Here is a 72,089-nt window from a genome sequence, read left to right on the forward strand (position 1 = left end):
ACATATAGAATAAAAGTTATATATCTTGTAAGCCAATCAAATGTCAAAAATGAAGTTAAACGGGACCTTACTGGAAAAATAAATTTTATTTTGTTGAAAATATTATTTTTATATTTGTTGGGGATTTAAAAAAATAATTAAACCAAGCAAATAAATAAAACAAACAAAATAAATTGCACAAAACAAACAAGTCCTAAGGCTAACGGGCAAGGGTTGGATCGGGTCGGACTGGTAACGGATCAACTTTCTGAAACGAAAGTAGTTAGAGCTTAGTATTACTTTTTTATTATAGAAAATGGGTTTAAATTTATATTTAACTTGCTTAGTAAACCGATTAGGCTGACGAATGTTTCTTGGTCGGGAGATTAAAATTTAGTCAGAAAGATTTTATCGGTCGAAAATCAGGTCATGGCAATATTTTTCGGTTGTAGGACAAAAACATGGTTGGATGGTTAAATCAAACAAAATATTTTTTAAAAATTTTGGGCGTTTTTAAATAAGAATGAATTGATCAAATATGGAAGAATAGAAATTGTACAGTCACTCGTACAATCAAAATGTTCAATCAATTTAAAGAAAAAAAAACAATAACATGCATACCATAATTCGAAAATGTCAATATAGTTATTTTATAAAATTAGACTTACAAAATGAATTGAAAAGAATTAAGACCTTAGAGTGGTTATAGGTTACAAGAGATCCAAGTAACAAGCTCTAACTCTAAGCAACAACAATCTAAAAGATCAAATCTATAATCAATGAGACAATTTTGATCTTTTTAAGGAGAAAAATTGAAAAGCGGGGTAAATGAAAATTTGGGAGTCGTCCTCTTAATGGTAGCTAACATATGATATAAATAAGTTACTGTAAAAAAATCTCGGGCAAATTCCAACTCTAAGAGCCTCAATCGCTAGAATATTCTAATTCTACACCAATAGATGCCGAGTCAAATTCACGTTGATTGGTTGTGTCTGGCTGGAAATTGTTGGCTCCATTAAATTCTTAGCTCTATCATCCCCATGCAACACTTTTGGGGCCGGATATAGTCAAGAAACGAGTGTGATATTACTCGTTTACTAAACTGTTGAAAAACCAACGCGTCACGGGAAGATGTCGTGAAGGAGGTTGCTAAAGAACATGAAGAACAACCCTATAATGCCCAGGTGTGTTCCTACACGGACCTTCATCGCTATGCATGGACTGGTCGCTAGACCTTTGAACATAAATTTATGTTATATAAAAAATATTATATAAATGAAATAAATTATATAAATAAATTTAATGTATAAAATATACTTAAATTAAGTTTAAGGATTAAATTAAAAAAGATTTTTTTTTAAATTAATAAACAGTACAATAAAATTGTGGCTAAAAACCCATTTTAGGTTTATGAATAGATGTAGAGGGAAAATGGCTGAAAACTCAATTTAAATTTGGATATGGAGTCGGTTGGAGATGCTTAAGGATCAATTATTCAAATATAAACTTAACTAAAAGGTGTACCTACAATTCAATTATTCAAAACCTAATTTGGATTACTAGATGGCATGAAGATTGAACTGCTTGAAATATACCACGTCGATGATGCGTGTGAGTAGTTTCAATTATCTATTTTAGTTTTCAGTTATTTTTTTTTTTACTTTCCTTATTGTTTGTGGTAGACCCTGAACTAATTTCTCCTTTTTCCTTTGGCCCCTCTACCTTTTAGCCCAACTCAGCCAGAATTTGTAACTGAACTGTTAAACTTGAGTAGATTTCTAATGCAAGGTATGTGATTGGAAGAGTTATATCTCATTTCTCTTTCTCACATGTCTTATAGTATATATTTGTTCTGCTTTCTACTCTCATCCTAGCTTAGTTCTCTAGTTCATTTTAGCGATAGTGCGAAAAGTCGTAATAAAGTTAACAAAGTTAAGAACAAAAGGAAAATTACGAATCTAACGTGACTTGTCACTTGTGCTGAGATAGAAAAAAAATTATACAAACAAATAATAAATTAAAAAAATGTTCAAATAAACTTGAACATAGTCATGTTTTGGAAAAAATCCCATTCATGGCCATTTTTTAATTTATTATTATTATTTTTTTAGACACGAATTTGACGTAATCTGAAACTTGTGTGCATGAGAGAGAAATAAAAAAAATTATGCTAAAATAAATAATAAATTAAAAAAATGATCATGATCGGAAATGAAAGCAAAGCCACAAAAATGTCCCGAACATGACCATTTTCACGAGCATGGTCATTTTTTTTAATTTATTATTATTATTTTTAGACATGAGTTTTTTTTTTATTTCTCTTTCATGCACATGTGTCAGACCACGTCGAATTTATGATATTGTTTTCGTTATATTTTCGTTGCCTAAATCATTTTTCTTAATCCGATTTTGAGATGTTTGTTCTAATACTTGTTCATATTATTTTTGGTCTACAATTACAATAGACAATCTAGAATAGTTAATACTTCGTAGATTAACTCTCATTCAATAGAAACAATCTTAATCTTCTAAAACAGAAATCCTAAATTTCCAAATTCTTTTAGTATCATATATCAGATTTTTTTTGTTTAAGGTGTTATATATATATATAGATGGTCTTGATGAGTGGTTAATCATGCCATTAATGTAGAAGAGTTCACTGTGGCCAGCAATGTACTTTTTTTATCATAAAAAACAGAGGCCCCTTTTTCTCTTAGCTTGGATTATATATATATATATATTTATATATATATAATATAGGACAAAAATGAATTGATTGTAAGTAATTCCAAGTGATAATTTATAGTTTGATGTTTTTAATTGTTGATTATAAATTATTTTCAAATGATCTTTTGTTGAGTATGAATTTGTGATGGTTAGGTACATAAGATATGTTATAGACTTGTTTTTGGTCATTTTATGTTGTTGAAATTGAGCCTAAACCATTCCAAGTTATTTCTTGAAATTTGCTAAAACTAAAATTTAGGCGAATTTTAATAGATAATTGTGATTAAACCATAACTCCAATTGCTCTAATATTTTGATATGAATCAAATCACCAAATTTTCTATAAGTTTTGCCTGATAAAGTTGGGCTAATTCGAACCCTAGATATGAGAAACAAATGACACAATGGAATTGTGTAAAACTGATATAACTAATTTTGGTCATTTTGTGCATTTTAAAATCTGACCAAAAATTGAAAATTAATTCAAACGATTTGATTCCACCACTCAAAACTCGGTAAGGAAGTGATCTACATGTTGAGTTCGGATTCTTTAGCCAATTTTGAATCTGAACAGGACATTATGAGTTTACCCCAATATGATAAAACTATAAAATGTGATTTCTAGTCAGAGTTATAATTTTACAAAATTCATAATAAATTGGTTACTGCTCCAAACGATTTACGATTTGATTCTTGAACAAAATTTAGTTAACTTGTTGATTACAAATTCATGTAAGAGATAATGGTGGTGAAAAATTATCATTCTAAGAATGAAAGCGAAATAATAGCAATCATAATGGAATACAAAATAATAACATAAAAGTAAGAAAGAACGAAATAACGACACAAGAATCTTACCGATGTTCGAATTAATAATGTCATACGTCCTGCTTTTGGAGAATTGATTCAATAGAGTTATAATAGGGATTACAAACTCTAACTCTCTTTGTTTTTTTTTAATGTTTTAATTTCACACTACTCTTCTTGTTTAATATATATATATATATATATATATATATATATATATATACTTTTAGAATTCATAATTAGGGTAAAGATAATGTGATATTTTTGACATATCCACCATGATATGATCTCGTGTCGATTTAGTTGACATTTCCATAATAATACAATTTGATTGACATCTTCACCATTATGTAATTTCATATTTTTTTGAATCCAACAAATAATTGCACATATCTTCCTTCCCCCTTCTGCACCTAACATTGAGGCACACCAAATTGGGCCCAAAATCCTAGGCTCAACGCCACAAATTTTTCATTTTTCCTCTATGTCTATCTACTTCTCCGATTATGTTCCAACCATTGTGACGTGAATCAAGTCCTAACATTTCCGAAACTTGATTCCCGTCACCACCTTCGTGAATATATATGCGAGATTTCCATGTGTGAACCTTCTCCACTCGCTATGACATCTTGAATGTAGTGAAGTCGAATGTCGATGTTCTTTGTGAGCTCGTGAACATCGAGTTCTTGGACAAGTGTATGACGATTAAGTTATCGCAAAACAACTACACTTTATCGTGCTTCACTCCAAATTCACCCACGAGACCTTCAACCAAAATGCCTCATTGATGCCCTCCGTCACAACGATATACTCAACCTCCGTTGTTGAAAGGGAAACTACGGATTGTAATTATGCCTTCCAACTTACCGAACATTCAAATAGGATAAACACATATCCCGTTAAGGACCATCTCTCGTCCAAGTCACCTGCAAAATTAGCATCAACATGTCCTCTCAACTTATCATCATCTACACCCGCCTGTTTAAAACAAAGATCGACATCTAAAGATCGCCCAACATAACAGAGAACCTACTTTGTCGCCTCCCAATGTTCTTTCATCAGGTTCGTCATAAAGCGACCAACAAGACTGACCGCGTGAGCAAGATCGGGTCACGTACATACCATGACATACATTAGGCTCCCAATGACACTCGCATATAGGGTGTTTTCCATTCTCACCTTTTCCTCCTCGATACTCAATGGTATCTTTGAGGAAAGCTTGAAATGAGTAGCTAATGGCGTTTGAACCTCCTTAGCATTAGACATCCCGAACTTGGTGACCATTTTCAAAGATAATCGCTTTGAGACACGAACATAGAGCCTTTCTCCTGATCCCGCTCAATCACCATCCCCAAAATTTTCTTTGTCGGTTTCATATCCTTCATCTCGAACTCACTACTTAACAAACTTTTGACCTTGCAAACCTCTTACTTGTTTTTTGATGCGATCAACATATCATCCACGTATAACAATAAGAAGACCCCACAACCATCAACCCACTTGACATAGACACAACTATCGAAATTGCTCCTCACGAAATCGTTACGAACCATGAACTCATCAAAGTGCAAATACCATTTTCTTGGGGATTGTTTCAAACCATAAAGCAAGTGTTTAAGGAGACATATCTTGCCTCCATCACTGGGTTTGATGAACCCCTCGAGTTGCGTCATGAAGATCTTCTCCTCCAAGTTCCCATGAAGAAATGTCGTATTCACGTCCATTTTCTCGAGCTCCAAGTCAAACTGATTCACTAGAGCGAGTAACACACGAAGGGACGTGTGCTTCACATTGGGGAGTAGCTTTTGTTAAAGTAGACCACTTCGCGTTATGTGAAGCCCTTAACTACCAATCTTTCCTTAAACCTTGGCTTGTTACCACCCACTACACATTTTTTACACTTGAACACCCACTTTGAACCAACCACCCGCTAATTCTTGAGTTTTTCCATCAATTCCCACGTCTCATTTTGTCAAGCGATGACATCTCCTCCATAGCACACTTTCATCCGGTTCTTTACTTACTCTCTATCACTTCTGTAAATGATTCCGACTTTGAATTTTGTACCTCATCGGGAACAAGGAATGCAAAGGCTTCCAAATCGGAGTAATCAAATCTCTCTAGAGCTCAAGTTGTCCTACAGTCTCTAACTCGCGCTAACTGGTATGAGTTAAGGTTATCTTCTAGATCCATATATTCCTCCTTTACCTGACCATTTGTTTCATCCTCTTCATTATCCTCCCCCGTGTTTACCGATTCTTTAGTAATCCCTCATAGGAACTCTACCTTAAATTCGGTCTATAGTGACTTCACAAACTTCAACTAACTGTGTTGCTCCATAATAGGATTCAGTTTCCTTAAAGACCACGTCAATGATGCATTTGGTCATCTCCCCGTCTTTATAAAATAGTTTCCAACACTTTATTCCCTCAGGATATCCCATGGTCATACACTTCTTTGCTCTTGGATCAAGCTTTCCATCCTGTTAATGCATGTAAGGCACACACTCAAATACCTTCAAGTTGTCGAGTTTTGGAGGAGTGTCATTCCAAACTTCTTCTAGTGTCTTGCATTCCAATTTTGTTGATGGAAAACAATTGATAAGATAAGACACAATGTTAACCGCCTCACTCCAAAATCACTTTAGTAGACCGGCCTCAAACAACATACACCAGATACCCTTGGAGTCCAAAAAAGACGGATTTTCAGGTTTTTCCCAAGTTAGAGAACTTTCCCCGCTGTCCTTCTTTCAGTCGGTCCTAACTTTTTTATCTTCTGATTAATCCTATGAATCGATAATCAGATCGGTAACAGGTAACAGGCTTTATCAAGGTTCAATTCCTTGATTCCTACCTGGACCTGCTATGTGTTTTCTCATCTGCCGTCCTTTGGGCTGTCTATCGTCAACCCGGTAATACACAACCTAAAAAAGGGGGATTGAGTCCTAAAGCCCACTTCAGGGCTAGACTCCATCCTATCTTTATCCCCTTTCTTCCATTTATAAAAAAACCGGCAAGTGTCCGGCATAAAAAAGTTTTGTTCATTCACTCCGCCAAGATATTTTGTTGCGGTGTCTATCGGACAGTTTTGTGACGAACCATATTTTCTTTCTTGATAAACTAATTGAACTCTTCTCCTAGGTACTCCAAACTGTTATATGTTTGGAGTTTTTTAACCTTATTCCCAATCCGAGTCTCTACCATTTTCTTCCAATCCTTGAACTTAGAAAGCGCCTTATCGTTATGCTTCATGATGCATACCTAAACCTTGTGCAAACAATTATCAATGAAGGTTATAAATACCGACCTCACATGTAGTTGCAGTCCACGTTACCCCCCACAAGTCTGAGTAAACATAACTGAGCATCTTTCGAGTCACTTCAATCGACCTTATAAACTTCACCCTCGTAGTTTTACCGTATATACAGTTCTCGCAAAACTCCAAATAATCAAGTTTCTCCTTGCCAAAATAGCCTATCTTATTCAACTCCTTCAAACCCCTTTAACTCATGTATCCCAATCTCTTATGCCATAGACTCATGGGCGATACATCTCGAGGCTCCTCCACTACCGTCATATCACCAACCAAAGTATTGTCTTGAAAGACGTAAAGACTCTTCTCTCGCACGCCTCTCATTACTACTAGAAACCCCTTTATGACTCTCAATATGTTCTTCTCGCCCTTCCATGCAAAACCAAGTTGGTTTAATGAGTCGAGGTTGATTAAATTCTTCTAAAGGTCTGGGACATGTCGTACGTCCGTCAATACCTTCTTGATTCCATAATACGTCTTCAAACGCAGTATTTCGATCCCCATCACCCTACAGGACTTATTGTTACCTAGCAAAACCTCGCCCACCAAAATCTTCTCATAGGTCTCGAACCAACTCTCGTTAGGTTCATATGAGAACTTCCGCACTTTCGTACCCATTCTCGAGCTCTTGAACAACCGCCGCTTCTCCGCTCTTCTTCCCGTCATTACTCAAATTTGGACAATTTCGCTTAAAGTGCCAATCCTTATCATAATTGTAGAATTTAGTAGATTTCTTTCCGAGAGACTTCGAGCCTCTTCTTTTTTCTTTTATTGTCTCCCCTTTTGGTTCTCCCTCGAACTAAGAGTTCATCTCCACTTACATTACTCTCTTAATTCTTCTTATTTTGGTCTTTCGATCTCAACGAACTCATCACATTATCGAGGATAAACTCCTCTCTTCGATGCTCGAGTATGTTTACGAACGTCTCATACGACTTCGGTAAAAAAATCAAAAGTATCAACGCCTTATCCTCAACCTTGTATTTCTCCCCTATATTTTCCAAATCAAAGAGAATTTTGACATAATCATCGAGATGCATCTGTAAGTCCTTCTCCTCAATCATTCTAAACTTGAACAATTTCTACTTGATGTAGATTCAAGACGACAGTGTCTTAGTCATATACAAAGACTCCATCTGAAGCCACACCTTTGTTGTCGTCGTGACACTAACAATCTCTTACATCACCTTATCACTAAAACTAAGAATCAAGGTGTTATAGGCCCTTTCCAATGTTGTATTACTCCTGGCTGTTACAACGTTTACAAATAAATGGAAGATCTGCATTAATGAGGAAAACGGAAGATTTGCAATGATGAGGAAAACAAAATATTTGCAATAATGAGGAAAATAGAATATTTTCAATAAATTTCATTAAATTAGAAAATTAAGAGTTTTTTTTAGTATAAATAAAGTGTATGTTGATCTCATTAGAGGAAGAAAAATAAGAGAGAGATAACAACTCTTGTAATCGTTTTTTTATAGATATTTTCTCAAAGTTTTGTGAGTGATTCTATTTCTGGGCCAACATTTGGTATCAGAGCATCAGGTGAATGCCCAAAATCATCCGGTGGGATCAAATGTCGAAGGGTGCAGGATCATCAGGAGCGCAGCAAAACAATGGCATATTTCACTATCCGCAGCTAACACACAAGAACTACATCAGTTGGGTGATTCGTGTACAGGCTATGATGGAGGACCAAGGAGTATGGGAGGCAGTCGAGTCAGTAGAAGGCACAGAGATTGACGTCCGACTTGATAAAAAGGCGAGATCACATCTTCTACAAGCACTTCCGGAGGATCTTCTAATGCAGGTGGCAAATAAGAAGACGGCGAAGGAAGTGTGGGATTGTCTCAAGACGAGGTTCGTCGGCGCAGACCGAGTGAAGAATGCACGATTACAGACATTGAAGAGTGAGTTTGATAGGATGCATATGAACGACAGTGAGTCGCTCGATCAATATGCTGGTCGACTCACATCCATATCAGTCAGGTACTCAAGCCTTGGAGAAACACTAAATGATATTGCGATAGTAAAGAAGCTCTTCGACACCGTGCCAGAAAGGTTTATCAGTGTGATAGCCGGCATCGAGTAGTTTTACAACCTCGAGACGTTAACATTTGAGGAAGCTGTTGGAAGGCTTAAGGTCTTCGAGGAGCGTACGCGCAAGAAAAACACAAACTTTGGAGGAAACGAAGGACAAGTGCTACTCACTCAGGAGGAGTGGAAGGCACAGTTTAAAAAGGACGAGGAAGACTCATTGAACCAGTGGAAAAAGGATTCCACAGATAGTGGGACCCGTGGTCAAGGAGGTAGAACCCGAGGTAGAGGCCAAGGGAGAGGAGGCCGAGGAGCACCATCTCGGAAAGACAAAGAAGGTGGTTCAGGTGGTCGAGGAGCTCCTCGAGACAAGAGTCACATTCGTTGTTTTAATTGCAACGAGATGGGACATTACTCAACACAATGTCGAGCAAAGAAGAACGAGGTATCACACCTTACCCACGCAGACAACGTCGAACCAGCATTACTTATGGCAATCTCGGAGGAGATTCCTCCAATCAATGTTGTCATGCTGAATGAAATGAAGCTGACTCCAGAAATTCTAGAAGCTAAGAACGATGAGACATCAAGAGATGCTTGGTTCTTGGACAATGGCGCTAGCAATCACATGACTGGCGATAAAGAGAAGTTTTTTGAACTAGACGAGGCAGTCACTGGAAAGGTGAAGTTCGGAGATGGTTCCACAGTACAAATTTGTGGTAAAGGTTCTATCATGTTCGAATGCAAAAATGGCGATCAATGGCTTCTCGAGGGAGTTTTTTTCATTCCTTCTTTAAAAAGTAATCTAGTGAGTCTCGGGCAACTTACCGAGACAGGTCACAGGGTGGTGATGGATGAAGAAGAGCTTGAAGTCTTCGCTAAGAACCCTTCATGCCTTATCATGAAAGTGAGACGAACGCATAATCGACTGTATCAAATTTGCTTGAAATTAGCAAAAACGGTTTGTCTTTTAGCTAATCTTGAAGATCCAGCATGGTTATGGCACGCTCGTCTCGGTCATGTTAACTTTCAAGCACTAAAGTCCCTCATAAATAAGGGAATGGCTGCTGGTGTTCCAAAAATTTCTCCTCCAAAACAACTTTGTAGAACATGCCTAGTTGCAAAACAAACGAGACAGCCGTTTGCGTTAGAAGCCAAGTTTCGAGCGAAAAAGCCACTCGAATTGTTGCACATTGACTTATGTGGGCCAATCACGCCATCAACCCTAGGAGGAAATCTATACTTCATGCTGATTGTTGATGATAATTCCAAGTGGACGTGGCTCCATATGTTGAAAACAAAGGACGAAGCATGCTCTTCGTTTAAGAAGACGAAGCAATTGGTCGAGAATGTGACCGGACTTCGAATCAAAGTCCTTCGTTCAGATAGAGGAGGTGAATTTTTCTCGAGGGAATTTAGAGAGATGTGTGAAGAAGCAGGGATAGAGCGACAATTCACAGCACCATACTCTCCTCAACAAAATGGTGTGGTGGAGAGGCGTAATCGAACAGTGATGGCCATGGCTAGGTCGTTGCTCAAAAGCATGACAGTCCCGAGCAAGTATTGGGGGGAGGCAGTTCGTCATGCAGTCTATCTTCTCAACCGGGTTCCAACCAAAGCTGTTCGAGACAAAACTCCATTTGAGATGTGGACTGGAATGAAGCCACACCTAGCGCACCTTCGTGTTTTTGGGTGTACTGCGCATGCCAAGGTGACCACTCCCCATCTAAAAAAGTTAGACGACAGAAGTCAGTCGTTTGTCTATTTAGGTGTCGAAGAAGGAAGTAAGGCACACAGGTTGCTCGAACCACAAAATGACAAGATCCATGTGAGTCGTGACGTTGTGTTCGAAGAAAGTGCAGCATGGGATTGGCAAAATGAAAAGAGTGATCAACCCTTCAATATTTACGAAGAGGTTAATCACGAGCATGATGGAATTCGAACGATCCCATTTGAGAGTGGATCGACAAGAGGACAGTATACTTCAGAAATGTTCCAAGAGGCTGTCTCGAATCCTCCACAGCTCGAGCAAGTGACTGAACAAATAGACCAAGGCGATGGTTTACCCACTCCATGGTCAGGTGGACACATTGGGAGTGATGAAGGACCTGTTCGATACAAGAACATGATCGATATCTTGGAAGAAACACCTCGAGTGACACTTGATTTTGAAGACTTGATGTTAGCACAGATGGAGGAACCTTCTTGCTACAATGAAGCGGTTGGACAACCACAATGGGAAGAAGCAATGACTAAAGAAATTGAAGCCATCGAGAAGAATGAGACGTGGTCTCTCGTCCCATTGCCAGTCGGACACAAGGTAATTGGACTCAAATGGGTATTTAAGCTCAAGAAAAACTCAGATAGTGAGGTGATCCAACACAAAGCTCGGTTAGTTGCAAAGGGATATGTGCAACGACAAGGCATTGACTTCGAAGAAACCTTCGCTCCAGTTGCTCGAATGGACACAATTCGAGTCATTCTTGCCTTGGCAGCCAATTGTGGTTGGAAAATTTATCATCTCGATGTAAAGTCAGCTTTTCTCAATGGAGAACTGGAAGAGGAAGTGTACGTAACTCAACCGGAAGGATTCAAGGCAACAGGGAAGGAGAATATGGTGCTTAAATTAAAAAAGGCATTGTATGGCCTAAGGCAAGCTCCTCGTGCGTGGAATCTAAAGTTGGACAAAAGTTTGAAGAAAATGGGCTTCGAAAAGTGTACACAGGAGCAAGCGGTGTACACAAGAGGCAACGGTAATACCCGAATTATTGTTGGTATTTACGTGGATGATCTTATTTTAACAGGTGGAGATCCAAAGGGTGTCAAACTTTTCAAAAAGCAGATAATGGGGGAGTTCGAGATGAGTGATCTCGGATTGCTTTCATACTACCTTGGAATCGAGGTAGATCAGTTCGAAGGAGGTGTATCGATCAAGCAGACAACATATGCCAAAAAGGTGCTGAACCAATTTGGAATGCTTGATTGTAACTCAACAAAGGCACCAATGGAGCATAGGGCTCAACTCTATAAGGATCCCGAAGGACAACCGATTGATGCAACTGAATATCGAAGAGTCATTGGTTGTCTGCGATATCTCCTTCATACAAGGCCAAATCTTTCTTATGCTGTTGGTGTTGTCAGTAGATTCATGGAGAGGCCGACTGAGATACATCACAAGGCAGTGAAGCAGGTGCTTCGATACCTTCAAGGCACTATACACTTAGGTCTAGTGTTTCGAAAAGGAGGCGGTGACGAGGAAATAGTGGGTTACTCTGATAGTGATTTCGCAGGTGACCTAGATGACCGGAAAAGTACGGGGGGCATGGCGTTCTACATTAACGATAGTCTTGTTTCGTGGAACTCCCAGAAACAGAAAACAGTGGCATTATCCTCATGTGAAGCAGAGTTCATGGCTGCAGCAGCGGCAGCGTGTCAAGCACTTTGGTTGAAATCATTGTTGTTTGAACTAAGTGGTTCGAAACCTAAGGCAGTGAAGCTCTACGTTGACAACAAGTCTGCACTTGCACTCATGAAAAACCCAGTTTTTCATGGTCGTAGCAAACACATCGACACGAAATATCATTTCATTCGAGAGTGTGTTGAAGGAAGTCAAATCAAGGTAGAGTTTGTTCGAACGGATGAACAGAAGGCCGACATACTTACGAAAGCTTTGCCAGCATCAAAACTGCTGATGATGCGACACCTGATCGGTGTTCGTGATCTCGAACCACGCCAGGACTAAGGGGGAGAATGTTGTATTACTCCTGGCTATTACAACGTTTACAAATAAATGGAAGATCTGCATTAATGAGGAAAACGGCAGATTTGCAATGATGAGGAAAACAAAATATTTGCAATAATGAGGAAAATAGAATATTTTCAATAAATTTCATTAAATTAGAAAATTAAGAGTTTTTTTTAGTATAAATAAAGTGTATGTTGATCTCATTAGAGGAAGAAAAATAAGAGAGAGATAACAACTCTTGTAATCGTTTTTTTTAAGATTTTATAGATATTTTCTCAAAGTTTTGTGAGTGATTCTATTTCTGGGCCAGCATTCCAACACCTCCATCTTTTTCTCCGCGTCCATCGAGACCGGTTATTGCGATTCCCCCTCGAGTGCTTTAACAACTCCCATTTTGTCTAAGTGTGTCCTCATTTTCATATATTCCACAACCCAAAGTCCTTTGTCCCATCGAACTTCTCGATATCAATCATTGAAGTCGACCCCATCTCAAATCATCAAAAATTGACCGAATCAAGAAAAAAAACTCACCAAAAAATCGAACCGCGACTGCCTTACCCAACTTGGCTCTAATACTAGTTTGTGGTGAAAAACTATCACCCTAAGAATGAAAACAGAATAATAGCAACTATAGTGGAATGTAGAACAATAACATAAAAGTAAGAAAAAATGAAATAACAACACAAAAATCTTACCCAAGTTCGAACCAACAATGTCCAACGTTCTACTTTCGGAAAATCGTTTCAATCAAGTTATAATAGGGATTACACACTTTAACTCTCTCTGTTTGTTTTAGCTTTTAGTCTCACACTACTCTTCTCGTTTACAATATATATATAGGTTTTTAGAATTCATAATTAGGGTAAAGATCATGTTATATCTTTGACATATTCACAATGATATGATCTTGTGACAATTTAGTTGACATTAAAAAAAACTATTAGATTGATATCTTCACTATTATGTGATTTTATGTATTTCTAAATTCAATAAATAATTACATATATCTTTCTTCCCCTTTTTATACCTAACATTGAGGCACATCAAATTGGGCCTTAAAACTCTAGACTCGATTCCACGATAAGTTCTCTTAATTCAGGCTTAAACACGACTTATAACGGTTCAACCATGGGCATAAAACTAGCAAAGTAGAGAGGAAATGTCATTAAGTCTTGTTTGGAATTGATAAATGTGTTTGGAATTATAAATACACATTAAATTTATTCTTGTTATCAGGTAAATATTCAATTCCTCTATGTTTACATTAATCTAGGTTATATAGATACTCATAAACATACTAGGGATAGAATGGTCTAAATTTAGAAACATGATGAAATTGAGCAATTTCACCCTTCAATGCATGTTATGAAATTGGTTTACTAATTTATAAATAAAATGTAAATGTTGTATGCTTATAAAATGGACAATGTAAATGTTTTATTATTTAAATGTAATTTTTAAGTTCTCCAAAATTTTGCAACCTCTAACCACTACCCATTTTAATTAGAAGCCCATTTTAATTAAAGGAATTCAAAGCCTGTGTTGGTCAAAATAGTACCATTTAAAAATTGTCAATATTAAATTAAAAGTGAACTCATTTTTCTTGTTTAATGTAAAAGAAATCTGAATAATTATAATTTATTTATATTGCATAAGCTTATTTGGTAAAAAAAAAAAAGATTTTGAAAAAAAGTCAAACGTTTGTTTAAAAATTTAGATCAAACAAATTTTCTATTACTTCATCAATTGCAAGTAATGTTTTGTACCAAATAAAAACAAAATCACTCTCACTAAATAATCTCGGTCCTCGATGGTCTTACTTTACTCCTGTTTTAAGTTACAAAAGTCTTTGCATATCACATCTTCAATAATTAAATTGAAAACAAATGGTAATATTTAAAAAAAACAAAGAAAAGAGTTAAAACAGCTAAAAAGAAACATTCACCTATAGATCTTTAAGTGGAACAACATCCCTTTCTCATATTCCCTGCTGAATCTCCTTCAATGTTGATGGTGGTACCTTGCCCAGGAACCACACTGCTTGTTTCGGCTTGTTGGGCTGCGAGAGCTTTCTTGCTAATGATATGATAAATTTCGGTCAAAATAGTCTGAAAGGCCTTTTCAACGTTGACTGCTTCGAGAGCTGATGTCTCGAGAAATGAGAGGCCTTCTTTCTCGGCCAGAACCTGCCCATCCTCTTCTGAAACAGCTCTGAGATGGTTAAGGTCAGACTTGTTTCCAGCCATCATGATGACTATGTTGGAATCTGCGTGTTCTCTTAATTCGCGTAACCACCTCTGGATGTTATCGAATGTCTGCCCCTTGGTGATATCATACACAAGGAGCGCCCCCACTGCTCCCCTGTAGTAAGCACTAGTGATTGCTCGATATCTCTCCTGTCCTGCAGTGTCCCATATTTGTGCCTTGACTGTTTTTGTTTCTACCTGACCGTCAAAAAGAAAAAATTAGTACAAAAATCATAAATGCCCAAAAGAGTTTAATGATTGCTTTGTATGAGGAGAAGAAAATGCCTTGTTTGTTGTGTGTTATTTGAACTATCCAATCAACATTCTACTGATAAATCACATAATCAACAGGATAATCAAATGTCTTTTTATCCAAATAACCTACCTCAAAGATTGATAATAACCATGGATCAAACAAGGCCTTAGATATCTCAGGTTAAACAATTTGATCAACATAGTGTAGCAACAAGAAAATATTCACTAAGGCAGTTATAGCCTGCAAAACCACCAAACTACTATTATCAATTTGACCACTTGTGTAAATGTTCATAACCCCTGCCCCTCAATCGTTCTTCTAGCTAAACAACATGAGATATTTTGCTTAGAGAGATCATGCCAATAAACTACGCTTCATTTGGAAATGGTTTGTATCTGGATTTGGGTCTCAATGGGGAACATAAAAATGATTTTCAAATACAGATCCAAATACTTTGGTATCAAAATCTGGTTTTCTTCAACACACCAAAATTTGCGCCCCCCAGGACAAAATTTCTTGAACCCTCCCAGAGCTCAATTAGATACCGCCTCTGACAGGAAGAGAAATACACAACATATGCATTTTTTAAGCATATTCCAATTTGTAGTCCAGATTTGGTACAGGTAGAGAAACGGGGCATGACAAACAATTTTGTCACCCGGATCATGAGATAATGAATTTGGTGTTTCCAAATGAAGTCTGACGTGCATATATGAACACATCCTTCACTTGTCCTACTTTTCATGGCATAATGAAGAGATACAGAAATGAAGACTTTGACGTTATAGAATACACAAAATCGACTGGAAAGATGCAATAATCTACATTCGAAATGGAATTTCCTAGCTTGTAGTGTCTATATTTCATAGACATTGAATAATAGAAACCTGTTTCCCATGGGTGTTCATGGTCAATCACACTTGACAAGATTCAAAGCATAAGAAAAATCTAACAGACAAGATGAAGGGTAGGACATGAAAAGCCATCTCACCATAGATCCATAATCATAGGCTCATAGCCTTGAGCTTCTCATTTATGCAAATAAATAAACTCAAGTAATCCGTCCAGCAATGACTTGCAATCAATTAAAGGCATTAGATTACTCTATGAGCCTATTTATATGCATCTAGCTCAAAAACAAATGAGCTCAAATATGACCAAATCCTAATTCACATAACAGTTGACACTTTGTACGACCGTCAAGACGAGTCAAAGTAGAATGACTATGGCTGTAAGGCAGCCTGATAACTCCAAAAAGAAAAAAATCGCATCAAACAAACAAACAAACAAAAAAAGAGAAAGATAAGAGAACAGAGACACTACTACCTCAAGTGTTCTAGTGGCGAACTCAACCCCAATGGTAGATTTCGATTCTAAACAGAACTCATTCCTGGTAAACCTCGAAAGAATGTTGGATTTCCCTACACCAGAGTCTCCGATCAGGACGATCTTGAACAAGTAATCATACTCATGATCGACCTTATTCGCCATCGCGAATTCACTTCACTCCGCCACTCTCCTTACACCTTTCAAAAGAATAGAACGTGACCCATTACTCCAAAGATCCAATCGATTACACCCAAATCAAAGTTAGCAAATTAAATTTACAAAAACAGACAAAAGTGAAAGCTTACTGTGTGATACAGAAAGATGGACGGATAGAGAAGAAGGTCAAAGAGGGAGATTTCAGTACGTCCTTGCCGCCGGTGAGACGAATGACGACGAGCAAAGACGCTTTCTTTGAAACCGCCAAGTGAACGGACGATTGATCAATGGTTGAAATGGGGAAACGCATAATTCGCATTATAATAAATAACAAGTTAGAAAATATGAATTCGCTTTATCCAAGGGTTTAATTAATTAATTAATTAATTAATTCAAGAATATTGTCGTCTGATGTGTAAGAGAGGAATAATTGGGTGGCGATAAAATACGACGTCGTCGTATCAGAAGTTGACAAAATATGCACGCTAAGCTGTGCGCTGGCAATGCCAAATCATAGCTGGCTTTTTTTATTTTATTTTATTTGGTTAAACCAGACTTTTATTATATATATGATAAAACATATATAGTGACTACTCTAACTTTATATTTTGGTTTGGCTTTTATACATGACTTTAGAGCTTATTTGTTCTTTGGTTTATAGGTTTTGTAAATAATTTTACTTAAAACTTAATTATAACTTTATCGTTCTAATCACTCTTTTATTTACTGAAATATCAAAATTATATTTTATTTAAAATTAATTCTCAATAATTTAATTTATTCAAAATTAGAATGATTTATAATACATTAAATACAAATTTACTTATATATATATATATATTTTATCCTGTTTGTTTAATTTATTTTATAATTTTTTTTTATAAATTAAAATAAGTTAATTATTTCATTTAAAAAATATAATTTTTATCAACCAGTTATTTGTTGGGTTTTGTCCTCCTAATTGGAGAGACCCAACTTGGTATGGGCTTTATTTAGACCCACGATATATAATGTGAAGAAACATTATTTTTTTACATTAGGTTAACTGGGTTTTGAGCACAATAAGAGAGAGACCAGAGCAAAAACATATTCAAAGGTTTGAAGTAGTAACTGGAGAAGATTTTCGTTTGCCGGAGTTTGCATCGTTTGATCGACTTCAAACGTTAACTGCTTATTGGTTATTTATGGGGCTACGTTCTAAACGGTGAATATCAGTTTTCTGGTTGCAGAATTGATAAGGTTGGTTGATCTTACTTTTTTCTGCTTTTTGTTGTTATTTGCCAAGATTGTTGTGTGATCTTGATGCAATTGATTAGTGACTCTAGTTTATATCTAGAGAGAACTCATGTTTATAACCTTGTTGATGATAGTGGATTGTTAAGTGACCTGAATGGTCTTGTGATTTTACTCTCAATTTGATGAGAGGTTTCCACGATAAATCTTGTCTTGCATTGTCGTCTTGATTTCATTCTGTTTTGCTCATCTCTTATACTCTGTTAATTGGGAAAGCGTTCTATTTTGAAGAATACATTTTCCCATCAAAGTGGTATCAGAGCTTAGTTTTATTTGAGTATAAGGATGAAGACTAACACATCCAGGATGGTGAGCTTGAATGGTTCCAATTATAATATCTGGAAGGCTAAAATGGAAAATTTACTTTATGTGAAAAATTTTCATTTGTCAGTGTTCTCTTCAGTAAAGCCTACAGAAAAAAGTGTGGATGATTGGAAATTCTTGCACAGACATGTATGTGGTTATATTCGTCAATGGGTTGATGACAATGTTCTGAACCATGTTATCTCTATTACTGATGCTCGTACTCTTTGAACTAAGCTCGAAGAATTGTATGAGAGAAAGACAAGTAATAACAAACTGTTTTTGATCAAGCAATTGATGTCTTTAAGGTATCAAGTTGGTTCTCCGATGACTGACAACTTGAATACTTTTGTGGGAATTATTAATCAATTGGAGGCGATGAAACTCAGCTTTGATGACGAAATATAGGGCTTATGTTTACTTGGTACTCTGCCTAATTCATGGGAGACTTTTAGAACAACTCTGTCTAATTCTGCTCCAGATGGTGTTCTTTCAATGGATTTAGTAAAAAGCAGTGTGTTGAATGAAGAGATGAGACGAAAGACATAAGACTGTTCTTTACAATTAGAGGTATTGGTTACAGAATCCAGGGGGATAAGTAAATGGCGAGAAAGAAATTGTAGCAAGTCTCGTGGGGCTTCTAATAAGTGGGAAAATGTTGAGTGTCATTATTGTGGCCTAAAGGGCCATATCAAGAAAAATTGTTTTAAATTGAAGAAGGAGAACAAGAAGAAAACTCAGAACATACCCACTACTTCTAACCACAGAGAAGGTAAAAATCATGATAATGTTACTATTGTTGATGATTTCTTTACTGTTTGTTATAATGATGTTGAGAATGTTAATGTGTCTTGTGATGAGATGGATTGAATTGTAGATAGTGGTGCTTCTACTCATGCTACATCACGACGAGATTTTTTCTCAACATATGAGGCTGATGATTTTGGTATTGCTCGTATGGGTAATACTGGTCAAGCGCAAGTGGTTGAAATTGGTAATGTTTGTGTGGAGATGGCCAATGGCACTACTCTTGTTCTAAAACAGGGTAAGCATATTCCTGATATTCGCTTCAATCTTTTATCGGTTGGAAGATTGAATTATGAAGGCTTCTGTAATTCTTTTTATAGCGGTGAATGGAAGCTTAAAAAGGGATCAATTGTTGTTGTCAAAGGTAAGAGACTTTCGAATTTGTATATTGTTTGTTCTGGGATATCTAAATGTTACATCAACACTTGTGAGGCTGATTCTTCTTCTGAGTTGTGGCACAAACGTTTGACTCATGTTAGCGAGAAAGGCTTAGCTATGTTAGCTAAGAAGAATGTGTTATGTGGGGTTTCAAATGTGCACCTGAAGAGATGTCCAGATTGTTTGGCTACAAAACAGAGACGAGTGTCATTTAGATAATCTAAATAAAAAAGAAAGTCAAAATTACTAGACTTGGTGCATTCTGATGTATGTGGGCCAATGAAGTCAAGATCACTTAGTGGTGCATACTACTTTGTAATATTTATTGATGACTATTCCCGAAAGGTTTGGGCCTATACATTGAAGACGAAAGATCAAGTGCTAAACACATTCAAAGTGTTTCAAGCCTCAGTTGAGAGGGAAACTAGAAAAAAGGTGAAATATATTCGAATAGATAACGGGGGAGAGTACATTGGACCTTTTGATGAGTATTGTCGACAGCAGGGTATTCGTCACCAAAAATTGCCTCCAAAAACACCACAGTTAAATGGGTTGGCTGAAAGAATGAATATGACACTAGTGGAAAGGGTGAGATGTGTGCTTTCACAAACAAAGTTGCCAAAACATTTTTGGGGTGAAGCATTGAGTACAGTAGTACATGTGTTAAATCTCACACCATGTGTTCCTTTGAACTTTTATGTAAATCATGTTTGGAGTGGTAAAAATTTTTCTTATGATCATCTTAGAGTATTTGGGTGTATGGCTTATGTTAATGTTCCCAAAGATGAGAGGTCAAAGCTGGAAGACAAGACCAAGACGTGTGTGTTTGTCAGCTATGGACTGGATGAGTTTGGATATTAGTTTTTTGATCCGGCTAATAAGAAGTTTATTCGTAGTCGTGATGCTATATTTATGGAGGATTATACCATTGAAGATATCGACAAGGTAGATGAGGTTGTTCTAACTCAAGTAAATGAGAAGATGGTTGAAGTGAATTCAATTCCAGTTGCTCTTAACTTGATAAACACCAACAACGATCAAACTGAAAATCAAGGTATGGGTTTACATTCTGGTAATCCTTTAAATACTAATGATTTTGTTGATGTTGACTCTAGTAGTGAATCTAATGTTGAAAATGAAAATGATCAAGGCAATGAAAATGTTGAGGAGTCCATACCTTTTAATGAACCAAGACGGTCTACTCGACATAAACGTCCTTCAGTTAGATACCTAACAAATGAGTATGTATTTTTCACTGATGCTGAAGAACCTGAGAGTTTTCAAGAAGCTTTGGAAAGTGTAAATAAAAAGGAATGGATGGATGTCATGGAGGATGAAATGCAATCTCTTCGTGTGAATAACACTTTTGAGCTAACAAAGCTGCATAAGGGCAAGAAGACTTTGAAAAATCGATGGCTTTATCGATTGAAGAAGGATGAGCATACTTCACAGTCTAGATATAAGGCTCAGTTGGTTGTAAAAAGCTTCTCGCAAAGAAAGGGTATTGACTTTGGTGAGATCTTTTCTCATGTGGTGAAAATGCAATCTATTCGTGTGGTTCTTGGTTTAGCCGCTAGTCTTATTCTAGAGGTTGAACAAATAGATGTGAAAACAGCATTTCTTCATGGAAATTTAGAAGAAGAGATATATATGGAGCAACTAGAGGGTTTTCAAGACAAACTGAAAGAATACTATGTTTGCAAGTTAGTGAAGAGTCTTTATAATTTGAAACAAACATCACGACAATGGTATCGAAAGTTCAGTTCAGTTATGATTGAACATGAGTACAAGATGAACAAGACTGACCATTGCATTTTTGTGTGAAAATTCTCTACTGATGATTTTATTATTCTTCTGCTCTATGTAGATGATATGCTAATTGTTGGAAGAAATCTTTCTAAAATCAGTGAGTTAAAAGAAACTCTGAGTAAGTCGTTTGCCATGAAAGATTTAGGATCAACACGTCAAATTCTTGGGATTCGAATTATCCGTGATCGGGATAACAGAAAGTTGTATTTGTCACAAGAGATGTACATTAAGAAAGTTCTTCGATGCTTCAATATGGACAAAGCTAAAGTGGTGAATATTCATGTAGCTTCTCACTCTAAGCTTAGTCATACTGGTTGTCCTTCCACTGATGATGAGATTTTTTTATGAAGAACTTTCCATATTCTTCAATAGTTGGTAGTCTTATGTACGCTATGGTTTGTACTAGACCTAATATAGCGCACACTGTTGGTGTGGTGAGTAGATATTTATCAAATCCGGGAAGACATCACTAGGAAGCCGTGAAGTGGATTTTGAGATATCTCCGGAGAACGAAGAATCTTCAACTAACTTTGGGATGTGAGAAGCCTATGTTAATTGGATATACTCATTCAGATATGGTCGGAAATTTAGATAATCGAAAATCTACTTCAAGATATTTGGTGACTTTTGGCGGGGGAGTTGTGGCTTGGAAATCTAAATTACAAAAGTGTGTTGCTCTTTCTACTACTGAAGCCGAGCTTATAGCTGTAGTTGAGGAAACAAAAGAGTTATTGTGGCTGAAAAAATTCACAATGGAACTTGAGTTGAAACAAGAAATGTACGTATTATTTTGTGATAATCAAAGTGCAATTCATCTTGCCAAGAATTCTTCATTTCATTCAAAGTCGAAACACATTGAAGTTTGTTATCATTGGATTCGTGATGCTTTGGATAAGAAGATGTTTGAACCTAAAAAGATTCATACAGATGATAATGGATCAGATATGTTGACAAAAGTGTTGTCACGAAACAAGTTTGAGTTATGTCGTTCGGTTGCCGGGTTAACATTACCCTCCAACTAGTCGGTCGGGAGAGTTTGTTGGATTTTGTCCTCCTAGTTGGAGAGACTCAATTTGATGTGGGCTTTGTTTAGGCCCACGATATATAATGTGAAGGAACATTATTTTTCCACTTTAGGTTACCTGAGTTTTGAGCACAACAAGAGAGAGACCAGAGCAAAAACATATTCAAGGGTTTGAGGTAGCAACTAGAGAAAATTTCCGTTTGCCGTAGTTTGCTGCGTTTGATCGACTTCAAACGTTAACTGCTTATTGGTTATTTCTGGGGCTACGTTCTAAACGGTGAAGATCAGTTTTCTGGTTGCAGAATTGATAAGGTTGGTTGATCTTACTCTTTCTGCTCTTTGTTGTTATTTGTCAAGATTGTTGTGTGATCTTGATGCAATTGATTAGTGACTCTAGTTTATATCTAGAGAGAACACATGTTTGTAACCTTGTTGATGATAGTGAATTGTTAAGTGACCTGACTGGTCCCATGGTTCTTACTCTCAATTTGATGAGAGGTTTTCCACGCTAAATCTTGTCTTGCATTGTCGTTTTGATTTCATTATGTTTTTCTCATCTCTTATACTTAGTTAATTGGGAAAGCGTTCTGTTCTGAAGAATAAATTTTCCCATCATTATTTTCTTGGTAAAAGTAAAAACATTTTCTCAATGAGCTCTATCTTGTAAACTCAATAACAAATAGTACTTAACTTATTGATTTTTTATTTATATTTTTAGAACTCTATGTTCCATTTTTTTGGAGTGTGACTAATTTTCATGAGTTAAACATATAGCCATAAACACATTTAAGCAAGCGAGTGGAACTTGTCGCCTGATGGACTCTATCTTGTAAACTCAATAACAAATATGTAGTCCTCAAACTCATTGATTTTTTATTTATATTTTGAGAACGCTAGGTTCAATTTTTTCTTCGAAGTATGACTAATCTCCACGGGTTAAACATATAGCCCACAAATACACTTAACTAGGCGAGTAGAACTTGCCGCCTGATGGGCTCGAACCCAGGACCTTAACTTGGCTTAGAATATCCACATCCTTTTGTTGTTAGGCTAGAAGATGGGATAACTCATTATTGTTTTGATCTCAGAACAATTGGGATCTACATTCTCCATCGAGTATTTGAGCCACCGTTCTCATGGTTGATATTGTCATTGGATCTGGATATCAATTAGTGCCGGTCCCGAGAATTGAGCTGCTCCAATCCATGTAGAAAAATGTGAAAGAAGAATTGAATGTCTTGATTTCAGTTCAAAAAATTGTTAAGAATTTTTTTTTTGAAATTTGAACTTATAATTAAAAAAAATTTCAGCCTAAATTAATACAAACTTTTAGTTTTAAAAAAATAATAAATTTAACTAAAACTCTTGTATTTTTTAATTAAATGGGTTGACCATGAACTAGGGGCTTACCTAGGGTCGACCCTATTGTCAACAAAAATAACCCAACCAAAACAACCATTCTCATTTCACCTTCCTCAAATTCATGGTTGAGTTTAACGTTATCTATCGTCAGAGAATTTTTCGTTTTCCACTTGACAGGCGTTGAAACTTAATAGAGAATTATGTTACTTGTTTTGATGTTTCTATGGAATACATGATTTACGCATTCATGATGAAGGTATGCTAGAGAAGAATTGTAGAGAAGATTAAAGATGGATAAGTTTAACATTGATTAAAGAAGAGTTTAATATTTCAAACGAAGAGAACCTTAGAAGGAAAAAGAAGAAGAGAAACAGAGCCTGCATGAAGAGAAGGAAAAAAAAGTTATTGTAAGGGTACTTTAATTAATAAACACAAAATATTGACTTTTTTTTTATCAAATAGATATTTTTTATGGGTTTTTTTTTTTTATAAAACCCAAAAAAATACCTTTCCTCAAATGAGCTCTAAGAGTTGATAACGTTAAACCTTGTCAAAGGTTGATAGAATTGTAACTTACCAAGGATTGACAACCTTAGATCTTGTAGTGTATTGATGGAATTATACCTTATCAATGGTGGACTATCTTGGACCTTGTCGAGGATTGATGACGTTATACCTTACTATGGTGGACGACTTAAACATTGTTGACGGTTGATTATATTATGCATTATCGGTCAAAATCTTTATTCTTTAGTTCTATAATCTTAATATTATATGTAGATAAATTGAGATAATCGTTAGTTATGGAAAATATACCTGAATCTGAAATAAAGAACGGTTCATTAAGTCGTTCTTCGGATCTTTTCGATTTTGGATCTCCCAATTCTGGACTTAGATCGGTAATGAATGATATGAGTTGGGTTTAGGTCTTCCAACCCTCTATCGATAGTCCCTGAGTGTTCTTAGATATGAACATACCTCTACCTTTTGTCTGATGAGCGAAACATTATAGATAGACTATATATATGGATTGGGGACCTAGCCATAATAAACACATTTACTATTCGTCACATCAACGAAATAATAAATGTGTAACCCTCAAAAAAATCCTTTAGTTTTGGTTCCATGGATAAACTCGAGGTTTGAGAATTTCAACCTCGATCTGCATGTTAGGAATTTTTAAAATAAAACATTAGTTTTAAAAGATTTTAATAATTCCTGACAGTTTTTTAAATTAATTATAAAAATAATTAATTTTGTTCAAATCTGAATAATCCAGGGATTTGCGTTTAATCAAATGACAATTTGATTTTTTTAGAAATTTGTAGTTTAAATTAATTAAAAATAATTAATTTAAAGAAGATCATTTAATTGAAAATATAGTCGCCAATTGATTTTTGAAAATCAATAAAAGTGGCGTATGTGTGCAAACGTATTGGCCATAGTTTATTTTAGTTAGTAGTTTGGTGATACTCGGGAAAGAGCTTTTGTGTTTCATCCTCCGTACCCGTTTTAAAAACGGTCTCTACGTTCTAAACGGTGAAGATCAGTTTTCTGGTTGCATAATTGATAAGGTTGGTTGATCTTACTCTTTCTGCTCTTTGTTGTTATTTGCCAAGATTGTTGTGTGATCTTGATGCAATTGATTAGTGACTCTAGTTTATATCTAGAGAGAACCCATGTTTGTAACCTTGTTGATGATAGTGAATTGTTAAGTGGCCTGATTGGTCCCGTGGTTTTTACTCTCAATTTGATGAGAGGTTTTCCACGCTAAATCCTTTCTTGCATTGTCGTTTTGATTTCATTCTGTTTTGCTCATCTCTTATACTTAGTTAATTGGGAAAGCGTTCTGTTTTGAAGAATACATTTTCCTATCATTATTTTCTTGGTAAAAGTAAAAACATTTTCTCAATGAGCTCTATCTTGTAAACTCAATAACAAATAGTACTTAACTTATTGATTTTTTATTTATATTTTTAGAACTCTAGGTTCCATTTTTTTTGGAGTGCGACTAATTTTCATGAGTTAAACATATAGCCATAAACACATTTAAGCAAGCGAGTGGAACTTGCCGCCTGATGGACTCTATCTTGTAAACTCAATAACAAATATGTAGTCCTCAAACTCATTGATTTTTTATTTATATTTTGAGAACGCCATGTTCAATTTTTTCTTTGAAGTATGACCAATCTCCACGGGTTAAACATATAGCCCACAAATATACTTAACTAGGCGAGTAGAACTTGCCGCCTGACGGGCTCGAACCCAGGACCTTAACTTGGCTTAGGATATCCACATCCTTTTGTTGTTAGGCTAGAAGATGGGATAACTCATTATTGTTTTGATCTCAGAACAATTGGGATCTACATTCTCCATCGAGTATTTTTAGCCACCGTTCTCATGGTTGATATTGTCATTGGATCTGGATATCAATTAGTGTCGGTCCCGAGAGTTGAGCTGCTCCAATCCATGTAGAAAAATGTGAAAGAAAAACTGGATGTCTTGATTTCAGTTCAAAAAATTGTTAAGATTTTTTTTTAAAAATTTGAACTTATAATTAAAAAAAATTTCAGCCTAAATTAATACAAACTTTTATTTTTAAAAAATTAATAAATTTAACTAAAACTCTTGTATTTTTTAATTAAATGGGTTGACCATGAACTAGGGGCTTACCTAGGGTCGACCCTATTGTCAACAAAAATAACCCAACCAAAACAACCATTCTCATTTCACCTTCCTCAAATTCGTGGTTGAGTTTACCGTTATCTTGTTGGGTTTTGGGCTCATATTTAATTAGAGTTTATATATTGTAATTGGGCTTTAAGCCTTTATTGGGCTTAGGAGTAGTAGTTTAGTCTTTTGGCTTTTGATGTACTCCTATAAATAGAGACATTGTAACCTAGGGTTACTTGGACCATTATTCCATAGAATATCAATAGAATGGACGACTCCCCGAGGATGTAGGCATTGTTGGCCGAACCTCGTTATATCTTGTGTTCTTTATTATTCTTTACCACGTTATCTTTATATCTTCTTTTATCGTGTGTTTAGATTAGATCGTTTCTCAACAAGTGGTATCAGAGCATGTTTTGAGAATGTTTAACCTAATCTATTTGTGAAGATATGATAGAAACCCTAACCACCATTGAAGAAGTTGTTGGATATTTGTGCTTTGGTTGAAGATGGCTATTGGAGAAACGACATTGGTTGTAGAAGAATTATCCGCTGTGAAGATTTGAGTCGAAATCTTCAATTGCTAAGTAGATGTCTACGGTCGTTAAAATAGTTCTTAGTTCTGGGTGACGAGGTTTGAGAAGAAGAGAGAAGAAGACAATGGTCTTTTATTCTTCCTGAAGGCGCCAATGGGTGCAGCCGTGCTTGTGACGAAAAGTCGTCATGTAAGCAGCGATACCAGAATGAAGAAGATGAGGTATATTCTTTTGACTTATTTTAATTTAGGACATATGGTCTATTAAAATATAAAAAAGGAAAAAATATATATCTAAATATATATTCCATATATATCTCCATATATATTCCATATATATCTCTATATATATTCCATATAAATAGATATTATATTATGATATAATGTAATATATATAGAGAAGCCAATAATCTTTGAAGCGGTCAACAACTAAGACTTTTTCAGCTAAGACTTTTTATTTAAGTCTCGTTTGATTTTATAAAATAGGTTTAAAACCTATTTGTTCCAATTTTTTCACAAGTAAAGCCTTGTTTGATTTTAATCAAACTCTCAAAGCTTTGTGTGCTTTGATCTTGGATTTGTATTGAGGCTTGTTTGACTTGAATTTCTCAAATATGGAGATTTGTGTTTATCTTCTAAGAGATTTGAAAATTGGAGTTGAAAAAGAAGGTGGAGTGCTTATTCGATGTTGCAGATTGTGGAAGACAGTTGATGCAACATGTAAAAGGGTTTTCTAATTAAAGTAGGTGGCTTTAATGTTTGTTTGCAAGAGTGTATTTTTGATATGTGTGTTTAAGGGCCGGATTTGGATTTGCATCAACCTTATGAGTAGGTTTTGATTGGCAATCCCGGTAAGTGTTGGTACGAAGTTGTCAAGTGAGTGTTGATGACTCAAGGGTTCTACCAAGAATGATAATTTCTAAGGTATGAGTTGAGGGTGCACTAATCATATATATGGTTTGTTAGATTCTTTCTATGCAGGATTTTGCTAGAAGAATGTGGAGAACAAACGATACATCTTCATGCTTATTGAAAATTAGTTGGAGGTTTTATTATAACCGATTGTTGTCTTGGCATACATGGGTGACATTATTTCACTATGGCGAGGGCTTTGACTTGAAGAAATTCTCGGCTGAAATAAGTTTGGAGAGATTTTTCTTTGGAAACCGGTTATTGAAGAAGTCAAATTAAAAGAGGGGTAGAGAGAAAATCTAGTAGTAGATTTTCGCCTACAGCCGCACAGAGTTCATCAAACTGACGATGGGAGATTCAAACAGAGTCCGATTGCGCTGAGATTTTTTCGAGAGGGTTGGTAACTCATTCCTCTACATTTTTAACGGTCGGATCAAGGTTTGGACGTCTCGAAGTTTGTTTTTCTAGGGCTTATAGTGTCTGCCTAATTTTAATTTTTATTTGACTTATTTGGGACCAAAAAGTTTGTATCTTTTTGGTTATGACCTTATCTTATTGGAAGAGCTAATCAAGATGAAGACGGTGGTGAGATTATGTGCTTTTACACTTGACAAAAACATGATCGAGTATGGAAAGTTGTTATTTATATGGTGTTTACCGATGATAACATTGTCGACATGTTAACAGGGCAATCCTTTAGGCCAAATTGAAAGATTACATTGAGTTGGCGGGTGATTAAGGATTGAAACAATTCCAATTAACACATATTATCAATGAAAGACCAGGAAGAGGAAGACTAATGAAAGACACTTATAAGTTGAGGTGGAGACATCTTGAAATAAACTCTCAAACGACCGAGAAGAAATCATTGCATTATCTTCTAATGTGAGAAGATAAATAAAAACCTTGAGTGAGATTCCTAGTCATGAAAAAGGGGCTAGATGGGAGACTCGGTTAATTCGAAGGTGATGATTTTGTTACTTCTTTTGTTCTATCTTAATTGTCTATACATTGTGGATCATATATTAGATGAATGGGATGATTGAGACTTTGAATAGGGATTCCTAGTCATGAAAAAGGGGCTAGATGAGAGGTTTGATCAATTCAAATGGAAGGATATTCGATTTCTTTCAGAGAAACTATAGATGATCATTTGAAGCATTGGTGAAGACAATTGAAGAGAGATAGTGAATCTTGAAATAATATTCTTGGATTGCTAGGCATTTTTGGACTCAAGAAACTAGCATATTGCAAGTTAATGTGTTCAAGGAGAAGTATGAGGTTCAAGTTGGTTGAGTATGCAACGTTCAAGGCAAGATGGGTGACAAATACTTTGTCAGATCTTGAGCTAGAGAAAAGAGATGTCGTGATAGCCTAATTTATTTGTTATGAAGTAGACGATAAATGTTCGTCTTGGGTCTTCTCGTTATTTGATCGATATCTTATTTTGAGGAAGTAGACGATGGAAGTTCGTCTTGGGTCTATTCGGTATTTTGGTTTCAGTCGATTGTTGGACTTGAAAAATAAGACACTCAGTTTATGGCAAACAAAGGTAAAGATTATTTTGACATAATAAAGAATTGTTAATTCTAGTTTCCGCATATGTCAACGGGTATGAACAAAGATTGGGAAGAGTTGTTGAATGTCTCTAGTCGCTGAAGTAGCGTAGTTGCCAAATTTACTTGGTGTTATAAACTCTATGATTTTATCTTCTTAGGGCTTTTGAACGAAAGTGGAGGTATAATAATTTATCTCGTGAATGGTTCGAATAGTGAAGATTGATGTGTGGTTCATAACTTTTTGATGGCGCGATATACGTAATGGTGGAGATTGTTATTCTTCTAAGGGCTCTTGAGTGGAGTGGAGGTGAAGATTGATGGATACGGCTCGTGTATTTCCTAAGGGACGTGAAATTCGTCAAGGTGGAGATTTGTAATTTATTCATCACATCTCAATAAACGCAGTATTCGCCCAAGGTGGAGATTGTTGGGTTTTGGGCTCATATTTAATTAGAGTTTATATATTGTAATTGGGCTTTAAGCCTTTATTGGGCTTAGGAGTAGTAGTTTAGTCTTTTGGCTTTTGATGTACTCCTATAAATAGAGACATTGTAACCTAGGGTTACTTGGACCATTATTCCATAGAATATCAATAGAATGGACGACTCCCCGAGGATGTAGGCATTGTTGGCCGAACCTCGTTATATCTTGTGTTCTTTATTATTCTTTACCACGTTATCTTTATATCTTCTTTTATCGTGTGTTTAGATTAGATCGTTTCTCAACATATCTGTCGTCAGGGAAATTTTTTATTTTCCACTTGACAGGCGTTGAAACTTAATAGAGAATTATGTTACTTGTTTTGATGTCTCTATGGAAAACATGATTTACGCATTCATGATGAAGGTATGCTAGAGCAGAAGAATTGTAGAGAAGATTAAAGATGGATAAGTTTAACATTGATTAAAGAAGAGTTTAATATTTCAAACGAAGAGAACCTTAGAAGGAAAAAGAAGAAGAGAAACAGAGCCTGCATGAAGAGAAGGAAAAAAAAGTTAATGTAAGGGTACTTTAATTAATAAAAACAAAATATTAAATTTTTTTTATCAAATAGATTTTTTTTATGGGATTTTTTTTTTATAAAACCCCAAAAAATACCTTTCCTCAAATGAGCTCTAAGAGTTGATAACGTTAAACCTTGTCAAAGGTTGATAGAATTGTAACTTACCAAGGATTGACAACCTTAGATCTTGTAGTGTATTGATGGAATTATACCTTATCAATGGTGGACTATCTTGGATCTTGTCGATGATTGATGACGTTATACCTTACTATGGTGGACGACTTAAACGTTGTTGACGGTTGATGATATTATGTATTATCGGTTAAAATCTTTATTGTTTAGTTCTATAATCTTAATATTATATGTAGATAAATTGAGATAATCGTTAGTTGTAGAAAATATACCTGAATCTGAAATAAAAAACGGTTCATTAAGTCGTTCTTCGGATCTTTTCGATTTTAGATCTCCCAGTTCTGGACTTAGATCGGTAATGAATGATGTGGGTGGGGTTTAGGTCTTCCAACCCTCTATCGATAGTCCCCGAGTGTTCTTAGATATGAACATACCTCTACCTTTTGTCTGATGAGCGAAACATAATAGATAGACTATATATATGGATTGGGGACCTAGCCATAATAAACACATTTACTATTCGGCACATCAACGAAATAATAAATGTGTAACCCTAAAAAAAACTTTTAGTTTTGGTTCCATGGAAAAACACGAGGTTTGAGAATTTCAACCTCGGTTTGCATGTTAGGAATTTTTAAAATAAAACATTAGTTTTAAAAGATTTTGATAATTCCTGACAGTTTTTGAAATTAATTATAAAAATAATTAATTTTGTTCAAATCTGAATAATCTAGGAATTTACGTTTAATCAAATGACAATTTGATTTTTTTAGAAATTTGTTGTTTAAATTGATTAAAAATAATTAATTTAAAGAAGATCATTTAATTTAAAATATAGTCGCCAATTGATTTTTGAAAATCAATAAAAGTGGCGTACATGTACAAACGTATTGGTCAGAGTTTATTTTAGTTAGTAGTTTGGTGATACTCGGAAAAGAGCTTTTGTGTTTCATCCTCCTTACCCGTTTTAAAAACGGTCTCTACTAATAAATTTGGCTTTTTGAAAATCGGTTGTATAACGTTTTATTTTAACCAATTATTCTTCTAGTCCTAAGCATGCATAAGGTTTATGCATTATTTAAAAAATTGTAAAAACAATTATTTAAATGTTGGTACATGTTATTGATAATAACTTAGGGAGGAAAACACTTGAAGAATATCAGTCATTTAAAGGTATTAGTGTTTAAACATAAATCCCAAACAAATCTTTATCAAAATATTTTATTGTGCAAACATCCCAAAAATATTTTTAAATCATTTTCTAATTTTTCGAGATTTTTAGAAAATGGTTTGTGGTACCATAATAACAAAAATTATTTTAGATTTTAAAAATGAGAACCAATCATGCCTTAGGACCGGTGTCATAGGTCTTGGGTTTGTTTTCATTGGTCGGGGTCTAGGACTCTAGGTCGGATCCATCAGTCCGAGCTAAGAAGTCTCGGTCGAGGTGTTAAGGACTCTCAATCATTGGCTGGGATTATTGGTTGAGGTGTAAAAACCACCGGTCCTAGGTTAGCCCTAGGCTAAATCTATTGGTCATAAGTTTGATAATTCTCGGTCGAGGTCGAGATTCCTCGGTCATGGGTGGAAGTCATTGGTCATAGTTTAAGGAGTTCTCGGTCCTAGGTCTGACTACTTGGTCAGATGTAAAAATCATCGATCGGACTTCTCGGTCCTAGCAGAAGAACACCGGCTAGAACTTTCGGTCCTCGATGAAGAACACTGGTCGGACCTCTCGGTCCTAGCTAAAAAACCTCAGTCGGACCTTTCGGTCCTATGTCGAATTTCTCGGTCAGACCTATCGGTCCTCAAGAACATCAAAATTGCAGATTTTGTAATTTTGATGGAGACTTGGATTCTTCAATTCAGGGCCTGGATAGCTTCACAAAACTCCCAAGAACATTTAGAACATCATTCTATGATATTAATCGACCTGTGTGATGATCAATTTGTTCAAAACAGTTTGTAGCAAAAAATCGGGGTTTTTAGTTTTAAAGTTGTATTGAAGTGTAAGGAGCTAGCCAATATCTATACTTGATTGATACGAAAACAAGAACACCGACTATTTGTTTGGACCAATTCAAGAACTCAAAATTTTCTTTTGAAAATTTTGATTATGATCAAACATGATTCAAACAGTTTCCCAACATCATTACAATTATGTTGGGAAACTTTCTGGGCTGTGATCCATGAGGATGATTGGAAGCTTAACAAGTATTGGAGAACACTCCTTAGACCCTAAGGAAGCTTTTTAGATACTAAGATCCGAGTTTTAAGGAATGTGGTGAAAATTCAGAAAATCCAGAAGCTTTGAGCTTAAATGGCGAATTTCTGTGTTTTTCAGATTAGAAGCTTGAGAGTGGATCTATTGTATTCAGATTTGTTTAAGGAATCTATTTATTGCCTCCCGGAGTCGATTGATCCATCCAAGTGGATTGAATCAGCCAAAATTCAATTATGGTATTTTAGTTGTTCTTCATCTAACTTGCCAACATAGGGATGAATCAATATCCATCATTTCAAATTCTTTGGTGATATTCTTTTTGAATTCGTCCAACATAATTGGATTATTCCTTTTAAACATCAAGTCGTCTACATATAAGCACATAATTAAAATATCATCACTTTTAGTTTTATTATAGAGTTCATGCTCATATGGACACTTGATGAAATTCCTGCCTTAAAAATATTGATAAATTCGAACATTCCAAGCTCTCGGTGACTGTTTTAGACCGTACAATACCTTATTTAGCTTTAGTACTTTCTCTTCATGGCCTTCCACTTTATAGCCCAGTAGTTGCTCATTGTATACTTCTTCATATAGGAAACTATTCAAAAATACTGACCTCACATCCATTTGGTAGATCTTCCATCTACTTTGGGCTGCCAAATAAATGATTAGTGTAATAGTTTCTAGAAGAATAATATGAGCAAATACATCATCATAACCAATGCCTTTTCTTTGACTATAGCCTTTTACTACGAGTCTTTCTTTATATCTCACCACCTCTCTTTTAACATTCCTCTTTGTTTTGTACAGCCATTTAAATCAAATTGTCTTGTGTCCCTGTGAAAGTGTAGCATGTTCTCATGTGTCATTCTTCACAATTGACTTGATTTCTTCATCCATGACAACTTTCCACTTTCTGATTTCTGGTTTCACTACTTCTTGATAAATTAGAGATTCATAATCCCCAAAATGACAAAAATACATTTATGTCATTTTTATTTTCGGTTACCTCATAAATTTTCTTCAATACTTTGTATTGTGGTGTTCTCTCACTTGAGCTTGCTTCAGAGAAACTGGTATCGGTTAAGTATGTGGAGTAGACTATTGAAGCTCTTCTATAATTCACATATTCCTTTGAAATAAGTAGGAGAGTTGTACTCATATTCTTGAATGTCCCAATCCCATGTATCTTGTTTATCAAACTCCACAAAATGATTTTTGACAATTTTTTCATTCTTTGGATTATAGAGTTTATAGTCTTTAGAACATTAGTAATAGCCTATGAACACAAACTTATTTCTTTTATCATCAAACTTTGTTCTTTGTTCATCTGACACATGAGCATAGACAATGCTTTCAAAGACTCAAAGACGAGAGATCTCAAACTTTCTTCCATTCCATACTTCTTGTGGTGTCTTCTCTTGCACACTTCTTTTTGGGGAGCGATACATTATGTACAATGCGCAAGCCACAACTTCATCCCAAAACTCTTTGGGAATTTGTTTGCTCTTGAGCATGCATCGACCCATGTCCAATATAGTTACATTCTTCTTCTAATCTACTCTATTTTGTTGAGGGGATCTTGGAACTGTCAAGGGATGACAAATTCCATGGTCGTCATAGTACATATTGAGTTCATTTGATGTGAACTCTACTTCACGATTATATTTTACGGTTTTAATGGACAACCCACTTTTTTTCTCTACAAGAGCTTTGAATTTCTTAAAATTATTGAACACATCTGACTTTTCCTTCGAGAAGTACACACATCTTTTCCTCGAAAAATCATCTATAAAGAGGATAAAGTATTTATTTTTACCGAAAGAACTCAAATAGATTGGTCTACACACATTGGTGTGTACGAGTTCAAGTGGCTTTGTAGATCTTGATGTTGACTCCAATGGAAAACTCTTTTGGAATTGCTTTCCAAGTAGGAATCCTTCACATAGTTGGTCCGAATTGTAGATTTAAGGAAGGCCTCTCACTATCTTCTTATGTGCTAGAAGTTCAAGACGGCCAACATTGAGATGCCCGAATCGTAGATTCCATATATAGCTATGATGGCTATGATGATTCGTTATAACATGTTTTGAGACAAAGTGCTACATCATTTTGAATGTTTATAAGAAACATTCTATTCTTTGATATAAACACATTTGCAATTAAATTATTTCTATCATTTTTTATGTATATGTTACGTTCCTTCGAGTGGATGTCATAATCATTTTACAATAATTCTCTCAAACTAAGAATAGTATTCTTCATGTTCAGCACATAGTAGACATTTGAGATAATTGATGACTTCAATTCTTCAAGTGTATGAGAATTTTACCTTTTCTTTTTATTGTTATCTTTAACTCATCTCCAAATGAAATATTTCCACATATTGACTCACTTAGTTCCACGAACATACTCACCAATGTACTAATATATACTCTTCTTTTATGTCTTTTTCTCCTACAAAATTTGCCCTTTTTTTCTATATTGGTCGGTATCTACACTCAGATGGATAATGACCAAACTTGTTATAATTGTAGCATTTGACATTAGATTTTTCATACATTGGCCAGAGTTACCTCTTTTGCACCTTCTTGTAGCTTGTGAATATCAACCTCGTTCTCCATTGTTGTTGGGACTATATCTTCATTTTCTTCCTTGTCCCTACTATTGTCCTTTTCCGCCATCTTGGCCACTATCCCATCCTCTTTGACTTCCATTAAAGTTATCTTCTTTTATTTTTAATTTTGGTAATTTCTCTAAAGCCTCTTTTTTATTTATTTTCTCTTTTGATTTTCCTCATAGGCTTGTAGAGAGCACATGAATTTATCAATAGTTATACTACTCAAATTCTTATTCTCTTTGATCTTAGTAACAATAAAATCGAAGCTTGGATCTAAAGTACAAAAAAATTTCTCCATGACTTTGATTCACCAAAATCTTCACAATTTCTTTTTAATTGATTGACCACAACCAATATTCTAGAGAAGTAATCAGAAGTTGTGAATGTTTCCTTCATAATCAATAATTCAAACGTACCTCTAAGAGTTTGTAGACAAATATTTTTAACTTGTTCAATTTATTTGTTGCAAATTTGAAGCTTATCCAACCCTTCCTTAGTTGTAGATGCATTTGAAACAAATGCATCTTTATCTACCGATTGATAGATGATGAGAGAGCTTTCTTGTCTCTCTTTCTTTTCTTTTTCATTATCTCTATTTGAGATTGACTTAGGTTTTTCATCTTGTTGCTCGAAGACTTCCTCAACAACGTAGGATGGAGGAAGTTTTTGAGTAGAAGCTTCTAGCTTTGATACCACTTTATTAGAAATTTGAATTAAGAAGAGAAGTTTTAAAAAGAAATTACTATTTAGAATGAAACTCTTATATTATTTTCTATATGTTTACAATAATAAGGTTACATTCTTATTTATATCCGTACTTCATACTTTTAATTTGTAGACTCTCTTTAAAATTTCATATCTATCTATAATGTTTATTACTCTAAATCTTCTAAAACAATAACTATATAATATGATATTTGTCTGTAATACTAATAAGTCAAAATTAATACTAAATTTAATCTATCAGAATAGATTATTGAATTTAAAATAATAAAATATAAATTAAAAAGGACGCAATTAATAACTAAAAAGATTTTATCATAGCATAATATATATATATATAATGATGCTTGATTTTTAAAGTGTCCGAATTGTCGGATCGAGAGTTGTGCTTAATTTGGATATATATGTGAGAGTAATGGATACTTGGGTTGGATTGTGGATTGACCCGTCCATAAACTTAAAATGGTTTAAAATCAAATTAAAAATGCCATAGGTATATTTTGAACTAGCAACCTAACAAAACAAGTATAACCCTTTAACCAACTAGGCTAATAACACTCACTGGTGAAAAGGGGGTCAAAACCGAGAGTAAAAACTCTCGGTTTTGACCCTATAACTTTCAGTATAGACTCAATACCGAAAGTTTAGGTGACTTTCGCCATTCCTCGGTATTGACTCTTTCGGTAAAAACAATTGAGCGTTTACCGAGAGATTTTGTAGAGTTTTCGGTTTAGATACCCGAGAGAAAAACCGAAAGTTAATTGAAAAACTTTTTGGTTTTCTTCATAGAGTAAAACCAAAAGTTATCCAATTAACTTTCGTTTTCCCTTTGAAATAAACCCGAAAGTTTTTCATAAAACTTTTGTTTTTTCCCTCTGAAGCAAAACCGAAAGTTTTCCAAATAACTTTCGATTTTCCCTTTTAAATAAACCCGAAATTTTTTCATAAAACATTCGGTTTTTCCCTTTGAAGAAAAACCGAAAGATTTCCAATTAACTTTCGGTTTTTCCTTATAGAGTAAAACCAAAAGTTTTCTAATTAACTTTTGTTTTTTCCTTTTCAAATAAACCCGAGAGGTATATGAAGAACTTTCGGATTTCCCTTTGAAGAAAACCGAAAGCTTTCCACATAACTCTCGGTTTTTCGTTTTGAAGAAAAACCAAAAGATTCCTTAAAACTTTCGGTTTTTATCTAAAAATGTACAAAATAGGCCGATTGTTTTGTGCTCAATCGAAATTTGTTCAGCCAAACCAATATATCAATTAATAAAACAAATGACATTCATAAAGCAAATGACCAAATCATTCCAAAATTCTCAACCAAATCAATCATCCAAACAACATGTTTTAAATTCAAATTAAAACGTATTCAATCAATTCATAAACTTGTTTTCAGTCGAAACATACTAGAATTAGCTGGTGGGGGAGAAGGGGTGGTTGATATTGCCTCATAAACATTTCAAAACTCTCTATTCTTGCATTCATTTCTAACCTTTCCTTTAAGTATTGCACTTTCCCTATTAATTCTTGTAATCAATTCTACCTTCTCCGCTTGTATTTCATTAATCGTTTGAGTTTTTTCTTCATCCTTTTTTTTCAAAAACTCTAGTTCCATCGCCATTCTTTGATTTTCCTCAAACAATCGATTAGTGGATTGTTGTGAATTGTTGCCACTCCGAAGATCCTCACAAAAGTGTGTGGGTCGGACGCCTGATCCTATACCGAAAACTCCCCCATGCTTCTGACGTCCGACACCCTCTCCGTCAAAGTCAAATATTTCTGGTTCGTTACTTCTTACTTCCTCCATCTCAACCTGCACATTTGAAATAAATTTTCATTTATATAATAAATAAACAAGATATAAGTAATTTATTTAAATTCAATTCACTTACAATTTTCTCTTACGCTAGTTCGTTTGGGATGGGGGTTGAGTTTTCTAATAAACTTTTGCAAATATCCCTTCCCAACACTTAGAAAATTTTCAGGATTTTTTAAGGAAGGGTCAAAAGTGAAAGTTTTGTAATAAACTTTCGCAAATACCCCTTCCCAACACTTATAAAATTTTCAGGATTTTTTAAGGAAGGGTCAAAAGCGAAAGTTTTCTAATAAACTTTCGCAAATACCCCTTCCCAACATTTAGAAAAATTTTTGATTTTTTTAAGGAATGGTCAAAATTGAAAGTTTTCTAATAAATTTTCGCAAATACCCAACAACTTAGAAATTTTTTGATTTTTTTAAAGAAGGGGTCAAAAACGAAAGTTTTCTAATAAATTTTCGCAAATACCCCTTCCCAACACTTAAAAAATTTGCTGATTTTTTAAGGAAGGGTCAAAAGAGAAATTTTTTTAATAAACTTTCGCAAATACCCCTTCCCAACACTTAGAAATTTTTTTGATTTTTTTAAGGAATGGTCAAAAGCGAAAGTTTATTAGAAAATTTTCGCAATTAACCCTTCCCAATACTTAAAAAAAATTTAGATTTTTTAGGAAGGGTCAAAAGAGAAAGTTTATTAGAAAACTTTCGCAATTAACCTTTTTCAAAAGAGAAAGTTTTCCAATAAAATTTCGCAATTACATTTTTTGGAAAGTTAAAACCGAGTGTTCTTTAAATAACCTTCTCAATTACCCTATTTCCACCATTGTTTTGACTATGGTCTAATCGGAAATTTTAAATGAAATTCTCAAATAAAGGAAAACAAATACTTATACAAAAACATTCATAAACGACATTAATAAACCAAAACATAATTATAATTCTTAAAAAAAAACAAAAGTCAAATAGTACCCAATTATCCAAACATGTCATCCGTCGAACGAAAACGATTACACATAATTAATCAAACACTAAAATCTACTAATTAGTAGATGGGGGAGTAGGGGTGGTTGATTTTGCCTCTTGATGAAATTAACTTGTTGTTCGAGATTCTCCAATTTTTGCTTCATTTAAACCCTCTCCGCTTTCAGTTCAGTAACCAATTCCGCTCTTTCCGTGTCCCTCAATCGGATTTGCTCCAATTCCAGTGCTATTTTTCTCGCCTATTCTGCAGCTTCTGCAGCTTTTGATGCTGCTATCAAATTCTGAAATTGCCGGGACAGTTTCTCTGGTGTTTTCCGAAGACTTTTCCAATCACTCATCTTGAATGCATTTCATATTAATCAAACCAAATAACCATAATTCAAATATAATATAACTTAAATTAAACACAATAACCTAAATCCAAAATATATCATACATTTAATAAAATCTAACAAAATCATATATATATTTAACAAACAAAATATAATCTAAACTAACCTAAATCTAACATAAAACTAAACAATAACAAATCTAAATCTAACATATAATTACCAAACAAAAAAAATCTAAAATACCCTAAATCTAGCTAACCTAAAACTAATCAATAACAAATCTAAATATAATTAACATAACCAAATAAATTAAAGCTAACCTGAAATTGGCGGCGGCAAAAGCGACAATGGGCGACAATGTGGTTCCGTCGAGGGCGTCGATGTGGACGGAAGGAGAAGAGAGGAAGAAGAGAAGAAGAAAGGGAGGCGGCGGCGTGGGCGGAAGAGAGAGAGAGAGAGAGAGAGAGGAAAAAGAGAGATGCGAAAATAAGAAGAGAAGGGCTATGGTTCGCTATTTATAAAGGTCATTACTGAAAGTTCTTTGTATAACTTTTGGTTTTGAACATAGTCAAAATCGAAGGTTTTCCAATAAACATTCGGAAATAATCATCACCAAACTTAGAATTATTTTGGTTTATTTTTGGAAAGGGCAAAACCGAAAGTTTATTGGAAAACCTTCGCAATTATAAAATTCAGTAAAGGTAAAACCGAAACCGAAGGTTTTTTGAATAACCTTCTTAATTACCCATTTCCAACACTTAGAATTATTTTGGTTTATTTTTGGGAAGGTCAAAACAAAAAGTTTATTACAAAACCTTCGCAATTATAAAGTTCAGGAAAGGTAAAACCGAAACCGAAGGTTTTTTGAATAACCTTCTTAATTACCCATTTCCAACACTTATAATTATTTTGGTTTTTTAGGGAAGGTTAAAACCGAAAGTTCTTTGTAGAACTTTCGGTACTAATTAGTAAACCCGAAGGTTTTATATGCCTCTCGGAATCTATTTTGATTAACGGAAGTTTTCTTCCTCTCGGGATCATTCAGGAGAGTTTTATAAAACTTTCGGTAATATCTGTCGGTAAAGGTCGATTTTTTACCAGTGACTTTATATTTTTAATTCAACACTAAAATAGATGAACGCGAGACATTTTAACAATATAAGCTCAACTTTTTAACTAACTAATCTATATATTTTTAAAGTGTCCGGTTGTCGGGTCGAGAGTTGTAGTTAATTTGGATATATATGTGAGAGTAAATGGATATTTGGGTCGGATTGTGGGTTGACCTGCCCATAAACTTAAAACGATTTAAAATAAAATTAAAAATGCTATATATATATTTAGAATTAAAAATGTTATCACGTTTTTACCGTAATTTTTTATATCAATATTCGTGCAAATGCACCAACTACATGCTAGTTATCATAAATAGGATCACACACATAAAATAGTTAGCACCTGCTCTTCGATATAGAGATTCAAATGCACAATAATAACTAACAAACATGAACAAAAAAACTTAATAACAAACAACCACAACAATTATAAGATTAGGATTAGGATGAAGATCAGGACAGTGATTACTTCTTCAAGAAACCTTCAGCCATTTTAAAGTAGTTTCCAAACTCACCTCCTGAAGTCTCCTCCTCCTTCTTCTCCACTTTCTTTCCCGAGTCATTTGACTTCCCTTGGTTTTCTTCCTCAGATTGGTACTTGCTCACCAACCCTTCCGCCATTTTCATGTAATCCCCATACCCACCACCACCTGGTTTCACGTCCTCTGACGGTTTCACCTCCACGTGGCCGCCTTCTCCCCGTATCTTGTGGAGATATCCTTCAGCCTGATCCACGTACTTAGCATAGCCCTTATCCTCCAATTTACCGTACTTGGAGGCTGCGCTCAGAATATCTTCAGCGGCTCCGGCCGCTTTCGCCTTGTCGAATGTTTCCCGCCGGTACGCTGACTGCGCTGCATCCGCCACAACTTTGGCGCTGGAAAACAGTTCGCCTGTTGACAGCTGCGAATGGACGGAGTGAGATTCACCGTCGATTGGGGCTTTTGACTTCTGCTCAATCGTTGGATCCATGGCTGATCAGAGGGATAAGATTATGGAATAATTATTTTATAATAGGAGTCATTATGGTTTTGATCTCAGAACAATTGGGATCTACATTCTCCACCAAGTATTTGAACCACCGTTCTCATGGTTGATATACATTCTCCACCAAGTATTTGAACCACCGTTCTCATGGTTGATATCCTCATTGATCTGCATGTCAATTAGTACCGGTCCCGGGAATTGAGCTGCCCCAATACATGTAGAAAAAAGTGTAAAACAAATTGGATGTCTTAATTTCTGTTCAAAAAGTTGTTAAGAATTTTTTATTTTCAGCCTAAATTAATATAAACTTTTATTTTTAAAAAATTAATAAATTTAACTAAAACTCTTGTATTTTTTTAAATTAAATGGGTTGACCTAGTTGATGACTTATCCAGGATCAACCAAAATAACCATTCTCATTTCAACTCCTTTAAATTCGTGGTTGAGTTTACTGTTGTTATCTGTCGTCAGGGATTACTTGATTTACGCATTCATGATGAAGGTATGCTAAAGCAGAAGAGTAGAAGAGTTGTAGAGGAGATTAAAGATGGATAAGTTTAACATTGATTAAAGAAGAGTCTAGTATTTCAAAAGAAGAGAGGAAAAGAAGAGAGCCTTATAGAGAAAAAGGAAGAGAAACAGAGCTTGCATGAAGAGACAAGTAAAAAAGTTAATTTAAGGGTACTTCAGTTAATAAACATAAAATATTGATTATTTTAATTTTTTTTATCAAATAGATCTTTTTTATAGGATTTTTTTTGATAAAACTCAAATAAAAACCTTTCATCGAATGAGCTCTAAGAGTTGATAACGTTAAACCTTGTCAAAGGTTGATAGAATTGTAACTTACCAAGGATTGACAACCTTAGATCTTGTAGTGTATGGAACTATACCTTATCAATGGTGGACTATCTTGGACCTTGTCGAGGATTGATGACGTTATACCTTACTATGGTGGACGACTTAAACGATGTGTGGATGGGGTTTAGGTCTTCCAACCCTCTATCGACAGTCTCTCTCTATCGACATCCCATGAGTGTTCTTAGAGAAGAACAGACCTCTACCTTTTGTCTGACGAGAGAAACATAATAGGTATGATATATATATATGGGTTGGGGATATAGCCCTAATATACTCATTTACTATTCGGCCATCAACGAAATAATAAATGTGTAACCCCTGAAAGACCATTTAGTTTTGGTTCCACGGAAAAGCTCGAGATTCGAGAATTTCAACATTGGTTTGTGTGTCAGTAATCTTTAAAATAAAACATTATTTATAAAATATTTTGATAATTCCTAACCTCTTTTAAAATTAATTATGAAACTAATTAATTTTGTTCAAATCTGAATAATTCAGGGATTTGCATTTAATCAAATGACAATTTGATTTTTTTAAAAATATGTTGTTTAAATTAATTAAAAATAATTAATTTAAAGAAGATTATTTATTTGAATATAGAGTCGCCAATTGATTTTTGAAAACCAATAAAAGTGGCGTACGTGTACAAACGTATTGACTAGAGTTTCTTTTAGTTAGTAGTTTGGTGATACTCGGGAAATAGCTTTTGTGCTTCATCCTCCTTACCCGTTTTAAAAACGGTCTCTACTTATAAATTTGGCTTTTTTAAAATCGGTTTTATAACGTTTTATTTTAACCAATTATTCTCATGGTCCTAAGCATGCATAATGTTTGTGCATTATTTAAAGAATTGCAAAAACAATTATTTAAATGCTGGTACATGTTACTAATAATAACTTAGGGAGGAAAACATTTGAAGAATATCAGTCATTTAAAAGCATTAGGGTTTAAACATAAATCCCAAACAAGCCTTTATCAACATATTTTTGTGTGCACACATCCCAAAAATATTTTGAAATCATTTTCTATTTTTTCGAGATTTTTAGAAAATGGTTTGTGGTTCTAAAATTAAAAAAATATATTTGGATTTTGAAAATGAGAACCAAACATGCTTTAGGACCGGTGTTGTTAGGATCGGGATCAACGATAGGGACGGGGGTCTGACTATGTTGAACGCTTATACACTTCGTTTGATATTAACTCTGTTAGAAGTTAATATCTACTCTCTATTCTACGCAAGCCTTCACAAACTCTTGAACCAAGTTCAAGTGCGGAGATGTTTGTTTAGACTTGAAGCAGCGAGTAAATGGGATTGAAGGAAAGAAACACAAGACACAAGAGGTTTTTGGATGTTCGGAGTAAAAGCTCCTACGCACCCTTTCTTCTCAACCTTGAGAAGGATATTCACTAGAAGATTTGGTTTAATACATCACTTGTACAAACCTAGTCGGACAACCAGGACTTAAACACTACCTATTTCTGAACTCCTAGCAAACACTCTATTGACCATAAACAAATTGTGTCACCTTATAATACTGAAAACTCACACAGAATGAACAGTATGTAATACAACTTTTAACACTCTATCAAACTTGTATACTTTTAGGACTTTGAGAGCTTGATAGAATAATGAGAAAATTGTGGGTGAGTTGTGTTTAAAGACTATATGAAAGTTGTTGAGCGATTGTTGTTAGACCGTGGTTGTGAAAAGCGTATGTTTCATTGTCTTCTATTTTCTTCTTAAGTAGACAATCGGCAACGGACAAATTTGATTCACCAACGGACATATTTTCTTCAAAGGACACTAGTCCTAATTTGATTGACTGAGTTCCAGAATAGTACATCAGAGAAGATCTTCTTTGATATTGTCTGTACTTTATGATAGTGAGCCAAGAATTTGTTAATGGAGCTTGTACTAGGAACGTTTATTGTAGAGGATTTGAATAATCTTGGTATGTGGCAATCTTCTTTAGGTCTGTCTTTGCTGTAGTGTTAGACTACCCATCCCAAATTGGTGAATATGCTGCTTTGCCAGACTACCATCACGAATGCTTAATTTGGAGCTGAGATTGATTAAGTACCGGAAAACGTTTACCCAAAATGCCGAACTTGGAAAATACCGGAAGCTCTTTATGTAAAACCAATGTAGTAAAAATACCAGACACGCTTGTATAAAACCGAATTGATAAAATAACAGAGACGTTTATTCAAAAATTGATTTAGATAAACTACCGGGTGCGCCTTTTGATAAAATACTGGAGTTAAATATAAAACCGGACGCGTGTTTATAGAAACCGATCTCATAAACTACCGATCTCATAAATTACCGATCTCAGAAACTATCGATCTCATAAATTGCCGGACGCGTGTTTATAGAAACTGATCTCATAAACTACCAATCTCAATAAATTACCGATCTCATAAACTAACGATCTCCTTAAATTATCAATCTCCATAAATTACCGATCTCATAAACTACCGACCTCAATTATAAAACCGGAAGCGCTTCTTCATAAAAAACTGAACTTATAAAATACCTAAAACCTCCTTATATAAAACCGATCTCATAAACTACTGGACGCGTGTTTATAGAAACCGATCTCATAAACTACTGATCTCAATTATAAAACCGGAAGTGCTTCTTCATAAAAAACTGAACTTATAAAATATCGAAAGCGCACTTATATAAAACCGACCTCATAAACTATCGGACGCGTGTTTATAGAAACTGATCTCATAAACTACCAATCTCAATTATAAAACCGGAAGTGCTTCTTCATTAAAAAAACTGAATTTGATATATAACTGATCTCGATTAAATACCGAACAACTTTCTTTCCATTTTTCTTTAATCTGACTCAGTTTTTATTTATACATTTATGCTTGATATTTTAATCTAACAATTTCTCCCTTTTTGATTATTTAAATTAAATATTCAAAACTTGGTGATTTTATAATTATTGGCTAATTCTCCTAAGTTAATTAGCTAATTCAATATAGAAGGCTTTATTCTAACAAGTGTCCTAGGTCATGGGTTTGTTTTCATCAGTCGGGGTCCAGGACTCTAGGTCGGACCCATCGCTCCGGGCTAATAAGTCTCGGTCGAGGTGCTAAGGACTCTCGGTCCTTGGTTGGGATTATTGGTCGGGATGTAAAAACTACTAGTCATGGGTTAGCCTTGGGCTAACTCTATTGGTCATAGGTTTGTGAATTCTCGGTTGAAGTCAAGATTCCTTGGTCCTAGGTGAAAGCCATCAGTCCTAGTTTCGGGAGTTCTCGGTCTTGGGTCTGACCACTTGGTCGGATGTAAAAATTATCGGTCGAACTTCTCGGTCCTAGCGTAAAAACATTGGTCGGACCTCTCGGTCCTATCTAAAAAGCCTCGGTTTGACCTCTCGGTCCTAGGTCGAATTTCTCGGTCGGACCTACCGGTCTTCAAGAACATCAAAATTGCAGATTTTGTAATTTTGATGGAGGCTTGGATTCTTCAATTCAGGGCCTAGGTAGCTTCACAAAGCTCCCAAGAACATTTATAACATCACCCTATGATATCAATCGACTTTAGTGATGATCAATTTGTTCAAAATAGTTTGTAGCCAAAAATCAGGTTTTTGGTTTTAAAGTTGTTTTGAAGTGTAAGGAGTTAGCCAATAACTTCCATATATTCCATATACTTGATTGGTACCAAAATAAGAACACCGATTATTCGTTTTGACCAATTCAAGAACTCAAAATATTCAATTATTTTGAAAATTTTGATTTTGATCAAAATGATCCAAACAGTTGTCCAACGTCATTACAATTATGTTGGGAAACTTTCTGGGTTGTGATCCATGAGGATGATTGGAAGCTTACCAAGTGTTGGAGAACACTCCTTAGACCCTAAGAAAATTCTTGGATACTAAGATCCGAGCTTTTAAGGCATGTGGTGAAAATTCCGAAAATTTAAAAGCTTTGAGCTTCAATGGCAAATTTATGTGTTTTACAGATTGGAAGTTTGAGAGTGGATCTAATGGCTTCGGATTTGTTCAGGGAAGCTATTTATTGCCTCCCAAAGTCGGTTGATCCATCCAAGTGGATTGAATCAGCCAAAATCCAATTATGGTATTTTTGCTATTCTTCATATCTAACTTTCTAGAATATGGATGAATTAATATCCGTCATATCAAATTCTTTGGTCATATTCCTTTTGAATTCGTCCAACATCATTAGATTATTCCTTGTAAAGATCAAATCATCTACATATAAGTACATAATTAAAATATCATCACTTTGAGTTTTTTTATAGAGTTCATGATCATATGGACACTTGATGAAATTCTCGCCATGAAAATATTGATAAATTTGAACATTCCAAGCTTTCGGTGCCTGTTTTAGACCGTACAATACCTTCTTTAGTTTTAGTACTTTCTCTTCATTCCTTTCCACTTTATAGCCCAATGGTTGCTCAATGTATACTTCTTCATTGAATAAACTATTCAAAAATACCGACTTCACATCCATTTGGTAGATCTTCCATCTACTTTGGGAAGATCAAGAAATGATTAGTCTAATAGTTTCAAAAAGAACCATATGAGCAAATACCTCATCATAACCAATGCCTTTCCTTTGACTATAGCCTTTTGCTATGAGTCTTTCTTTATAACTTACCACCTCTCTTTTAACACTCTTCTTTGTTTGTATAGCCATTTAAATTAAATTACCTTGTGTCACTGTGAAAGTGTAGCACGCTCTCATGTGTCATTCTTCACACTTGATTTTTTCATCCATGACAACTTTTCACTTTCTACTTTCCACTACTTCTTTATAAATAAGAGATTCACAATGACCAAAAAGACAAAAATACATTTATGTCATTTTTATTTTCGATTACCTCATAAAGTTCTTCAATACTTTTGTATTGTGGTGTTCTCTCACTTGAGCTTGCTTCAGACAAACTTGGCATCGATAAAGTATGTGGAGTAGACTATTGAAGCTCTTCTATCATTGGATGCTTTAATTCACCTATTCCTTTAAAATAAGTAGGAGAGTTGTACTCGTCTTCTTGAATGTCCCAATCCCAAGTATCTTGTTTATCGAACTCCACATCGCAATTTTTGACAAATTTTCCATTCTTTGAATTATAGAGTTTATAGTCTTTAGAACATTATTCATAGCCTACAAACACAAACTTATTTCTTTTATCATCAAGCTTCATTCATTCTTTGTTCATCTGACACATGAGCATAGTAAATGCTTTCAAAGACTCTAAGATGAGAGATCCCGAACTTTCTTCCACTCAATACTTCTCGTGGTGTCTTCTCTTGCACACTTCTTTTTGGGGAGTGATTCATTATGTACAATGCGCAAGCCACAGCTTCATCCCAAAACTCATTGGGAATTTGTTTGCTCTTGAGCATGCATCGACCCATGTTCAATATAGTTCTATTCTTCCTCTCATATACTCTATTTTGTTGAGGGGATCTTGGAACTGTCAAGGGACGACAAATTCCATGGTCGTCATAGTACATATTGAGTTCATCTGATGTGAACTCTCCCTCAAGATTAGATTTTACAGCTTTAATGGACAATCCACTTTCTTTCTCTAAAAGAGCTTTGATCTTCTTGAAATTCTCGAACATCTGACTTTTCCTTCGAGAACCACACATGTTTTCCTCGAAAAATGACTCCAATGACTCCAATGGAAAACTCTTCCGTAATTGCTTTCCAAGTAAGCATCCTTCACATAATTGGTCCGGATTATGGATGTAATGAAGGTCTCCCACTATCTTCTTATGTGCTAGAAGTTCAAGACGACCAACGTTGAGATGCCCGAATCGTAGATGCCATGGCTTTGATGGTTCGTTATAGCAAGTTTTGAGAGAGTATTGTGCTACATCATTTAGAATGTTTATAAGAAACCTTCTATTCTTTGACATAAGCACCTTTGCAATTAAATCATTTCTATCATCATTTATGTATATGTTACGTTCCTTCAAGTGGATGTCATAACCATTTTACAATAATTGTCTCAAACTAAGAATATTATTCTTCATGTTCAGCACATAGTAGACATTTGAGATGATTGATGACTTCAATTCTTCAAGTGTATGGGAATTTTACCTTTTTCTTTTATTGCTATCTTTAACTCCTCTCCAAATGAAATATTTCTACATATTGCCTCATTTAGTTCCACGAACATACTCCGATCTCCACACATATAGTTGATTGCACCAATGTCAATGTACCATATGTTTGTTTGGTCTTCAATTTTTTCATGGCATAAGAATAATATATACTCTTCTTTTCTTTTATGTCTTTTTTTTCTACAAGATTTGACATTTTTTCTATTTTGGTCGGATATCTACACTCAGATGCATATGCATAATGACCAAACTTGTTACAATTGTAGCACTTAACATTAGATTTTTCATACCTTGGCAATGAGTTGCCTCGTTTGTGCCCTCTTGTAGCTTGTGAATATCAACCTCATTCTCCATTGTTCTTCGGAGTACTATATCTTGAAACTCTTCTTTGTCCCCGCTATTGTCCTCGTCCACCAGGTTGGCCACGACCCATCCTCTTTGGCTTCCATTAAAGTTATCTTCTTTTATATTTAATTTTGGTAATTGCTCTAAAGCCTCTTTTTGTATTTGTTTCCTTTTATTTTCTTCATAGGCTTGTAGAGAGCACATGAGTTGCTCAATATTTATACTACTCAAATTCTTATTCTCTTCGATCTTAGTAACAATAAAATCGAATCTTGGATCTAAAACACGAAAAAATTTCTCCATGACTTTGACTTCACCAAAATCTTCACAATTTCTTTTTAATTGATTGACCACAACCAATTCTCTAGAGAAGTAATCAGAACAATAATTCAAACATAACTTTAAGAGTTTGTAGACAAATCTTTTTGTAATCTTTATCTACCGATTGATAGATGATGAGGGAGCTTTCTTGTCTATCTTTATTTTCTTCTTCAATATTTGAATTTGAGATTGACTTAGCGTTATTTTATCTTGTTCATCTACAACGTAGCATGCATCTTGAGCTCCTAGTTGGCCTTGGTGAACATCGAAATTTTAAAGGGAATCCTCCATTTGAAATTTTTGAGTAGGAGCTTCTAGCACAAAGAGATTACTATTTAGAATGAAACTCTCTTATATTATTTTCCATTTGCTTACTATAACAAGGTTACATTCTTATTTATATCCATACTTCATACTTTTAATTTGTAGACTCTCTTTAAAATTTCATATCTATCTATAATGTTTATTAACTCCAAATCTTCTAAAACTATAACTATATAATATGATATTTGTCTATAATACTAATGAGTCAAAACTAATACTAAATTTAATCTATCAGAATAGATTAGTGAAAGCACAAACAAATAAAATAGTTAGCACCTGTTCTTCGATGTAGAGATTCAAATGCACAATAATAACTAACAAACCTAATAAAAACCACAACAATTATAAGATTAGGATTAGGATGAAGATCAGGACAGTGATTACTTCTTCAAGAAACCTTCAGCCATTTTAAAGTAGTTTCCAAACCCACCTGATCCTGAAGTCTCCTCCTCCTTCTTCTCCACTTTCTTTCCCGAATCATTTGTCGTCCCTTGGTTTTCTTCCTCAGATTGGTACTTGCTCACCAATCCTTGCGCCATTTTCATGTAATCCCCATACCCACCACCACCTGATTTCACGTGATCTGACGGTTTCACCTCCACGTGGCCGCCTTCAACTCCCCGTATCTTGTGGAGATATCCTTCAGCCTGCTCCACGTACTTAGCGTAGCCCTTATCCTCCAATTTACCGTACTTGGAGGCTGCTCTCAGAATATCCTCAGCGGCTCCGGCCGCTTTCGCCTTGTCGAATGTTTCCCGCCGGTACGCCGACTGCGCTGCATCCACCACAACTTTGGCGCTGGAAAAAAGTCTGCCTGTTGACGGCTGTGAATGGATTGAGTGAGATTTACCGTCGACTGGGGCTTTTGACTCCTGCTCAATCGTTTGTTCCATGGTTGATCGGAGGAGGGATAAGATGATGTAATAATTAATTATTTTATAGGAGTCCTTAGCTCTTCCCTGCACTATATTCACTTCTTTAGAAGAAGGTATTTAAATAGAGGCAGCTTCTTCAATTGTCGGCAGGGCCCCACTACTATCCAAATGAGTTAAACATATATATCAGAAATGAGTGGAGGAGAGTTCAAACAAAATTAATAATACTTTGTGGAACAAAGAGAAGAAAGATGCCTACCGATATTATATATCACTATATAAATCCTACCAAATTATTAAATGAAACAGTTATTTTTTAAAATTATTTATTTATTATTTTATGGGTCAAAAGTGTTATATATTGAAGGTGAATAATAATAATAATAATAATAATAATAATAATAATAATAATAATAATTTATCCTTGGTAAATAAAACTAACAAAATATATTAATTTTTTTAAAATATAAATGCTTAAAAAAAATAGATTGTTTAAGTGAGGAAAAACAATAACTTGATGTAGTTCCTAAGTGATACAATCTTTTAAATTGATTAAGAAAAATGTATTTACATGCACTAGTCAAGGGAATGATATATATTCTATTAGAATCAAGATCTTGCACTTCAACTCATTGTTGTTTTCTCCTATTAGATTCGATCTACTCTCAATTGTTTAGTGCATGGCTTGTGTTTATTTCTCTAGACTATTTATAGAAGTAAGGAATGTTTGTATTGAGAGAAAACTATACAAGAGTATATCATACAAACTAATAATTGATGGAATTAATTAAAATAATTCCATAATAAACTTAAATCATAAATGAAAGACAAATTAAAGCGGAATATATATACCTGGATCCTAAGAAATGATTAGATGAGATGGTCTTCCAAAAGGGCAGAAATCCTTTAGCCTTATTTCTCCGACACGCTAATTTCAGAGAGAGAGAGTGATGAAAATAAGTTCATTCTTATTTTTTATCAACCAACCTCCCTTTTATAATTTCTTCTGCCTTTTAGGAACCATAACCGTCATAACTGACTCATTACGCTAATTTCTAATTTGGTTTTTCATCAAATTAGAAATACCGCAAGGTATCCACAATTTAACATCCATAACAATAACGTCTTAAGTCAAATCTCAAACATCCTTAGATTACATAATATTGACTTATTATAATCAATGACCATATATATTCATTTAAATATATAAATGTCCTTTTAAATTCTAAAAATAATAACAAAATGTATAACTCCTCGTTTTTGTGATAAACTTCAACAGTCCAGGCCTTGGTTCGTCACATCTTCCCCTAGCATCAAAAATAGAAGTCCCAACATCCCTCCATTCTAGTAGGCTTAGGTGAAACTCTTAAATAGACACAATCTTAGTGAGCATGTGATCAATTAGATTGTCCTAGATTACAATCATTAAAACTATTAAGATACTATCAATAACCAAAGTACCAAACTCAATTATCAAAGAGTTAAGATCACACTATTTTACAAGAGACTCTTAAAAATCATTTACATAGAAACTCAACAAGAATTAAAGAATAATTATTTATTTCTCAACCTTTCATGTATTTTCTTTATGAGTAAATTTATTTCAATATTATTCTAATTCATCGAAAAATAACAATATAACATTTTAAAAGTTAACTATTTCTTATTTTCATTAGTCATAACAAGTATTAGCTATTTCTTGGGCAATTATTTTAAGTGCATATTCCATTTCTTGCACAACAAGTTTATGAAAAACCATGAGGTTATCCTTAACTCTAATTATGACCTCCACATTATTGCTTTTTCACTAAATCCCTCAAATAATTGTACATCATGTTAATATGTTTGATCCTCTCATGGTTTGAGGATTCTTGTTAAGATGAAAAACACTTGAACCTCTAGGCCTCGACAAAGAAACTCTCCAACAAAACCTCTCCATCAAACTGCCTCATTCAATACTTTGATCTCACATATGTAAAACTAGTGAGGTTCGAGATCTATCTAGTTTTCTCAGTCACTCGCATGGACAACAACACAAAGAGCTAAAAGCGCCACTACAGGCGTTGGAGGCCTTTGAGTAGTGTTAGGAAGCCCGTTGAAGCCTTTTTTCGGTTACTAACTCTTCTTTCCGCGCGGCTGGTGCATTTTCTCGGTCGGCAAGTATTGTTGCTTGTTTGTTGGCTTCCATTCTCGGTCTCATGCGCCGCTACAGCAGTAACTTCAATTGTTGCTCGCTTTCTAACATAATCCCTACAATTAGAACTACATGATAGCAAAGATCGACTCCAAATTCAATGTAATTTTCAATGTAACATGCAAATAAACAAGATTATAAAAGAAAATATTATAATTAACATTAAAAAAATCAAGATCAAAGGCAATTAAAGGCAAATTCATTTTTTTTGTTCTTGATTGATTTTGTAAGGTTTTCTTGGACGATTTTTGTTCAAATGGCTTCCATTCATTATTAAATTTAAATTATTACGAGCTTAAACATTCAAATTACTTATTAATCGATTCAAGCTCAGAAGAATTCAAATCAAACTTGAATTTGAAGTCTTCGACCGATCATATATATGGTCAATTCAAGGGTTGATTTTTATCTTTAAATAATTTTTGAGTCAAAACACACTTGCTTCCATTTTAGGTTTCTTAATTTTTTGGTTTTCATTTATATTATTTGCATGATGAATTATATAAATATGTTACATGATTTTAAGCATAAATTAAATGAAGGTTAAACAATGTATGCAAACATATAAATAAAAAGGTAAAGGCAAAGATATGCTAGATTTTTATTAAAGAACAAAACAAAGACAAAACATTAAAAAGAATGGGGATAAAAAGAGCTTACACATAATTGCTTTATTGACCTGAATGGAAGAGGCTATAACCGAGAGCTCCTAAGACATGCTTGAAACACAACTTTACACAAGTATGTGTTTGCTTAAGATTGAAATAGGCAACCTTTAGGTAGAATGCGGATGGGGGAGATTTTGGCAGCCTAGGGGAGTAAAAGTGGTGAAAAGAAGGTGTTGATCATGGTGAACTATGGGGTGATTAAATAGTGAATTCAAGGGAAACCTTAGGGCCCGGCAAATCTACAATTACCCACAAGTCTTGAGGAATAATTTCCCTAACATGTCAAAATATTTAAAGGGAGCAATATTCATTTGACATGTCATTAAATGTCATTTTCGGCCAATGGGATTAAAGATTCCCTTGGTTTTGATTTCAGGACTTTGTCCTTTGAAATTTTAATTCAAAAGACCAGTCTTTTAATCATTCCTCCTTCTCACGGCTAAAGGCTTCTATGATGTTCCACCATCTTCTTTTGGGTTAGATCTTGGGTCATGGGTAATGGGTCGGGTCACCGGTTGGATCCCTTAGTTGGATCTAGGCCTTGAAATTGAATTGATTTTGACTTGACCTTGAAAATACATCAAAATTCTGAAATTTTGACCTTCTTGAGATGGATCATGGATCTTTGATCTTTTGATGAATTCTTGATTTGGATCCTCAATCTTAGATTTTAACAATGGGCCCTTTTTGAAAATTCTAAAAAAAAAAAAACTTTATTAATGACAAAAATAAATTATTAATTGAAATAGTCCTAACTAACTTACTAAAAATTAAACAGAAATCTAATTATTCCTAGCTTTACAATTATTGTTATTCAAAAGGAAAATTTCTAATTAATCTAATTTAATTGCAAAATTATTCTAACAATTCAAAATAATGACATAACTAACCAAATTTTATATATATATATATATATATATATATATATATATATATATATATATATATATATATATATATATTTAAAATTCGTTTATTATATATATTGTTTTTGTTTTAAAAATAACTAGCATTAGTCCAATATTGTTTTTGTTTTTAAAATAACTAACATTAGTCCAATGTATTTGCACGAGTAATAATATAAATAAAATATTATTTATTTATAAATATTAATATTATTCAAATTTAATTAATTTAAAATTAAATTTAGTTGATAAAAATTAAGTTTCATCCAACATTTTAATCACTAAGGAAACTCTAATGAAACAATGGGAGCAAAAAGACTAGAAAAGATTTTTGCAAATATACATGATCTCTATTTTCTGCAGTTCAAGAAGGGATCAAACTTGGATGATATTCGGAAATATGGACATACTTATATTGGATCTAACTGTATGAAGCTGGAGAGATGATGAATTGAACCTGCAAAGCAAACCAAATGAAATAGCCTAAATATGGTTTAAACTTTAAAACATCCCAGCACACATTTACAATGTAGAAGCTCTAAGTCACTTTGCAAGTATATTGGGTAAATCATTATATGTGGACCCAATTACACAAGGAGGAGAATAACTTACATTTACTAGAATAAGTATTGAAGTGCAATCTCGAAGTATGCTGCCAAAGAACATGATAGTAGTTTATAGGAAAGGAAAGTCAATCATTATGAAAATCTCATATAAATATAGGCCAAATAGGTGTGCTTTCTACAATATTTTTCAACATACTAGCACTAAATGTGCAAAAGAAATTATGAAAGAGCATAAAATCCTAAAAACCCAAGAAGAAGAAAAACAGAAAAATAAAACGGAAGAATCAAGGATCAAATGACATATTGGAGAAGTTAAAGACAATCAGCAAAGAAAAATTACAGAGGAAAAAATCAAGGAAGAATCAAAGAATGGAGAAAGTAATAATGTAGAGGAAGAAAATAAGGTATAATCAGATAATGAAGAAATCAATTAAATTAATGAAACATGGGAGACTGAAGAAAATAAACTTAAAGACAAGGAAGACGAAGAGACAGAAGATGAAAGCAAAGATATAATAGAGGAGAAAAGCGAATAAGAAACTAAAGTTGTTGATCCTCAAACATGTAAAACTGAAGCAGTAAAAAGTAGTGACAAAAATTTCGAAATCCTGAAGAAGAATACATTTTATCATGTTATTACGAATTAATATAGAGGAAGATTAAACAATGAGAGCAGACATGCATCGTCATCTGCTTCAATTCAATCCCCCTTCATGGAAATGAGAATAAGGGGGCGTGGAAGAAGACAATATGGTCAAAAATGTAGATATGGAGACAACATAGGTTGGGATAGTTAGATTGTAGTATTTGTTCATAATCTGTATTTTATAATGTGATTTGACTACTACCATTTAGAAACTTTTGGGTCTTTTGTTTGTCATTTTACAATCAAAACTAGGATTCATCTAGTTTTTATTATTGATCCTCCCATATTTTAGACTTCTTAATTAAATGGTGTTAAACTGTTTTTCAAAAAAATAATAAATGACGAAATGACGACCATCTCCACTGATTGGTTGTAACACCAATCAGTATCGATTAGTTATAATACCAATCAATATTATTCTAATAATATTAATCAAAACAGCACTACACAATATATATATATAAACGGCCCGAAATATATATATATATATATATATATATATATATATATAAATATATATATAAATATATATATATATATATATATAATATTATATGGTTTATAATCTTACAAATATAAATATAGTATATAAAAAATAATAAGTAGTTAATTAATTATATATGAATAAGGATAACCTTACTAAAATTTTAAATTTCTTAATTCTCAAAATTATAAACATGTATTCTCAAATCATAATGTATATGATAGGTATATATTAAATTACATAATTCTTAATTTAGAATTTCATAATATATCTTACCTTTATTCTTAATTGTATATGAATATTAATAATTATTTCAGAGATAATATTAATTTTTAAATAATTACTTAAAGGCTAAATCATCAGTTATAATATTATGGGTTTACGTTTTAAAAGTCTAACAAATTTATAGGTGTAAAGTATGTTTAATCTGTTGAAATTATCATTGACAGTGTTAGCTCATCTATTTTGTTTGCTACAACTTTTGCGTCCTAGTCCTAATTAAGAGAAGAGTTATCAATTGTTATGTTAAAATTAGATTCACCAAGAGAAGTTTTAAAGAGAGATTATTATTTAGAAAAAACTTTGTCTTATATTATTTTCTCTATGTTTATAATAGTAGGGTTACACCCCTATTTATATATCCATACTCATAGTTTCTAGAATTCTCTTTAGAATTTCATATTTATCTAAAATCTTTAAAACTTTCTAGAATTCTATGAAATCCTATAAAGTATTCTAGATAAGATTTGTTTAAGAATTTTCTAGAAAGTATATATTATGATATTTGAGTCATGTAATATTAATGAGCTCAAATTAATACTAATCCAAAACATCAAAATTCAAATCAAATTTATATTTCAATACTCTCTCTTAAACTATTTTGTACCTCCTATCATGCTTCTTATCTTGTGTTTCTTACTTCATTGTTTCCTAAAGATGTTGATTATTTGATTCTGAGACTTCACGTCTTTCAGTTTGACTTCTTTTCTTTCGATGTACTACCAAATATAATGGTACCAAGAGGTCATTTCTTGGAAGACATGATTCTTAACTAGGGCAATTGCTAATTTATTGTGAATACGGATCTCCATAGACTCTTGACATGATATTTTAAATTCCTTCATCAGATGCTTAAACCATATTGCGTGACATACATAGGACGTATCTACGACATATTCGACTTCACATTTAGACAATGAGATGATTGGTTGATTCTTGGACATTCATTTGTTTCTCCCATTCAGAATACAAACACGGTATTACTCTTTCGATCATCTAAGTCTCCACTTCAATTCCTATCACTATAGCCAACAACATCTCATAGTTTTTAAAAGAAGAGTAATATATACCAAAATTGGTTGTACATTGATGTAATGGATGATTCTCTTCCCAACTTTGAAGTGTGTGATCGTTGAAGTTTCCATATAGCGACTAACGACTCCAACACTATAGATAATATTTGGTCTTGTGCAAGTTTGATAGTGTAAACTTCAAGTAAGACTTTTATAGAGAGTTGAATCCACATTTTCTCATTTGTCATCCTTGCTTGATGTCACATTCCATTGGTGTACCAACTTAGATTATCATCCTCTATCTTTATCTTTTTGATAACTTACTTATCATAGATTTCTAGAGTGATGAATATTCATGCATCTTCTTGCTTTACTTCTATGTGAAGATAGTATGTCACTCAAATTCTTTGGTCATATTCCTTTTGAATTCGTCCAACATCATTGGATTATTCCTTGTAAAGATCAAGTCGTCTACATATAAACACATAATTAAAATATCATCACTTTGAGTTTTGATATATAATGCATGCTCATATGCACACTTGATGAAATTGTTGCCATGAAAATATTGATAAACTCGAACATTCCAAGCTCTCGGTGCCTGTTTTAGACCGTACAATACCTTCTTTAGCTTTAGTACTTTCTCTTCATGGCCTTCCACTTTATAGTCCGATGGTTGCTCAATGTATACTTCTTCATTGATGAAACTATTCAAAAATACCGAATTCACATCCATTTATAGATATTCCATCTATTTTGAGCTGCCAAAGAAATGATTAGTCTAATAGATTCAAGACAAACAATATGAGCAAATACCTCTCATCATAGCCAATGACTATAGCCTTTTTCTACTAAGACTTTTTTTATATCTCACCCGCCTCTCTTTTAACATCCCTCTTTGTTTTGTACAGCAATTTAAATCAAATTGCCTTGTATCCTTGTAAAAGTGTAGCACGGTTCTCATGTGTCATTCTTCATAATTGACTTAATTTCTTGATCCATGATAACTTTCCACTTTTTTTCTTTCCACTACTTCTTGATAAATTAGAGATTCACAATCACCAAAAAGACAAAAATATATTTATATAATTTTTGTTTTCGATTACCTCGTAAAGTTTTTCAATGCTTCTGTATTGTGGTGCTCTCACTTGAGTTTGCTTCAGACAAACTTGTCTTCAATAAAGTATGCGGAGTACAATATTTAAGATCTTATATCCTTGGATGCTTTAATTCACATATTCCTTTAAAATAAGTAGGAGAGTTGTACTCATTTTCTTGAATGTCCTAATCCTAAGTATCTTATTTATCAAAATTCACATCGTGATTTTTGACAATTTTTCCATTCTTTGGATTATAGAGTTTATAGTCTTTTGAACATTAGTCATAGCCTACAAACACAAACTTATTTCGTTTATCATCAAGATTCATTCTTTGTTCATCTAACACATAAGCATAGACAATGCTTTCAAAGACTCTAAGATGAGAGATCCTAAACTTTCTTCCACTCCATATTTCTTGTGGTGTCTTCTCTTGCACACTTCTTTTTGGGGAGCGATTCATTATGTACACTACGCCATAACTTCATCCCAAAACACTTTGGGAATTTGTATGCTCTTGAGAATGCATTGACCCATGTTTAATATAGTTATATTCTTCCTCTCATCTACTCTATTTTGTTGAGGAGATCTTGGAACTGTCAAGGAACAAAAAATTCCATGGTCTTCATAGTACATATGTTCATTTGATGTGAACTCTCCCTCACGATTAGATTTCATAGTCTTTATGGACACATCACTTTTTCTCTAGAGCTTTGAACTTCTTCAAATTCTTGAACACCTCTAAATTTTTCTTCGAGAAGTACACACACATTTTCCTTAAAAAATCATCTATAAAGAGGACAAAGTATTTATTCTTACCGAAATAACTCAAATAGATGGTCAACACACATTGGTGTGTATGAGTTCAAGTGTCTTTGTAGCTCTTGATGTTGACTCCAATGGAAAACACTTCCGGAATTGCTTTCCCAGTAGGCATCCTTCACATAGTTGGTCTGGATTATGGATGTAAGGAACGTCTCTCATCATCTTCTTATGTGCTAGAAGTTCAAGACGACCAATATTGAGATGCCCGAATTGTAGATGTAATAGCTATGATGGTTTGTTATAGCTAGTTTTGAGACACTTTGCTACATCATTTGCTACATCATTTTGAATGTTTATAAGAAACATTTTATTCTTTTACATAAGCACCTTGGCAATTAAGTTATTTCTATAATCTTTTATGTATAGGTTATGTTCTTTCAAGTGGATGTCATAACCTTTTTACAATAATTGTCTCAAACTAATAATATTATCTTTATGTTCGGCACATAATAGACATTTGAGATGATTGATGACTTCAATTCTTCAAGTGTATGGGAATTTTAACTTTTCCTTTTATTGTTATCTTTTAACTCATCTCCAAATGAAATATTTATACATATTGACTCATTTAGCTCCATAAACATACTCACATCTCCACACATATAGTTTATTGCATCAATGTCAATGTACCATATGTTTGTTTGGTCTTCAATTTTTTCATGGCATAAGAATAATATATACTCTTCTTGTATGTCTTTTTCTTCTACAAGATTTGATATTTTTCTATCTTGGTCAGGTATCTACACTTAGATGCATAATGACCAAACTTGTTACAATTGTAGCACTTGACATTAGATTTTTCATACCTTGTCCAATCCATGAGTTGCCTCTTTCGTGCCCTCTTGTAGCTTGTGAATATTGAGAAAAATAAACTTTTAGAGGAAGAGGAGATAGAAAGACTCTTGAGGATTTCTTCTATAAGACTGAAACAATTTTTTATTATTCTTTTCTCTCTTACTTCATATTCAGCACACACACCTTTATTTATAGTCTCTTAACAGAAAACAAAACGTACAAGAAATAAAAACAACAATTAAAGACAAAAACTGTAACAGCAACATTTAAGGCTGACCCCTGATTACTAAAACTACTAAACGTTTGAGATCTCCACCATTAAAGACTAAACTTAAAAAGACATTCAATTTATTATTTAAAATATGGCTGACCGTTATTTGAGTTTATTGTGTAACAAATTCCTCCCTTAAACTCAAATCTTTTCCATCTTTCATTCAGATCATCCTCTTGAAATTTTCGAACAACACAGTTGGTAGCGCCTTTGTAAAAATATCTACCACTTGATCACGACTCGCAACATGACTTAATCGCACATTACCTTCCTTCACATGTTCCCGTATAAAATGGAAACGAACATCGATACGCTTGCTCCTCTCATGGTGCACCGGATTCCTTGCCAACTCAATTGCTGATTTGTTGTCGACTCGTATTTTAGTTGCTTCGTGTTGCTGGATTTGTAGTTCGTTCAGTAGACTTCTTAGCCATATTGCGTGACACACACACTAGGATGCTGCCACATACTCTGCCTCACATGTTGACAATGTCACTATTGGCTGCTTCTTTGAGAGCCATGTAAAAGTTGTGTCTCCCATATAAAACACATATCCCGATGTACTTTTTCGATCATCTATATCTCCACACCAATCACTATCGGAATAACCGATCAACTTGTATTCCTTTGTCTTGGAGTATAGTAACCCGAGTGACGACGTTCCTCAGATGTATTGAAAAATTCTTTTAATAGCCTTCAAATGCGTGTAGTTCGGTTCCTCCATGAATCAGCTTACTATGCCGATACTATACGCAATGTCAGGCCTTGTGCATGTGAGATATCGTAGACTTCCGACTAAACTTCGATATTTGCTGGCATCCGTACGATCTCCTCCCTCAAATTTAGAGAGTTTTGTTCCGAGTTCCATTGGTGTTGCTACTGGGTTGCATTTTTCCATCTTATTCTTTTTCAGAATGTCTTTTGCATATGCCTCTTGGGACACAAATATTCCAGATTTTCCCTGTCTAACCTCAAGACCAAGAAAATATTTCATTAGCCCCAAATCTGTCATTTCGAACTCCCGAGTCATAGTGATTTTAAAGTCTTGTATCATCTTATCATTGTTCCCCATGAATATAAGATCATCAACATAGAGAGCTACTAACAATAGGTTACCTTCGTATTTCTTTGCGTACAATGCATGTTCGTAGGGACATTGTATGAATCTGTTCTTCTTGAAGTAGGTGTCGATTCCGGTGTTCCATGCTCGAGGCGCTTGCTTTAGCTCATATAGCGCCTTTTTTAGCTTCAGCACTTTACTCTCCTTCCCGACTTTCGTGTACCCGGGTGGTTGCTTCACAAATACTTCCTCTTCAAGCACACCATTTAAAAATGTTGATTTCACATCCATCTGATAGATCGACCATTTGAAATGTGCCGCTTGGGATAAAAGAAGTTGAATTGTCTCCATTCTTTCCACTGGGGCAAAGACTTCATCGTAGTCGATCCCAGCTTTTTGTCTATACTCTTTTGAAACAAGACGTGCCTTGTACCTTTCTATCTCACCTAGGGCATTCATCTTTTTCTCGTACACCCATTTTACTCCGATAGATCGACATCCATCTGGCAACTCCGCCAACTCCCAAGTTTCATTTCTTTCGATTGCCTGTATCTCTTCATCCATCGCGTCTTTCCATTTCTTATCTCTCACTGCCTCTTCAAAAATGATGTTCTCTGCATCTGCAAAAAGACACACCAAGTGTGCTTCACTTGTTGACTCGTATAAGTCTTATAAACTTCGCATCTTCGGTTGTCTGGGCTCTTCATCATCATCAGATGTTTGAGAGGTTGTTGGTGCTAATATCGGTTTAGTGGTTGATGGCTCTCCTTTTTCTTCCTATTGAGATTCCTCTTTTTGGTTGTTCCATTCCCATGCACTTTCTTTATTCACCTGCACATCTCGGCTTACGACCACCTTCTTTTCAATTGGGTCGAATAACTTGAAGGCTTTGTTTTCTCGTCATATCCGATGAAGATGTGTTTTTTGCTCTTATCATCCAGTTTGGTTCTTCTTTGATCTGGTATATGCGCGTAGGCCACACTACTAAATACCTTTAAATGTGATACGGTCGGTTTTGTCCGCTCCAAGCTTCTTGTGGTGTTAGATCCGCCAATTTTGCGTGCGAGCATCGATTTTGGACATACACGGCACATTGCACCGCTTCTTCCCAAAACTCTTTCGGCATGTTTTTGCTCTTCATCATAGACCGAACCATGTCGATGATAGTCCGATTTTTCCTCTCAGACACGCCATTTTGCTGAGGTGAGTAGGGCGCCGTTAAGAATCTTTTGATCCCTTGTTCCTCGCAATAGGTTGTGAAAGCGGTTGACATGTACTCTCCTCCTCTATCTGACCGTATGGCCTTGTTGAAAAAACCAGTCGTCTTCTCCACTAATACCTTGAATTTCTTGAATGCCTCGAATACTTCCGATTTTTCTTTCAAGAAATAAACCCAAGTCTTCCTTGTGTAGTCATCAATGAATGTAATAAAGTACCTCTTCTCACTATATGACTTAGGTGTGATTGGGCCGCATATATCGGTGTGAATCAGTTTGAGAGACTTCCTTGCACTATATTTCGCCTTCTTTGGGAATGAGTTCCTTACTTATTTTCCAAGTACACATCTCTCGCAAAAATTCTTGGTGTAATCTATGTCTGGTAGCCCATGAACCATATCCTTCTTTGTTAACTCCTATAGGCCTCTGTATTGCAGGTGTCTGAATCGTAAGTGCCACAGCGAGGCTTTATCCACCATTTTGACTTGTAGACATTGTTCTCGAACGTTTCTCAAGTTGAGTTTGAACGTTCGATTATTGGCCATCTCAACTTGTGTAAGCAACCTTCCTTTTTCATTCTTTAAATGCAACATTCGGTCTTTCATGAGTACTGAGTATCCCTTCTCCAATAATTGCCCCAAGCTAATAATGTTACTCTACAAGTTAGGGACAAAGTATACATTTTCAATTGACCCTTCTTTGCCATCGTCTTGTGAGAAACATATTCTACCTCGGCCCTTTACTTGAACCTTCAATTCATCCCCAAATGACACGTACCCATTCTTTATCTCTTGTATCTCCACAAAAAAATTCTTGTTCCCGCACATATGATTGTTGGCTCTAGTATCGAGATACCACAACGTCTCCTTGTCGGAAGTGGTGTCTTTATAGACCATCATGAGAACACCGACTTCTCTTGTCTCCTCTTCTGCGACCAGATTCACGTTCTCTTCTATCCTTTTTTCAGAATAGCACTCTTTTGCATAGTGCCCATATTTTTCGCAGTTGTAACATTCGATGTTTGATTTGCACTCTTTTGCGTAGTGCCCATGCTTTCCGCAGTTGTAGCATTCAACAGTTGGATGATTTGACCGGTCGCCTCTCCCATGACCACATCCTCGCCCACACCAATTTTGTTGTCTTGACTGATCATTTTCTTCATAATTGTTTCCACGTCCTCGGCCTCCGCTACGGCCATGACCACGACCTCCACGACCGTGTCCCCTTCCTCGATTGTGTTGCGCATACATTACTCTGTCCTCATTGATGGTTGCATTGGCTTGTAAGGCTTCTTCGAGCAAATCTTGTTTTTTCTTATTCTTCTATTGCTCATGTGCTTCAAGAGAACCAGCAATATCATCAACGGTCATCTCTTCCAGACTCTTTGATTCCTCGATTGCACAAACGACGTTTTCGAAATTCTCGGTCAATGACCGTAGAATCTTCTCCACAACTCTTGCATCAGAGAGGGTTTCTCCATTGCGTTTGAGTTGATTCACCACTGTTTGCACATGTGTGATGTAGGTAGAAATTCCTTCTGACTTCTTCATCTTCATGGCCTCCAATTCGCCTCGAAGAGTTTGAAGTCGCACTTGTTTAACTCGATCGGCACCCTTGAAAACCTTTCCTAAAATGTCTCACGCTGCCTTCGAGTTTTTTGCACCTGCAATTTTCTCGAAACCCGACTCGTCCACCGCTTGAAACAGAAGGTAGAGAACAGTCTTATCTTTCATTCGTGTTTCTTTCAACGCCCTCAACTGAGTCGCCGAAAGATTTCCCGTTTCAGCCGGTTCTTCATAACCATCTTCGACTACTTCCCATACGTCTTGTGCACCGAGTAAAGCTCGCATCTGAATACTCCAATTATCAAAGTTGGTTTTGGTGAGTCGCGGCAGTGGTATCTGTCCCAGTGCTTTGTTTGTCATGGCGCTCTGATACCAATTTGAGAAAAATAAACTCTTAGAGGAAGAGGAGATAGAAAGACTCTTGAGGATTTCTTCTATAAGACTGAAACAAATTTTTTTATTATTCTTTTCTCTCTTACTTCATATTCAGCACACACACCTTTATTTATAGTCTCTTAACAGAAAACAAAACGTACAAGAAATGAAAACAACAATTAAAGACAAAAAACTGTAACAACAACATTTAAGGCTGACCCCTGATTACTAAAACTGCTAAAACGTTTGAGATCTCCACCATTAAAAACTAAACTTAAAAAGACATTCAATTTATTATTTAAAATATGGCTGACCATTATTTGGGTTTATTGTGTAACAAATATCAACCTCGTTCTCCATTATTGTTGGGACTATATCTTGATTCTCTTCCTTGTCCCTTCTATTATCCTTTTCCACCATCTTGGCCACGACTCCACCCTCTTTAGCTTCCATTAACGTTATCTTCTTTTATATATAATTTTGGTAATTGCTCTAAAGCATCTTTTGTATTTATTTCCTCTTTTGATTTTCCTCATAGGCTTGTAGAGCACATGAATTGCTCAATAGTTATACTACTCAAATTCTTATTCTCTTCGATGTTAGTAACAATAAAATCGAAGCTTGGATTTAAAGTACGGAAATTTTTCTCCGTGACTTTGACTTCACTAAAATCTTCATAATTTTTTTTAATTGATTGACCAATACCAATACCCTAGAGAAGTAATCAGAAGTTGTGTATGATTCCTTAAAAAAAATAATTCCAACGTATTTTTAAGAGTTTATAGACAAATATTTTTAACTTGTTCGATTCATTTATTGCATGCATGTCTGAAGCTTATCCAACGCTTCCTTAATTGTAGATGCATCTTTATCTACCGATTGATAGATGATGAGAGAGCTTTCTTGTCTCTCTTTCTTTCCCTTGTTCCTCAAAGACTTCCTTAACAAAGCATGCATCTTGAGCTCCTAGTAATGCCTCCATCTTTATACTTCAATTTTCGTAGTGGGCCTTGGTGAGCATTGAAATTTTAAAGGGAAATTTTTGAGTAGGAGCTTCTAGCAAAAATAGATTACTATTTAGAATGAAACAATAATAAGGTTACGTTCTTATTTATATCCATACTTCATACTTTTAATTTGTAGACTCTCTTAAAAATGTTTAATACTCTAAAATCTTCTAAAACTAAAACTATGTAATATGATATTTCTCTCTAAAACTAATGAGTCAAAACTCAAAACTAATACTAAATTTAATCTATCAAAATAGATTAGTGAATTTAAAATTGTTAGAGTTTGTGGACCGAATTCTTGTTGGGTCAGCGGGCTTTGCCCGCACTATATGGACCTGTAGTCTTAATGGGTTTGCCCCTTTTAATTTACATCATATTCTAGGGTTAAACAATATATAGAGATTGCGGCCGTCTTTTCTCTTTTGAACAGTTTTACGTTGTCCACCAAAAATCTGTACAATCTTCGTTATAGTGAAATATTCTCTTCTGCCCGTGGTTTTTCACCCGTAAAGGGTTTTCCACGTAATCTTGGTGTTCGTTCTTCTTTATCACTTTTATCCTCGTTTATTGTGGTTTAGATTCTAACAAATTGGTATCAGAGCCAAATTTGTTTATTTTATTTTTGGTCATGACCACGATGAAATACGATATTCCGCTGCTGGATCGTAACACCAGATTTGCGTTATGGCAAGTGAAGATGCGAGCTATTTTGGCACAGATGGATCTGGAAGATGCGCTATATGGCGCTGACAAGATGCCGTCTTCGTGGACTGATGAAGAGAAGCAACGAGCAGATCGTAAGGCTCTATCGCATATTTATCTGCATCTGTCGAATCAGATTCTTCAAGACTGTTTAAAGGAAAAAACAGCTGCTGCACTCTGGCTAAGATTGGAGCAATTATGCATGACGAAAACGCTGACTAACAAGCTACACTTGAAGCAACGCTTGTATTCCCAACGTATGTCTGACGGTACGTCTTTAGAAAATCACTTTACTGTTTTTAAAGAAATAGTCTCTGATTTGGAATCTATGGAGGTTAAGTACGATGAAGAAGATTTAGGGCTCATATTATTTGGAATCTATGGAGGTTATGTAGAACTGAAGGTATTGTGAGGCATCATACAGTTCGACATAATCCTCAACAGAATGGAGTTGCAGAGAGGATGAATAGGACTTTGATGGAGAAGGTGCGTTGTATGCGCCTTAATGCTGGGCTACCGATGTCGTTTTGGGCTGAGACCGCTGCGTATGCATGTCATCTCGTTAATCGCTCTCCTTCGATTGCTATTGATAAGAAAACTCCACAAGAGGTATGGACTGGTTCTCCTGCTAGTTATTCTGATTTGAAAATTTTTGGATGTCCTGCGTATGCTCATGTGGATAATGGGAAGTTAGAGCCTCGTTCGGTGAAGTGTGTGTTCATAGGGTTCAAGCAAGGTGTGAAGGGATACAAGTTGTGGTGTCATGAGACTAGTAAAGTCGTCATCAGTAGAGATGTTGTTTTTGATGAGACTAGCATGCTTCAGGGGTCTCCATCTTCAACTCCCTCCGAGGGAAATCAACAGAAGTCAAGTATTGAGGTGGAGCTTGAAATTGGGTTGAAACCTACACCAGAGCAAACTCCAGAGCCTATTCCAGTTTTAACGGATGATGCTAGCTCCTCAGAAGCACCTCCACAACATTCAATTGCTAAAAATAGGCCTCGTAGAGAAATTAGACACCCTCAGAGATATGCAGAAGCTGATTTAGTTGCGTATGCATTAAATGTGGCTGAAGAGATTGATTCAGAAGAAGAACCTGCGACATATTCAGAGGCGATTACCTACGAAAACTCTGGTATGTGGATGATCGCTATGCAGGAAGAGAGAGAATCGCTTCACAAGAACGCTACATGGGATCTAGTGAAGTTACCAAAGAGCAAGAAGGCTGTTCGCTGCAAATGGGTGTATAAGAGAAAGGAAGGTACACTGGGAGTTGAAGAAGCCAGGTATAAAGCTAGGCTTGTTGCAAAAGGATATAGTCAAACTCCAGGTGTTGATTTTACTGATGTATTTTCTCCAGTTGTGAAACATAGTTCTATTTGGGCTTTACTAGGTATTGTGGCATACCACGATCTTGAGCTTGAGCAGTTAGATGTAAAAACTGCATTCTTACATGGAGAACTTGAAGAAGACATCTACATGCAACAACCAGAGGGATTCGTAGCCTTAGGAAAGGAGGACTATGTATGTCAGCTGAAAAAGTCTCTTTATGGTTTGAAACAGTCACCGAGGCAATGGTACAAGAGATTTGATACATTTATGACCACTCATGATTTCAGGAGGAGCAATTACGATAGTTGTGTCTACTTTAAAGTATGTGATGATGGGTCGTTCGTTTACCTGTTGTTGTATGTTGACGATATGCTAATTGCCGCTAAAGATCAGAGAGAGGTCAGAAAGGTGAAAGCATAGTTGAGTAGCGAGTTTGAGATGAAAGATTTAGGTGCAGCAAAGAAGATGCTTGGAATGGAGATTCTTAGAGATCGACCGGCTGGTAAGTTGTACATAAGTCAAAAGAGGTACATCGAGAAATTCCTTAGTAGGTTTAACATGCAAAGTGCCAAGCCGGTAAGTACTCCATTAGCTGCTCATTTTAGACTTTCATCTTCTTTGTCACCACAGTCAGATAGTGATGATGATTATATGTTGCGAGTGCCATACTCTAGTGCCGTTGGCTCCCTTATGTATGCTATGGTTTGTTCACGACCTGACTTAGCATATGCAGTTAGTGTTGTTAGCAGATATATGGCAAACCCTGGTAAGGAACATTGGAAAGCAGTTCAGTAGATTCTCAGATACTTATGTGGTTCTACTGATGTTTGTTTACAGTTTGGGAAAAGTAGAGATGGAGTTGTCGGTTACGTTGATTCAGATTACGCTGGAGATCTTGATAAGAGAAGATCATTGTCTGGTTACATTTTTTGTGTTGGTGGTTGCGCTATTAGCTGGAAGGCTATGTTGCAGGCTACAGTTGCTTTGTCTACTATAGAGGCAGAGTACATGGCGATTACAGAAGCTTGCAAAGAAGCAATTTGGATGAAAGGCTTGTTTGGCGAACTTAGTAATGATTTGCAGATTTCTACAATATTTTGTGATAGCCAGAGTGCTATTTTTCTGACAAAGGATCAGATGTTTCACGAGAGGACTAAGCACATTGATGTACGATATCATTTTGTGCGTGATGTGATTGCTCGTGGTGATATTGTTGTGAGCAAGGTGAGTACACACAATAATCCTGCACATATGATGACCAAGTCACTTACTATTACCAAGTTTGAGCATTGCTTGAACCTGGTTGGTCTTTATTGCTGAGTTATGCCCTTAGGGGCTTTGGTGGAAGAGGTTTGATTTTGTGGTTATGCTATCAAAGATTGGAATTCGTTTCAAGGTGGAGATTGTTAGAGTTTGTGGCCCGAATTCTTGTTGGGTCAGTGGGCTTTGCCCGCACTATATGGACCTGTAGTCTTAATGGGGTTGCCCCTTTTAATTTACATCATATTCTAGGGTTAAACAATATATAGAGATTGCGGCCGTCTTTCCTCTTTTGAACAGTTTTACGTTGTCCACCAAAAATCTGTACAATCTTCATTATAGTGAAATCTTCTCTTCTGCCCGTGGTTTTTCACCCGTAAAGGGTGTTCCACGTAATCTTGCTGTTCGTTCTTCTTTATCGCTTTTATCCTCGTTTATTGTGGTTTAGATTCTAACAAAAATAATAATAATAATAAAAAAGAAGGCCATTAATAACAAAAAGCTTTATCATAGCATAATTATCATAAACAAGACCGCACACACACATAAAATAGTTAGCACCTGCTCTTCGATCTAGAGATTCAAATGCACAATAATAACTAACAAACATGAACAACAAACTTAATAACAAACAACCACAACTATTATAAGATTAGGATGAGGATTAGGATCAAGATCAAGATCAGGACAGTGATTACTTCTTCAAGAAACCTTCAGCCATTTTAAAGTAGTTTCCAAACCCACCTGATCCTGAAGTCTCCTCCTTCTTCTCCTCCTTCTTTCCCGAGTCATTTGATTGGTTTTCTTCCTCAGATTGGTACTTGCTCACCAATCCTTCCGCCATTTTCATGTAATCCCCATACCCACCACCAGCTGGTTTCACGTCCTCTGACGGTTTCACGTCCTCTGACGGTTTCACCTCCACGTGGCCGCCTTCTCCTCGTATCTTGTGGAGATATCCTTCAGCCTGATCCACGTACTTAGCATAGCCCTTATCATCCAATTTACCGTACTTGGAGGCTGCGCTCAGAATATCCTCAGCGGCTCCGGCCGCTTTCGCCTTGTCGAAATCTTCCCGCTTGTACGCAGACTGGGCTGCATCCGCCACAACTTTGGCGCTGGAAAACAGTTCTCCTGTTGACGGCTGCGAATGGATGGAGTGAGATTCACCGTCGATTGGGGCTTTTGACTCCTGCTCAATCGTTGGATCCATGGCTGATCAGAGGGATAAGATGATGGAATAATTATTTTATAGGAGTCTTAGCACTGCGTTTATATTCACTTCTTTAGAAGAAGGTATTAAATAGAGGCAGATTCTAGAAAACTAGAAAGAAATAAATGCAGCTTCAATTGTCGGCAGAGCCCCACTATTATCCAAATGAGTGGAGGAGAGTTCAAACAAAAATAATACTACTTTGTGGAACAAAGAGAAGAAAGATGCATACCCACATTATATATCACTAAATAAATCCTACCAAATAATTAAACAAAACGGTTCTTTTTTAAAATTATTTATTCATTATTTTCTGGGTCAAAAGTGTTATATATTCAAGGTGAATAATGATAATAATAATTTATCCTTGGTAAATAAAACCAACAAAATTTATTAAATTTTTTAAAATAAACATGCTTAAAAAAACAGATTGTTTAAAGTGAACAAAAAATTTTAAATTTTTTAAAATAAATATGCTTAAAAAAACAGATCGTTTAAGTGAGAAAAAACAATAACTTATGTAGTTTCTAAGTGATACAATCTCTTAAATCGATTAAAAAAATGTATTTGTTTGATTTATCTGAATTAAATCCTAATAATTTATGTGAGAAATTAAAACTACGATTAGCCATACTAAAATGTATTAGAAGCGTACATGTACTCATTTCTTTTATTTAGAATTGAAAGATTCTTTAATCTTCTATTCCTTGGGATGGATTTTCCAATTGATGAGTACGTCAAATTGTTTTCTCTCTCTATTGATGGGGACGCAAAGAGAAAAATAAAATTTACATCAACTGGGACCATACCGTTACAAAATAACGATAATATTAGTTATTTTGGTTTGAACATTTCTAATTTAGCCTCATCATAAAATTAGAAAATTCACTTAGGTATTCTCACTTTATATTAATGACAAATACATCCATAAGCCTATAAACTTGATTTTACATTAGATCACATTATGTTGGTTTAATTAAAATATGACATTTGCACAATTATTTATTATAATAGTAACTCATAAATTCCAACAATCTCCCACTAGATCACGTATTACAAAAATAAATGTAACAACCATAATGCACCCGAAGTTTTGTGTCATCTCATTCATATGTTGTATAAATAATTTTATCAATTCATTTTATCAATATAGGAACAAAAAACTCGTCGTTGTATTTAATCACAACTAGACCCAACAGTGATCACATAAATCAATACAATTAACTGGAAAATCATATCATGAATGTGAGGAATGAAAGTTTCATGCACAGTGATCTTTTCATGTCAATTTTCAATTGGTCATACTTAAGTGAGATCAAACTTTTAACATGATTGTACAAAATATCATTAAACATTATAATAACTGAAAAACATAAGTGCATACACAAATACTTTAAAGTCATAGAACAACAATGTAATATAAACTCCCACTTAAATTAAAGATCCTCAAATACTAAAATACCCATGTGAGCAGTGTGCTCATGAAAGACTTTGGGTACCAAGCCTTTTGCTAACATGGAGTTTGTTCATATATGTTCTACACTTAATTGTCTATTGTGTACTCTTTCTTTAACAACAAAGAATTTAAAGTCAATAAATTTTGACTTTGGTGTACTCCTGTTGTTATTGGAATAGAATATAACTAATCTGTTGTCACAGTATAATTTTAGTGGTCTTTCAATTCCTTCCATAATACGCAGCCCTGTGATAAAATTTCTTAGCCATAAACCATGATTTGATGCCTCATAATATGCTATGAATTTAGCTGACATGGTAGAAGAAGCTACAAGTGCTTGTTTAGCACTCTTCCAGGATATAGCTCCTCCAGCTAACAGATAAACATAGCTTGAAGTCGATCTTCTACTATCTTGGCATCCCGCAAAATCAGAATCAGAATACCCAATGATCTTAAACTTATTTGACCTCTGATATATATGATCATGTAATCTCTTATTTTCTTTAAATATCTCATAACCCTTTTGGCTGCTTTCCAATGATCTAATCCCGCGTTACTAAGATATCTGCCTAAAACTCTAACAATATACGCAATATTAGAACGCGTACATACTTGAGCATACATCAAACTCCCAATAACCGAAGCATAGAGAATTGATTTCATTTCTTCAATTTGAAGATTTCCTTTTGGGCATTGATTGAGACTAAATTTGTCTCCTTTAGCGACAAGGGTATCTAAAGGTTTACTATCAAACATTACATACCTTTTAATCATTGTATCAATACAGTTTCTTTGAGATAACCCAAGGATACCTCGAGAATGATCTTGATGTATTTGGATTCCTAATACAAAAGACTTCGCCAAAATCTTTCATCTCAAAATTCTTTGATAAAAAACTCTTGGTTTCATACAATATGCTTAAATCATTTGTGACGAGTAATATGTCATCAACATACAAAATCATAAAAATATGTTTACTCTCAAAAAATTTCTGATACACACATTCATCAATGACATTTACCTCGAAACTAAATGAGATAATAATTTGATGAAATTTTTGATACCATTGACGAGAAGCTTGTTTGAGCCCATAAATGGATTTTCTCAATTTACATA

At 34.8% G+C, this 72,089-nt stretch overlaps 3 protein-coding genes across 4 annotated transcripts; all 3 read right to left on the minus strand.

Moving 5' to 3' along the window:
• Positions 1 to 14,433: 14,433 nt before the first annotated feature.
• Positions 14,434 to 16,923, minus strand: LOC124915740 (ras-related protein Rab2BV-like). 2 transcript variants are annotated; one of them, XM_047456509.1, is made up of 3 exons: positions 16,814 to 16,922; positions 16,439 to 16,638; positions 14,434 to 15,054 (listed from the first exon to the last, which is right to left on the minus strand). In XM_047456509.1, exons 2-3 carry the CDS (start codon positions 16,601 to 16,603, stop codon positions 14,566 to 14,568), a joined length of 654 nt encoding a protein of 217 aa, XP_047312465.1. In that variant the 5' UTR covers positions 16,604 to 16,638; positions 16,814 to 16,922; the 3' UTR covers positions 14,434 to 14,565. The 2 variants fall into 2 exon arrangements, with proteins under 2 accessions (XP_047312465.1, XP_047312461.1); XM_047456505.1 differs by having other exon boundaries at positions 14,438 to 15,054; positions 16,747 to 16,923.
• Positions 16,924 to 40,551: 23,628 nt separating this feature from the next.
• On the minus strand, positions 40,552 to 41,205 carry LOC124922195 (nodulin-related protein 1-like). Its single transcript, XM_047462929.1, has one exon. It carries the CDS (start codon positions 41,172 to 41,174, stop codon positions 40,668 to 40,670), a length of 507 nt encoding a protein of 168 aa, XP_047318885.1. The 5' UTR covers positions 41,175 to 41,205; the 3' UTR covers positions 40,552 to 40,667.
• Positions 41,206 to 49,377: 8,172 nt separating this feature from the next.
• LOC124922030 (nodulin-related protein 1-like) lies at positions 49,378 to 50,145 on the minus strand. The gene has a single exon (XM_047462752.1). The coding sequence runs from the start codon at positions 50,056 to 50,058 to the stop codon at positions 49,546 to 49,548; it is 513 nt and encodes a 170-aa protein (XP_047318708.1). The 5' UTR covers positions 50,059 to 50,145; the 3' UTR covers positions 49,378 to 49,545.
• Between the last annotated feature and the right edge of the window lie 21,944 nt (positions 50,146 to 72,089).

This window comes from Impatiens glandulifera, chromosome 1, assembly GCF_907164915.1.
Source record: "Impatiens glandulifera chromosome 1, dImpGla2.1, whole genome shotgun sequence".
Taxonomy (NCBI): Eukaryota; Viridiplantae; Streptophyta; class Magnoliopsida; order Ericales; family Balsaminaceae; genus Impatiens; species Impatiens glandulifera.

Bases quoted from the DNA above. Each gene is read 5' to 3' on its own strand.
- LOC124922195 (XM_047462929.1), bottom strand. From the start codon at position 41,174: ATGGATCCAACGATTGAGCAGAAGTCAAAAGCCCCAATCGACGGTGAA.
- LOC124922030 (XM_047462752.1), bottom strand. From the start codon at position 50,058: ATGGAACAAACGATTGAGCAGGAGTCAAAAGCCCCAGTCGACGGTAAA.
- LOC124915740 (XM_047456509.1), bottom strand. From the start codon at position 16,603: ATGGCGAATAAGGTCGATCATGAGTATGATTACTTGTTCAAGATCGTC. The intron at 15,055-16,438 runs GTAGTAGTGTCT...TTTGACGGTCAG, and splicing joins TCGCCACTAGAACACTTGAG to GTAGAAACAAAAACAGTCAA.